The sequence below is a fragment of the Cyrtonyx montezumae genome, unplaced genomic scaffold (assembly GCF_038088225.1).
Source record: "Cyrtonyx montezumae isolate F1298 unplaced genomic scaffold, pur_monq_1.0 scaffold_34, whole genome shotgun sequence".
Lineage (NCBI taxonomy): Eukaryota > Metazoa > Chordata > Aves > Galliformes > Odontophoridae > Cyrtonyx > Cyrtonyx montezumae.
This window is the reverse complement of record NW_027072039.1, coordinates 5636183-5708271: the sequence shown is the minus strand read 5'-3', so window position 1 is coordinate 5708271 and position 72089 is coordinate 5636183. Positions and strand designations below refer to the sequence as shown.

Sequence of the window (72089 nt, the reverse complement as noted above, 5' to 3'; positions counted from 1 at the left end):
ACCTTGGAGCTGCCACAGGGGCGACTGTAGCACAGAACTGCAGAAAGTGGGAAGGGGCATTCTGCACCCCATGTGCCCCAAACCACAACAACCAGCTGATCCCTTTGCTGCTCTCTGCACAGTGACAGACCCACAACCAAGCCAGCATGGAGCAGAGGAGAAGGGACAGACTGCATGCAACTTTTCTTCAAGGAGGTCAGAGAGACTGCACTTTTTGAGCAGCATGCACATTTTAGCTGAAAACTATTTCATTGCTTGTTTTTACGTGAACATTTTGTTCCTTCCTTCTCTCCTTCCCTCCTTCCCTCCTTCCCTCCTTCCCTCCTTCCCTCCTTCCCTCCCTCCCTCCCTCCCTCCCTCCCTCCCTCCCTCCCTCCCTCCCTCCCTCCCTCCCTCCCTCCCTCCCTCCCTCCCTCCCTCCCTCCCTCCCTCCCTTCCTCCCTTCCTTCCGAATTCCTTCCTTCCTTCCGAATTCCTTCCTTCCTTCCTTCCGAATTCCTTCCTTCCTTCCTTCTGAATTCCTTCCTTCCGAATTCCTTCCTTCCGAATTCCTTCCTTCCGAATTCCTTCCCTCCTTCCCTCCTTTCCTCCTTCCCTCCTTTTTCCCTCCTTCCCTCCTTCCCTCCTTCCTTCCCTCCTTCCTTCCCTCCTTCCCTCCTTCCCTCCTTCCCTCCTTCCATGTCAGAGGAGAGGATGCTAAGAGAGTTCCCTGTTGATGAACCACCAACTCTATACATTTAATTACCCAAGATCTAGCTTGGATGCAAGTATTTCATTTTTAAGCATCGGTGAGAACAGAGGAAATGCAGAAATATGATGAAAATCTGTGGAACACATTCAGCGAGGCTGATTTCCCCAAATTAATCAGTCAAGTTGCAGACCCAGCTATTTATAAGTCTTGTTAAGTGCCGCTCCCTTGCAAGGTGTCATTTTTTTCCCATCCTATACTTACAGAGGTGCCTCTGTAATTCAGCCTCTTACCTAGATACCACACCCGGGAATCTCAGTGGGAAAAGCTGTTATCTGAACTGCTTCTATATTTAATGGCATATTTCATGAGGGAATACTTTATTGAACCATCTCCCTTGAAATCACGTATTTTACAATGAGCTACACTGAGACGGAAATATTTTAAAATATGTTTTCCTTGGACAAAAAATAAAACATGACCATCACAGTGTGGTCTGTGAAGACCCATGCAGCCAGGAGGACTTGGTCATTGCTTAAAGAGTTTGCACTGTTACGTATCTCTTTATCTTTTAATCCATTTAATCAACAAATTAAAAAAAGACAAACAAAACAAAACAAAAAAATCAATGCCCCCAATTTGTGTTTTGTTTGACTGAGAGTAATATTCATGTCTGCATGAGGATGGCATGTAATTAACATGTCATAATCAAAATGACTAAGTTTGACACATTATAATCACTGCATGGAGATTATAGCATAGCCACGGGCGATCTGTGCAGCCTATCTTAATATCATTTGCATAATGAAAGCATGGTGGCAGTAATAGCTTTTTTCTCTTGTTATCATAATTTCACCCAGGGCTGCAAAGGGCTTTGGTACCGTCAGATGTTGCCTGCTAGAAGTCATTGCGTGTTGAAGACTTTGGTCTGTGTGACCTCAGCATTTCCGTGTGAGCGATCGCTGCTCAGATGCACGCGGGCACAACGAGAGCAGCAGTGTGCAGCCAGGATTTTCTCAGCCAATCTATCCACGCATTGGCAGTAATACTCTGTGGGGTGGGTTGGTGGTGATTCTCCAGTCTAGCCCTTGCATTCTGGCACAGGCTTACAGGGACTGTGCCCTGCTCTTCCCTCCTGCCTCTCTGCATGCAAAAAGGGTGGCACACCGCAAAGGCCTTTTCCATAAGCTGCAATCCTGCTTTTGGCTCAGAATGGCCACCCAGGTTGGATGTTAGGGGGCACTTATTGTCCAAAGAGTGATTAGGCGTTGGCACAGCCTGCCCTGGGAGGTGGAGGAGTCCCTGTCCTTGGAGACATTCAAGAGCCATGGAGATGTGGCACATGGGGACATGGTCAGTGTGTATGGTGGGGTGGGATGGGGTTGGGCTTTGGAATTTTGGAGGACTTTTTCAACCTGAATAACTCTGTGATTCTATGCATCCTAGTACTTGCAAGCATGGAAAGGGAATATCATGGCCACAGCTTCTAGGCAGAATCAACTCTCAAGGACCAGTGCACAGCTCAGGGAAGGTCTTCAGCTGGACCTTGTTCCAGATATGGACCTTGTGCTTTCTGTTTTATTTTTCCCAAAATTAAACCTATAGAGATTGGGATTTTTTCAAGAGTTATCTTGCACCAGTAATTCCACGTTTTGGAACTCACAGCTCTTCTATCATTTCATAGAATCATATTAGATAGGTCAGATCTAATCAGAACTCCTATCTGAAAGATATCAGATTTCATAGAATTGTAGAATCAGAAAGTTTGGGAAAGACCTCCAGAATCACTGGGTCCAACCGTTGACCCATCACCACCGTGTTCACTTGTAGAACCATAGAATCATTAAAATTGGACAAAGCCTCTAAAACCACCAAGTCCAGCACCAACCCATGCCCATTGTGTCCCATGTTTCTGTATTTCCCCAGCCAGTAGACAGTACAGTACGTTAACATATAGTAATCCTACTGCAGACATTTTAGCATGAGGAATTAGAAGTTTATCTTACAGTAAAGCATGTCTCAGTGGTTTGTGTAACATAAAACCTACACAATCCTCCAGATACACCCAAAAATGTTTGAGCAGAATTTGGAAAAAGCAGCATGGACAGACTCAGTTATTTGTGCATTGTCTAGTGGCTGAGTAAAATTATGTCACACATGCAGAACTTTATAAAACTATTCTAGCATGGTTCCCCAAATAATTGTGTTATGTTTTGGTAATAGGCTTGGTTTCTAGCGAGATATGTTGTTGGTCTTTTTATTTAAATGGGAATTTTTTCATACCCACAGACAAAGAACCAGTGTGCCCTGGGAGGTAATTTTTAAACTGCAATATTAACAGTTAAAAGATCAGCAGTTTTCCCTAATCTGAAATTACCCAATGGGACATTCAGGTCTGTGCATACTACACTGATTTGCTCTTGAAAACACCAGGCTTGGGTATTCTATTCACTAAGAAGACAACATGAAGCATTTCCTAAACATTAGGAGAAATTAGATAATTTCAGATCCAACAAAATGAGATATGAGATAAAACATCCTTTGTGGAAAACTTGTCAGGAGCTGCTTTGGAACAGGTTGCTCACAGAGCATGATGCACCATCCCTGCAGACACCCAAAGTCAGGTTGGACAGGGTACTCTGAGCACCTGATGGAGCCATGGATGTCCCTGTGCACTACAGGGAGTAGGACCAAGTGGCCTTTAAGGGTCCCTTCCAACTGAGACCACTCTGTGATTCTGTGATTTACCCATGAGATTTCAGGCCGTTATAATCATAAAATCCTTCTGCTGTAGTTGCAATCACCTCATGGAAACTTCATATTTAGTTGTTAAAGAATGAAGATCTTTGTGGTTGTTCCTCATTTCATGGACATCTCTCAGTGAACACATCAGGTCCCACAAAGACTGATTCATCTTTATCTGACAACTCCTTTAGTTTGGAAAATCAAATGAAACACCAAGAATGATGGAGATACAAATACACCCATCAATCACACACGCGATGGGGAAACACTTTTGGGTTTTCTCTTTCCTGTCCTCCATTACCATCTGTAGCTTTCCAGAGATCAGAACATCCCAAAGCTCTTCCCATGCTGAATGCAAGGGGATTCCATGGGGGAATATGCCAGGATTCTCCAGCCACCAACAGCTGTCACTGCAGCAGCTCCTTCAATTCCTGTCCGTAAGTCAGGCTAAAGTCAGAGCCCATCTTGCTGTCATAATTCCAGCAGTTCATGTGTCTTCTAATCACATGTTTTATGGTTAGCAAAAAATGCCCACGGGAGCTGATTAAAGGTTTATGAGAACCAAGAAAATCTGATAGGATTTGCTTTGAATCCGACCAGTTTTTTAAGTTTCCTATCCATAAGCTTTTAAGTACTTACAAGCCATTATTTCTGTCTTTGATGCAGTAGGGTGACTGTTTTTCTTTTTTTTTCTTTCAGAGGGGGAGGGGAAAAAAAAAAACAACAACATAAATCTCAGAGCTGAGATTTTTTAAAATGATTATCAGATTTGGGTAAGATTTATCTTCCTCTTTAAAAAAAGCTTTTTACAATCACAATATAAATGCATTAGCACAAAAGCAGTCTGAACTCACATTCAGGAAGATACAGCCCTCTGATATGGGGCTGCCTGGGCAGAGTACCTGGATGTAAAAGCAGCTTAACTCTTCTCCTGCTGGGTCTTCACGCAGATCCCCATTTGGTTATAGCTAGAGGTACTAAATGTCTCAGTATTTGCAGCAAAATGTAGTTGCCTCCATGGAAGGGCTTTGCTGATCTATACCGATGGTCTACAACACAGTGCCTATGCTGTTTGCTGGTGCAAATGAAATCTGAGTTGTTTTCTGAAGCAGTTTCCTCTTCCCAGCAGCATGGCATGAAACTTCTGGCTGTTTGAGGTGGGAAACATCACCACTTCAGCCAATCCCAACAGCAACTAAAGATGGCTGGCATATGCTAATTCAAAGCCATCTGCTTTCCACCAGACCCATACTGAGACAAGACCCAACCATTTACCATGGCAGATGTGACCAGTAAACCCAGTGCTCTGATTTCCATGCAGCCAGTGTTATCAGTGTTACCAGTCCAACCAAATCACAGAGTCATAGAACTACAGAACTGGAGAATAATTAAGGTTGGAGAAGGCCTCTAAGATCACCGAGTCCAATCTTCTAACACCATGCCCACTAACCATGTGAGGTGAAGTGTACCTCAAATGATTAAGGTCTTTTCTTAAACACTGAGTCCTTCCTCCAGTAACATAAGTGCTTTTGCCACCTTCACCTAGTTCAAGTGAAAATAGTTTCCAGGTCATTTGTGCTCTTAAATTCAAGACGAAATAGAAAGCAAAGATAAGCAGTGTTAAGTGAACACACTGAACTACAGCATGAGCAGAACACTTGAAAAACCACTTCCAAAATATTCAGAATACATACAAAATATATTCCCTTAGCATGAAAAGTTGTATCTATGAAATTTATCACTTCTATGGACCTTCATTTTCCACACAATTCTGATGCAACTCTGAGTCACGGTCAGAGACATAGGTTTGTCCCATGAGGTGACATCAAAGATATTTAGGAAGGCTTGAACAAATCTGCCCTCGAGCTCTTGAGCACTGTGCTGATTACTGGACTGTTCACACTGCCTGTCACAGACTTTCCTCAATGACCAGAGAGATTATTTAGCTGTGTCTGCTGCCAATAATGCAGGCACCTACTTAGCTGTGATACAGAAAGACAATCAACCTATGGCATCAATTATACCCCAGAATTTAGGATCTCGGGAAATATTAGCAGGAAAAAAATCACAGTCTCTCATCACTACCACAAAATAGTAACTCCATGAGCAAAAACACCTGGAGAGGGCAGGGAGGAATGCCTACAGTGCTTCTATTTTTATTTTTTTATTTAGATCTTCAAGGGTGTCCTTTGCGAGACCAGCACAAAAGAGACCTCACCTGATCTAAAACTCGACATTGTGATCATTCATATGTGGGCACAACAGAAGTGGATCATGGAGCAGAGAGATCCAGGCTCTTCTCGGAGGTGCACAGAGGCAACAGGTAGAGGTCACAGGAAGGGAAGTTGAAGATGGACATCGGGAGAAAAAATTTCTCCAGTCCAGACACTACTCAACACTTGATTGCGCAAGGCTACGAGCAACTTCACCATAGTTTGAACACCAGTCCTTCTTTGAGCAGGGTATCACACCTAGAAACTTCCAGAGGTCCCTTCTAATCAAATTTTCTCCATAATTGCAATGCCAAGAACATGGCAAAGAGTAAAACACCTCTATAAACGTTCCAAAGCCTTTCTTGTGGTCTGGAATGCTCTCTCAATTGGCTGTCATATTTCTAGTGGGCATCTAGCAGGTCTTTGTCAAGAACACCAAGTTCTGTCCTGATAACCTGCTATTTCCACCAAAAAACAAACAAACAAACAAACAAAAACAGTCATAAAAGTTGCACCTGAAAACACGTTTCTGCAAAACACATCCCTTAGTGTTTATCCATGGCTCCTGCTGCTGTGTGCAGTCATTTCGGGAACAGCACGGGGATAGGTCATGTCCAACCCACATCACTCTCCAGACCAAAGACACAGAAATACTGAAGTCACTGCACTCTGTATGCTGGCACTCAGCAGAGAGTGATGCGAACTTCTGGAAAATAGAAGAGCCTCAGGGCAGGCTAATAACAGCACTACTTAAGAACGAAAGACAATTATTACCTCCAACTGTGAAGGAGTCTGAGTAATTAAAAAGGGTTCTTTATTTTGATTAAAAAAGATTCCTTTCAGTCTGTCTGAGTCTTTAGTAAAAGCCCTGAATGGTATTTTTAGATGCCAGAAAAGAAACTCTGCAATTGATGCGAGATGCGTAGCAAACTCATTTGAAACACTTTCGTCTTGGCATTACGTTGTCCAAAATCAATTAATTTCTCATTCTTTCACCCACATCACTTCCTGGAGACAATGCAAATCTAACCCAAAGCTTCCGAAACTTCTTTGGATTAACAGAAATCCAAAATTAATTGGGTTTAATTACTATAAATTTCCTTCCCAATAAAATCTCAAGAATTTCCAATCACGCTGATTTATTTGGGTAATTAGAAAGCCATTCACAGATGTCACACTGTTAGGTAGTGGGGATAACACAGAGTTTGCATAACTGGATTCTGAGACCAGGATGTTTCTGGGAAGAACAGCAGCAAAATACTCCAATACAAAGCGAGAGATGATGAGACACCTAATGACACAACCTCAGCACTTTCCCAAGGGAAACCCACAGTGTGTTGATGGACAGGGACTTTGCTGGTGCTGCTCCAAAGTGCTCCCAACTGTTCTTTCCTTTTGCACTAGTAGGTGCTGAGAGGCCATGCAACTATCCCCATCTTATAGAGATAGAATCTGAGGTGGCATCCATCCCATGGTCACCCCGTAGAATGGGGTCAGGGTCAAAATAGAGAATCATAAATCCCATTGGTGTTGAAGCCAACACACTGAAGTTAGCAGAAGTGCAATGGAGTCATACAGGTCCTGCTTCTCCACTGGGGAGGTGGCACAAACCTTGTGTGTCCACAGGCTCATCATTTTGTAAGTCCATACAACAAATTGGTTTTTGTTTTCCTGTAAAGGTAGTTTGCAAAGCAATGAAAATCTGTGCGCCTACTGAGACAGAAGGCATCCTACTGTCTTTCAGATAATGGTGATGGAGATATTGGACCAACCAGTGGAGAAATACATCTTCACAGGCTTGACTTTTCTAACCTCAGACCTGGGAGTTCCCAGAACTGAAAAACAAGGGGGAAATAATTCACATTTCAGGTTCTGACTCTTCTGCCTCAGGGGCAGATGCAGCACACCCTCCTGCAAATGGAACACACTTGATTTAATTGGTAAGGTCATTTGCTGATTAGTAAATGAAAATAAAGTGTGTCAGGGTCACCAGCTTGTGGCAAAATGTTTAATTTGGCACAGTAAACATAAATAGAAGTTTATAAGAGGGGAAGAGTGTATTTGTAAAGAGTCAGCTGTGATCTGAATTTAGCAGCTAAAATCAAAGCCTTTGTAGTAAACCACCCCTTCTCATCTCCTTAAAAATAAAAAAGGAAAAAAGAAATTATTTTTGGTTTATACATGCCCGTATTTGACTAATAACATAATATTTAAATACCACAGTAATCTTAGCATCATAATCCTGACACTCACAAGTTATCATAAATAAGGGTCAGCTGAAGAACATGGCATTGTCCAACCCCCTGGGCTGGCAGACACCCTCAGCCATAAGAAAATCATCTTTTCTTTTGGCCTGAGCCTTTAATGGCTCTGAAAGCTGCTGCTTTTGTCTAAATACATCCAGTGTGCACAGCGTAGGAAATAGGTGAAGAGGCTTTAATGGAGAGATTAGTGCTAGACGTTTTGAGGCTGCAACTAGGTCGTTCGAGATTTCAGAGGTCAGGAAATTTCACAGGGCTTAAGTGTTTGGTAATGTAGTTGAGTTGCCTTGTACATTTGCTCCTGGTCCGGGACATAATGGATGCTTCAAAAGTTGATTGGCATTGATTAAAAATAACCAGACTGCTACTCTGGGCTCAGTCACTTGGCAAACTCCAGTGTGTACCGGCAACAGCCTTTATTTCTGCAATCATTTTAATGAGTTGGGGTCAAGTGGGGCAGGAGAGGCAGTTCTTGCCAAATAAAGGCACCGAAGTCAATGAATCAGAAAATCAGGTTAACAAAACCAGTGGCTTGTTACCCCTCTTGAACAGTTGCAGCCTTCACAACTTTGGTCAGATGGATAAAGGAACGTCTCATTAAGAAATTATAAACTAACTAGTTAAATAAGGTCTTGTTGAGGGAAGGAGGGATTTAAGTGCAGAATGAGTCTTCCATGTAAAATCAATGCTGTTAAACTCCATTACAACCGCTCATCTCTGTGTCTCAGTAAAAAGCTTTCCAACAGCAGCCAGGACTCAATGAGTGCCCCAGCCAGCACTGGTGACAGGTAGAAAATGATAAAAGCTGTCTTTCAGACAAAGCATTCTGGGGGATTATTTAAAACAGGTTATCCCAAAGACATAAGGTCTTCTTGTCCTCCTCTTGTAGAATGTCTGTAACCTCCCCAGCCCAGTTTGTGTGCTTTCTACCCTCCCACATTGGCTCAGTAGAAACTTGAGGGATATCAAGAGATGCAGCAATACAGGTGAACATGAAATCAATGAACAGGGAGAAGCCTCCATCACACTGCTGATGCTCACAGCTCTGTGCATCCCAAATTACATGGCTGAAATAACAGTCAGGTAGGAATTTATCTGGGTATAAATCATGGATCATCAATAAAAACCTGGTGATTGCTTGAGAAAAGATGTTCTGAAATTTGGAGGAAAACATACACTGTGTTCATGGATGGTGCCAATATCATCGCTCAAAGATCTGCTCATATCTGAAGCTGGGTCTCACTCTGGAGCAGTTTCTCAAGAATGCTGCTAGGAAAAACTGTGGATGTGAAATAAAAAAGACAGATGTTGGCAACAAAAATTTCTATTGAGCCACAGTCACTCTGGAGCAAGATTTTATACTCAAAAAGCCACCTTCAGCACCTCAGAGGAATGTTTCAGGAACCAATGGTTGACTGATTCTGAAATACTTAGTGCATTCCATCAGAAGACAAGCTACAAATATTGACAGAGATTCCAAAAAGTGCCATGAACAATTTGAGGCTGGAGAAAAACTTTTGCCAGAGAACAAGAACTCAATGCATTTGGTATATCCAAAGAGAGGAAATGACTTCCCTCAATCAGAAGATCAAGAAGCTGTGCTTTCCATGTGAAAAAGCACATGGTTCAAGAGAAGATCTGCAAATCTGCCATGAAAATCACCCAGAGAAGGAAATCAAAACCAGGAAAATGATAGCATGGCATTAGAAATAATTGGTAAAGCCTGTAATTAATTAACCATGCACCAAGTAATAACAGCATACCAAGGGAGACGGTGGATTCCCCATTGATGGATGTCTTACAGCCAAAAGCATTGTTGCTTCCCTGGAAGATATACCTGGGGCAGACAGAAGTTCTTGACACAGTCAGGGAGGTCACAAGACTAAGATACAAAGCAAATCAGACTTGGCCATCCTGGCCTTCGTAAATCCCTGGAATCCTTCCACAGAGGCCCTGGGATGCAAAAGATGCATAGACTAAGGTCCAAGTGTTGGGTCAGGCACATACATTCTCACCTGAGTCTTCTCTCCCTCATCCTAGCTGAGCAAAAAAAATGGAATTTTGGTAAAAACTGCCCTTAGCTCAATGGCTACAGCTTCCTTTTTTTTTTTCTGGTAGTGAACTCCCAGTTCTTTCTTTGGAAGATTATGCGGTTTCTCAATGTGTGAGAGCAAAAAAGATGTGTGGCCCAGCGCACTCTTGACAAAAGCATACATTCACTGAAGCTTACCATTAATATTTAATCCCAACAAGTCTTCAGTGATGCTGTGCGGATGTAAATAAGTAGAGATAACGTGATATTTACCCCACCATAAAACATTCATGAGAGCTAAGCTATTTACAAAAGCTAAATACGACACTGTATTTACTGTAGGTCACCTCCTAGGGTTAGAGATGAAAAGTTTTTGGTCTAATGGAAAGTAACACAATACACCATAATAACACAACCACTGTCTCGTCTGCAAAGAAATATCTCCTGGCTCCTTCTTTCTATTGCAATTACAGGTGGGTAAAGCCACTACAGGGAAAAAATAATAATAAAAAACAAAAGGAAACAGTGCCTTAAGGAGACTTGATACCTTGGGCTTGTTTTACTGTGTGTTCTTCTTGCTCATTGTTGAACTTTGTCATGTTCATACGGGACCTCAGGTCAGGAGACAAAGATGTGAGTTGATTTCACTTTAACTGAAGCTACATTGTGCCAGGATTGCAAATTAAATATCAGAGTGTGTTAAAGGAATCTTGTTTTTTCCTTCCACTCCACTGTGAGCCACGTAAAAAGGGGTCAATTACACTTACTCCAGTTCACCCTTTAGTGACCCAAGTATTTTCCAGTTTGTGACTTACAGAGTCTTCAGCCCTCCGAAACATCTCTAGGAAAGAAAAAATTAGACTGACTGCATGTGCTGTTTGTTTACCATGAAATTTGCAGACATGAAAGCGACAGGATTAATTCAAGTTGGGATTGCAAAGGTCTTGCACATTAGAGAAGGTCTTGTAAAAGTATTCATTAAAAATGGAAATAGTTGCAAACGTCTCCCCACTCCTCACCTTCAGGAAACCTCAAAGTGATGTGGGATCCATGGCACACGTTTGCCAATCCCCTTCTCAACAAATTCTTTCCATATAGCTACTCTAAGGTGCACAGAAAAGGAAGTGTTTCTTGACCCTAATGTGACACAAGCAGATGTGGCCCGAAGGGGACACATCTTCAAAAACTTGACTATCTCCCATGCACATCAGCACGTCTGAAAAGCTGAAGTGCTCCTTTGAGGTCTAGGACCAAGTGACATACCCAAGGTGACTCTAGTGGCAAAACCCCAGAGTGCTCTCCTCCAGTCATTATGCTCTGCTCCACATACAACCATCTATAGATCAAAGTGATGCAGGACCCAGTGACAAGATAATGAATAGAGACAGTGGTCTTTAACTAAGGCCTGAGATCTATCTCCGGGGGCTGCTCTTGGAAGGGAATCTTACTGCAGATATGCTCAGTGTGCATACTTCAGAAGAGGTGATCTATCACAGTGCCATGCAAGTCCTTTGAGATACCTACTGACTGCATTCCCACAGAGACAGAAGAACTTCCAGAGTGAGTTATGAAAAAGAACCAGTAAAAATGGGCAAGTCTGCCCAGTTTCTGAATGTAAGAAACTGTAACTCGCCCTATCCCCCAGAATTTTCCACTAAGATTGGAAGATCACCATTCATATTTAGTGTCTGGTGCTTCCCAAATCATGGGCAGATGGAGATGTTCCTACTGAGGTAACAGCAAAGATCTTGCTATGAACCTTCTTCACAGCCCAAATACAGCATGATTTTGGACCCAATCTAAGGTTTGGTGGCACTAGGTGATGTAGGAACAATAAATAGCCCTAAAGCTAGACATCTCATCCAACCTAGAATGACACAGGCCAGCTGGATGGAGTCCCAGTAGGCCTCAGTGCATCCTGCTGGGTATGATTTCTCTTAGACAGTGTAGCAAAGGAGGTGGGAATGGACAGTCTAAACAGAGTCAAACTGAGCCAAATGTCTTGGAACTATCCAAATGTTCTCTGAAGTCATGACAGATTAAAGAAATGGAACAAGTTTTAGAGCAGTGAAGTGTCTAATTCCAGTTATTTTCTGAACATTTTTTACTTTGTTTTAAGACATCTTTTATTCCCATATTTTCAACAGTAAATGTATACATACACGTGTATTTTTTCCCAAAGTAACAGTAACAGACAAATTTTTCACAAAATTTAGTTTCAAAAAGGAATAAAAATATTTTATTTTTATCTGAATTTGATACACTATGAATCTTGAATCCTTCACATTTTCTGTAATATTTCTGTTTTCCAACCTGCTTTAGACACAGAATAGCCCCCCGAAACTGAGACACTCTAAATCACTGTCATGATAATCTCCCATCCCAGGGTCCTGTATTTGGATCTGGTAACACATGGTTTATTGTTCTTCACCCAAAAAGTCCACCGAAACACAGTTTCTTTTGCACCACTTTCCTCTACATTTCTGGCTGTAATTTAGGAAAATTCAAGCTCAGACAAATGTTGTTGTTCTCGTCACATACCCAATTTATTTTGGAATATTCCAGGTGTACTACTCCCAGAGAAGAAGAAATGTCCCCGGATAGAATGTGGAGCATCTCTTATTTTGAAAAATGGCTCAAACTTCAGGTCCACCTCCAACAGTTTTACCTCCCCATTCCCATCCTGCTTGGTTTACTACAAAGGTGAGAAGGAAAGCCATTGCCTTTAAAAAACTGAGGATTGGAGCTACACCATTATGAAATTGATAATGCAAAAAATGTTTAAATATCCTCCCTACAGAGCAGTGCTGAGCAAGGCAGGTAATCACTAACGGGTGCACAGCCATTTTATGGGTCATCAAGTGATAAAGATAATATGCTGCTTATACACCCCGGGTGCGAGGGCTCATTTGGTTACACCAGGCCATTACACAACCCTGTAAAAACCTCAATTGCTTGATTTGCCTAAATACAGGTGAGATGTAATGAAACCCATGTTTGCCATCTCTTGCTGCGTTATGACAATCTTAATGTGGAGAGTGACCTTTTTATTTGACTAGGAAGTACTGTTCTTACCAACAGCACTGTAAAAATAGAACTTAAGTATGTGTACGCATACATGTCATCTACTAGCAGCGTGGCAGGAGAATTATAAAAGCTGAAGCATCATGAAGGTGATTTCCTCGAGTTCACACCAACATCCCGGGGCCTGCGGGCAGCATGGTCCTTGTTGGAAGAGAACGGATCTGAGCATTCCAAACACTGGAGCAAAAAGGTCACAGAGTGAGAAATAAAAGCGCTCACCGGTGCGGTGGGGGAGAAAGAGAAAAAAAGAGAAGGACCCCGAGAGCGTTACATCTTGATCAAGGAATGACGGATAATATTCCAGTGCCCCATCTTTCAGTCCCCTCGTTTGATGACAAAGCACGGCCAGCATCCCACATCCATTATCCGCTTCCCTCCCCGAGGCGAGCGCATCAATAACGCTCCCTCTGCCTCCCGGTGCCGCGTCCCCCGTCGGCTGCTGGGCATTTCCATGGAGCCCGCGCATCATTACAGCCCACCAATCTTTCACCGCTCGCCTCGGATCCCTCTGCTCCACGGGAGCTGTGCTGTTAACCAGTTCCTCTCCTTCGGGGATGCTTCATCCATCCCAGGAGGTTGGCTTTTATCATGGGAAAGATGGGAAAACCCTTCCACTACAGGTGGTGAAAACCTTTCGGCATTTCAACGCCACCGCCTTTTCATTTGGTTTTGTTGTGTTTTATTCTTTCCTGCTCCCCAGACTTAATTAAGCAACGCACTCATCAATCCAATTCATCCAAGAGGGCGAACAGGTTGAATGCAAATATGAACATATTCCAGCAACTGTTGCTGTGACTTGGTGGGATTAATGGTCTTATTTTCTTGACCATCTGACAACTGCCCAGAGCAGAGCAGGTTCCTGGTGTGCATGGCCCTGCCAGCCATTGACACAGGGTTAGCCTTATTCATGCTCTGATTTCCTCCTTCCTCCAAAAAACACTGCGATGATTCCTGATGACCTCAGAAATCAGGGGATGGTCTGAGCTCACCAACAGGCTCCAGGGGAAGACACAAAAATTTGGCTTGGGAGAGAAACAAGCCACACACATCACAGGGAGCACTGCGTGGTTCTCCTTGGAAGTGTAATGGAGCGCTGCTCGAGTCTGCAAACACCAAGAGTGGAAATTATTTTAAATAATTCACTATGAGCCTTCCTCGAAGGGGAGAGATGCAGCTGGGCATCATCTTGTGCCCAGAAGGAGCACCAAAGCAATGGAGATGAGCTAAACATGGACTGAGAAGAACAGACTATTAAGATTTCTTGGTCAAAACTTTGCCTACCACGAGGCTAAAAGTACATCTTTGAAATATATCCTACCCTCCTCTCAGCTCCTCATCAGTCTAGATGACTCCTTTCAACCACTTCTGCATCCACAAATTGCATTTATTCAGGCCAAGAAGTGCAGCTTCGTGTGTGGAAAAAACAGGCGCAGCACAGACACACTTGGCTGGAGCCACAGTCTAAAATCAATCCCAAACAGTCCCAGAACAGTTTGCCAATTTAAGACAAAGCCAGCAGTGAACTTCTGTTCCAATTGCTGGTTCCAGTCCCAGTAAGAGCAGTGGTAGGTTTGAAATGAGATCAGCAGAGTTTTGCTAGCTGCATAACCTGCAGGAGAAGACAATACTTCAAGTCAGACAGCTTCCAACCTCTTACCTGCTTCAGGATGGGACGGCAGGGAAAGGTCAGTGCTAATAAAGCAGCCAGCAAAGTAAGACAGTTAATAGAAAACCTGTTTCTAATTGCTTGCTGCATTACAGCTACACCTCCAACCACCTGAGACCACCAGGAACCCATTCAAAACCTTTCTTCTGACCTTACACATAAGCCTTTCCTGTTTTATTATAACCACAATGGTTTTTTGCTTTCATTTATGTTCTTTCAAGTTTATTTCTGCATATATTTATCCCAGAAACCTCCAGTAGATTCTCTCTGGATTGTTGCTGTCTGGAGCTCAGTACACAGCACCCTGGCAGGGAGCATTTCATCCTTTCCTGCTCCACAGTCATGTGGGTGAGAAAGCCACGCTGGTGTTCCTCACTTCTTGGATGCACTGTTTTTAAGAGTGGGTTTTTATTTGAAACACAAGTTCTAGGACTGCAGCAGCTTTGGGTTTTTTTGAACTGTGAGGATGTGGTATATGGTAGAGGACAGGTTTGGGGTGGGTTGGGTATCTCAGAGGTCTTTTCTAACTTTAATGAATGGGGCTCACTTCACTAGGAGCTGACAGTGCTCCTCTCCACAACCCCAGTGTCCCAATCCCTGAGCTGACAAAACCCCATATTCCATCAGTGGGATGGCAAATCCTGCTTGGACAGTGAGCATCTCTCCCCTGCACAATTTGCTTTCCTCTTGACAAATCACACCTTAATTTATTGGGGCCTACTCAGAACGGTGGGATATTTTTTTTGATGCAACACAAGGTTACAGCCCAGAGTTCCTAATGGTGTCAACAGGAATGTGCCAAGCTACAGACAAACCCAACCACCCTCAGTGTTCAACCCTGGGTCTGCTGAGCTCTTATCTCTGTTTCTTTTCTGTTTTTTTTTTTTTCTTCTCCCTGTTATTTAAATGATTTTGAGCGAGAAAGTAGGCCATGAAAAAGGGGGTAGCATTGTTTTAATAATTAGCAATTATGATCGCTGCAATATTAATTGCATATTTCCATAGCAAACCCTCCCCTGGAGGGGAAAAGTGAGCGGTGGTTAGAGACCGTCGAAGCCTAAAACTGGAATTCCTGGGAACAGGGAGGGGAAAAAAAGGGAAAGAGAGAATAAACTTCTTACATTCAAGTAAATTACTACAGGGATTCCTTAGAAACCTTTAATTAGCCCTGCTCTGCTGTCGCATTGATTGGTCTGAAACTCATCAATTATTCAATGACAGCAGCTCTTTCTCTCTATTTTTTTTCCCCCTTCTTTTCATCCTTTAGGTGGAAGAGCCTGCTCTGAACCTGCTGGGGCGTTTCGGTTTCCATGCCATCGAGCCACCGGCTGGGAAACCTGGCTCCATTTCCGACCTCCAGCCCAAACCCAGCTGGGACCAGTCTGATTTCCACGATGTTGGATGGGACTCCATTCCCTTGCATGGCTGGCTTAGTGGGGAGCGGTGTCTAGGGGGTGCCAAAGCTGGATTTTAGGGATCCTGCCCAAGCCCTGTCTGCTTTCCAGCCTGTGAAAGTGAGATTTTGCAGGGGACAAGGTGCTCCTTGCATCCAGCATCCCTGGTGGGGTGCCTGACATTTTTGTATGAGAAAAGATATTTGAATGAAAGCAAATGCAGAATGGAAATGGAAATGGAAATGGAAAACCAGCCATCTCCACTCAAAACTGGCCAGTGTCACCAAAAGCCATCTCTCCCTGTGCATTTCCCAAATATAGCCCAGCCTGGTTGGCAGCACTGCCCCATCCCACCCCACATAACTCCTCCTCAGCCCCACGGGGGAAATGAAACCATCAAAATTCATCCCTGGCTGCTCCATGCTATTTACACCGTTAGAAGAGCTTTGCTCACCACGTGTGTACATGCATTAGGCTGAACATTTGCGATCCCATTTATTCCAAGGAATTTGCTTTAAAGCTGCCTTTTGGAGATCCCTCTGTGCAAGGCAGCTTCGGGCTGCACAATTCTGCACAGAGCAGTGTTGGACAACAGCGCTTACAAAAGGGATGAACTGCTGGGAATTTGGAGCACTGACCTGTGCCAGCTGATGGTTTTTCAGGGTTTGGTCTAGAGCAGAAGCCATTCCTCGAACTTGTGATTAAGGAAAATTTTGTTTGGAGAGGATTGTCTGTCCAGCTGCTGTGGGACCAAACGCTTAGAAGAGCGAGGGAGAGGAAAAGGAAGGAAAATAGTATTGCCTCATTTTGATTGCAGACAATTTTGCTTTTCCCGTGAAAGACATTTTATTCTGTTCTGAAGTGTAACTCATCGAATGATCAACTTTACACACCGGGGAACTCACTTGAGCATGATTTTTTTTCCATTTTCCACTCAAACTTTTCACCTACCCAAAGCAAAATGCCAAAAGGAAGTTCTGTTTTGACAGGGGGAAACCATCATTCAAATCATGTTCAGATAAAGCAGAAAATGAGCAGCTAGTTTTCCACACTCAAAAATGATATTTCTCAATGAAAATCCTTTCAGAAAATCCTAGACAACTCCCTTACCTACCTGTTATGCTCAGGTCCTCAGTCTTTTCATAATCCTGGGGCAAAACCCTGCATGAATCACCTCAGAGAATATTACAACCAGAAAAGAGCTCTCCCTTCTCCCTTACTCTCTGCTCCCTGCAAAATTTTGGAGAAAAAAATAAATAGTTTATCTAACCTCTGTGTGATTTCTTTTTTCCCTTCAGTGTGAAAACATCTATTTTGGATTACAAGAGTGCTTAATTTGACTCAGATTCTTCACACAAATTCATGACATAGGATTCATTCAAATTCATTGCTCTGAGGGACACGGTCAGTGGGCACGAGGGGATGGGTTGGGATTGGACTTAGTGGTCTTAGTGTTTCCTTCCAGGCTGAGTGGAAGCCTCTATGACTCTATGATTCCTTTCCAGGACATCAATGGGAGCCATCAATGTGTTGTCTGCTTTCTTAATCCAACTTAATTTTGGACATTCTCAAGTAACTGCATTGAAATGAAAATACCTCATTTGAATTAACCAACAACGATGCCCCTACTCTTCATTTCTGGGGCACTATTTTTATTCAGACAAAATACTGGATGCCACTTTTCACTGATTTTGTTCACTCCAATGTCTATCTTTAGACATGGGAACCATTTCTATCCTCTGTCCTCCCTCTTTCGTTTGCTCCATAGTTTAAGTTGTGCTTCTTTCACTCTGGTATAGAGAGAGGAATAATTAAGTAACCCTAGCAAAAGAAAGAAACAAAAACGTGGCATTTATGGCATTATCCAAAGATGGGGACTTTGTGTGCCCAGGATGTGCTTGGAGACCGTGGGAAGGTCTGGATGGCCCCGTTGGGTCCCCCACTCTTTCTCCTACACCCAGGGATAGCTGCATAGAAGTCATTGCTGCTTATATTCAACAAAATAAAAAATACAAATCCAAACCAAAGAAAACCTGAACCCCTTGCCCCAAGAGGGGGATAAGAAATGATCTATTGACTATGAATTTCATTTATCTTCCCACCTTTCTCAGTCTGAGTAGTTGCAGCAGTGTCGCTTGCGGTGTGCGTGCACATATTCGCCGGTGTATTTCCCATCCTACTTATCCCCAGGAATTTATTCTAAAGCTCGCTTTTGGAAACCCATAAGTATGACATAATTCAGAGGATTTGGTGTTCTGGTCAATGTTTCGTGATGTAGTTATTGTGCAAGCTCTGCTATTGTGGAGGAAAATGCACTAAAAGCAAAAAACAATAAATTAGAATTGTTTTTCACTAGGGATAATAATTGATATCCCATTCCTGGACAGCTGGAGCATGGAAATTCCTTCATGTTCCGTGACAAAAAAAAGGAAACAAACAAACAAAGATGTGATATCAAAGAGTCCTCAGAAGTGCTTTTACAATCAGCTTTCAGGAAACTGGGTTTTTGTCTATAGTTTTGAGGTTAAAAGGAGGAACACAGTGGTCGTCCTGCCATGTCCCATCACTCATCTGCCCTTTGAGACCACAGGAAGAGGAAGAAAAAACAAAAATAACACTTTCCCTCCTTTATCAAAATTTCCTCACCTTTCTAACTACAAATGCAAATAGGAAGGTTTCACATTTCTGTAGGGAAAAGGAGAAGAGTTCTTGATTTACATGAAAGGGTGTGAATCTAGAATTGACCAAAGAGAACTGACAAAAAAAAATTAAACAAAAATATACTTCTACCATGACAAAACAAATCAACAACAATAAAAGCACTCCAAGGTGCATGAAGAAGTTATATTATCAGGGAAATTCTTACTTAGTTTACGATATTTTGGAACACTTTTTCTTCTTACTGTTGGAAGTTAAATTTCCTGGCTTCGATATTGAAAATAATACATGTGTGTGAATGTACATAAGAAAATATACGTAAGTAGTACACACATATAAATGAATTTCACATTTTCTCTCCTTTCACCCACAACATACAGTACAATTTTTAGAAACTCATACCTTCAGTACAGACTTTCTTTGCTATTGCTTCATGAACCCTATCCTGGCTGTCCCCAGAGAAAAGCTGGGGAAGAGGGGGACTCCCTAAGGGACACCATTGAGGGACATCAATGAATCATAGAATCATTAACGTTGGAAAAGACCTCTAGGATCCACAACCCACCCCCATTATGCCCACTGACCATGTCCCCAAGTGCCATATCTCCACAGCTCTTCAACACCTCCAGGGACAGGGATTTTACCACTTCACTGGGCACCCTGTTCTGGTGCACCGCCACTCTTTCAGAGAAGAAATATGTTTGTCTCTATTTTACATATAATTTTTGTCCCTTCCTGAAGGAGCCCATCACCAACACCCCCGTGCCTTGTGTAAGGGCTTATTTCGCCCCTTTGCTCCCCCCAAATTTCAAGGAGAACGTACAGCTCATGAAAATTTCATGCCATATGTAACAAAGCAAAATGAATATTTAATTGGGGCTTTTATGTGAAACCAGATAACAAAACCAGTTACGCACAGGAAAAAAAATAAAACAAAATAAGCCCCTCTAATGTTTGATAAAAACTGGTACTGAAGCAGTTAAGCTATTGGCAACAAGCAGCTCCTGATAAACACTCCGCTAATTCTGTAGGAAAAGCACTAATTAGAAAAGCAATAATAATCGGTGTAATTGCTCTAAATTACCCTCCTCACAGAGAAGTGTGTTTGGATGTTGCAACGCAGCTGCTCCTGCTCCATCCGCTCGCAGCCGGGGCTGCTGTGCTTTTCTCTGCTGCCCTCTCCAGGTCCTGCAAGGGGAAGAGAGGTCCTTGCACGGCCCTTCCGACACGGTGAGACGGGGAAGCTTTGGTGTTGGTTGAGGTGTTGTGGTGATCCATGCCTCGAGAGACGTGTTTTCGTGGACGTGGTGGGGATGGGTTGGAGCTGGCAGACTTTTCCAACCTTCACAGCTCCATGAGTGGGAACGTTGGTGGTGATGAGTTAACGGTTGGACTCGACGGTCTTAGTGGTCTTTTCCTTGCCAACCTTAATGATCCCATGATTCTATGTCTCAACAGGCCCTGAGCTCAGAGCAAGATCTGGGCAGGAAGAGGACCTGCAGGCTGGCATAGCAGCTTTGTTCACCAGCAAATTTGGCCACGTGAACTTGCGTAGTAGCAAACAGAACCAAAAGTTTCCACTGACCAGACACTAAGGCCGCATCAGGGTTGATACCAGCATTTTTGGAGCAGTAGGTTCCTCTGTTCCTGGAAAGGTGTTTTGTTCTGGATGCCACCTTCAAACAATTGGAATGAAAAGAAGATATCGGGAATAGTCGACATGGATTCACCAAGTTACATCTCTGTTCTTTAAAGGGGATTAAAACATGAGCTCAGAGAGAAGACCAGCATGCAGCCACACTTTAACTCAGCTGCACCAGTTTTTCCCAGCTGTAATTATGAGTTTTTCCTTCTCAAAAAATAAAACAAAACAAAACCACATACGGGCAGAGAAGCCCTGAAATTCAATACCAAAACTCTTGGTGGCTTTGCCATTCCCAGTGCCAGGTGGTTACCATAAGCTCAGGACACGTCCTCCCCAGGGAGCATTGGTTTAGCTTCTAGGTGGGGTTTGCCCAAGCCAGCCCAATCCATGCTGAATTCTCACTCCTCCCCAGTGGGAGACTCACAAGACAAGCAACCCCAAAGCATTTGGCAAAACTGGCCCCAAATGTTGTGATCCCCTGACTCACTCCCACCATCTCCAACCAGAGAAACGTAAATCTTTTAGATGTGATTCCACTCATCTTGATGGAACTATCACAGAGGAAACTATTTCAGAAAAAAAAAAAAGTCAAACAGACCCAGAAAGTCAAACCTCTTCTGAGCTCAGTTTTATCCCACAGCACTGCCACAGAAAGCGGACAGTCACGCTGTACATTTCCCTGTGTAATTACGTTGACATCTTAGCTGCTTCCACGCCTGCTTCAGCATTATTTATGTTGGTTTCATGATCCATTAAACAAATACTGTACTTTGGGAAGTGCTACTTTGCTGAGGAATGATTACAGTTTCTCTGGCATGCAGTGGTGCTCACCCCAAACAAGAGGACTGCAGTGCACAGTTGGATTGGAGCAGAGCTGGGGGGCTTTGGGAGTGCAGGGGCAGATATTAACTATGATACTTTACTCCAGGGAAATGTTTTCTGGGATTTTGGTGGTTGGTTTCTTTTGTTTGTTTGTTTGTTTTGCAGTTAAAAGAAGTATTTGAGGGCATTCAGAAAGTTGTGGGGATTTTTCGTTATTGTTTTCTTTTTGTTTGTTGGTTTCCATAGGAACCCGAATTAATTGCAACCTGATTATCTTTGAAGAGGACTTCCTAGTTGGTGGAATTTATTGGAGTCCAAAGTTTAGCTTCTCTGAAGCACATCCCATGAGCCAATCCCACCCTTCCTCATCACAAACACTGTGCAACCAGACATGCTTGTTGGGACATCCCACAGCAACAGTGAGATTGGCCAAAAAAGGGAGAGATGACCCTACATTTACAGCAAACAGCCCCATTCTCATCTGTCCTTGGGTGTCCCAAGGTGGGAAGGATTCCACAACAGAACATCGGGAATGGGGAACCGGAGGCTTATCCAATGGAGAATAAGAGGTCTACCCAGTGGGGAACAACAGGTCTGCACAACAGGGAACAAGAGGACTACCCAGAGAGGTTGATTACAGGCAAGAGGTGTAAGGACAGAAATCCCAACCACAGGAACAGATGGGATTTTGCTTCCTACCTTTCCAAGAAAGATTGCAGCTAAATCAACATTGGGATGGAACGCACATGGTGATACCTCGTGAGCCCAACGCTTCAGACTCATTTAACTCACTTTTTATTTTTTAAATTAATTTTAGTAGGTCTTCAAGTCTTCTTTAGGTCTTCAGTAGGTCAGCTGAACTTTCTTTCCTCCAGTCTGCTGCATGAATTAGGTGAGCCCCCAAACAAAGAAGGATGGTAAGAAGGAACCAGGCCAGCCCAAGCCAAGGAGGTGGATGGGGGGACTCAGGGGGCTGAGGACATCGAGGGACCACAGGGTCAGGTCAGCTTTGTGTCCCACATCATTATCTCATCCAGATCTGCCTGAAGAATGTGCTGAGTCTTCCATGTGCCCATTCACCCTTCACTCCTTCCCTATGTGGAGTCTTGTGTCTTAAGACCTGTCTTATTGTGTGCTTGTTCTGGCACAGTGGAAAAATTAATTTTCAACTAATTAGTTTCTAAGTTGCTGAATATCCTCAAATTACCGGGCATCACCTTTCCTAAAGAGGGAGAAGGACACAACTCACCTGTATCCAACACTTGACACTGCTGGAGTCAAGAGCATGGAAACAAAGGAACCTCAACTGCTTATTGTCTTGGCTCAAAGGTCGAGAGTCATTTATGGCAAAGCTCTAATTAATAGTTTATGACCTGTAACCGACCAGTTTCTTTTGTGGGTATTTAGTATTATTAGCTAAATGTTTGCTTTGAATGCAGAATGAGGTTATCTTTGAAATCCACTTGTTCTCCCTGCCTTGGTCTTCAAAAAACGCTGCCCTCTGGCCTGTGCTGAATTCCCTGAGCTCAGAACTATTTGTGGCAGCAGCTTTCCACCTGAAAGCACGTCATCAATGCGCTCTCGTTCTGATTACTTGGTCACCAGAAGGTCACATGGATATACATTCTATTTTCCAATTATTCTTGATAAATGGTCTGGTAATCACACAAAGACTGGCCAGATATTAAAGCAAACAACAACAGTGATGTACATCGAAGTTCTGTTTTCATACTACACCTGGTTTATTCTTACCTGCATGCTGCCAGTTGAAGATTCTTTATCTGGATCTAAAGGAACCTCAGATCTGAAGGAATCGCAACTTCAAACCCATGTGAGGGGTATAACTGCAAAAATTATCAACTTTAAATGTTAAACTGCAGATCAAGCTTTTTTTTTTTTCAACTGGAAAATTAACAGTATATATTTTCCCAAATAGAACTGAATTCCTATTGAAAAAAATATATTTTCTGTTTATTTTGCTTTGGTCACTGCTTTGTGATATTCTCCAAAGCTTTTCTTTAAGCCCAACGCCTTGGTCTAACGCACCCTGTATCACCTCTGAGATCTCCACAGCTTTTCTACACCAAACCACATCCTGCCCTGTCCTGCCCCACAGACAGGATGCTGGGCTGCCTCTCTGCTCTCTCCCCCACCCCATTCCTTTTTTCCCAACACCTGGCTCCAAAGGAGAGACTCTGGGTGCAGACCCGTGGTCAGGAGATCCATCACTCTGCAGGTGTTCAGTTCCAGTTGTGCCTGAGAATTATGTGGCTTTGATGTTATTTGCTGGTGTCTTGCAAAATCAGATCCAACCACAGCCCTGATACCAGCAATGTGAAAATCGGAGAAGACAGTCAAATCCCTGTGGTGCATAAGGATTTCCATTCGAATTCCCCATTTCACCAACCCGTGCCCCATTCTCAGGCATCTCCAGTATTGCTGCCCACAGCTGGAGGGACCACAGCTGGATCCAGCACCACTCATGAGGACAACAGCGGCCACCCACTCTGCTCCTGTGCCCCATGTCACTTGCCTCTGGGAGATGCTGCAACTTGGAAACCACATTTCAAGGCACTGCACACTTCGCGCTGCTTGTATCTCAACAACAATCCCAAATCCTACATGGCCTTTTCTCTCCAGAAGGGCATCCATTTGTTCTCCTTGGGGACAGAGGACACGGATTTGGCCATGGGAAATATGCAACGACTGTCTCCAGCCGAAGCAGCCGGGCTTCCCCATTCCTCGTCCTCTGCTGCCATCAGGTGGAAGTTGGCTTTCCTGCAGCTTACAGCTGTAAAACCTGCACCATCTCCCTGGTTTTAAGCGGGGAAGTAAATTCCATGGCCTTTGGTCGCACAGAGAAAGCCACTGCAGCACAGTGAGGTGAAAATGCCCCCATGTGCTCCCCCTGCCAGCACAGAGCTGATACGGCGGCACAAAAGAGGGCTGGGATCAGCCAGCAGTGCTGGGAATTGCCTCTACTCAAAGGTCTGGATTCAGTCTCACCTGAGCATCTCCCTTGAAAACCCCACCCCAAGAGGGCCATGGTTTAAAGCAGGTGTAGGGTCACCACTGGCCCCCACCTTGGCATGACCCCGCAGCTGGAAGGAGTCAGCAACCTCTGCCAAGGATGCCCAGGAAAATACACAGGCCAGGTCCACGTTCAGCAGAGCACCACAGCACTTTGGACATCTGAATAACACAGTACTGATGATGCTGACCAAGACTGAAAGCATTCTATCATTTTCCTCCAGCAGCCAAAAGCCATACCAAACTAGGACTGCTCCTGTCCAATACCACAAATGCATCTTTTTAGCGACATGCTCCCCTGAGGCACTTCTGAGAACTGCTCCCAACTGCGTTCTGCTTAAAGTTTTTTGAAACTGTTTTGTGCTTATGATGAAAAGCAGCAGCTAATGTAGGCAGTGTAGGTTACTGTTTTCCATGCTGCAGCTGCACGAGATGAGAGTATTAGTTCAGTACTGGAATTCAGACAGATCATAGGATCACAGAGTCAGCAAGGTTGGAAAAGACCTCCAAGACCACAAGTCCAACCCCAACCTGGGAGGCAACCTGAGGACATGGTCAGTGGACATGGTCAGGTGGGTTGAGGTTGAGCTTGGGGGTCTGTGAGGTCTTCTCCAACCTCGGTGACTCTGTGATTCTATGTGCAAAGCTTTTGCACAGCAGATAAAGATAACAGTCCAAAGAGAAGAGAAACAGCAGCAGGATACCGGTATGATTCTTTCTTCTACTCAGCCCTAGAAAGTGCTGCAAATCTGAGCACCCTCTGTTAAATGCAACCCAAACAGATTAGGAGATCCAAGGGGCTGCAGGAAGGAAGAGACACAGAAAGGTGTGGGCACACTTACTCACTTGCAAAAGGGGCAGCTGCAAAAACAGCATAGCCAGAAGGCAGCAGATGAGGTAAACAGGGCCCAAATACTGTCTCTGTGCTCCTCCTCTGCACCGAGAGTGAATCGGATGCTCAGGTGTTAACAGAAAAACTACCATCAGAAAGCAAGGTTAAAAAAGCAATAACTCAGCCAGCTAACTGCCAGCGTTGTTCCTCCTATCTCTGCACTCTTGATAAACAAATTCATAACAAGATGTTACTGCGCCGTTCCCTGGAGCGGTCCATTACTCTGTCGATCAACACGCACTCCCAGTTGAAGCCAAGCTCCCACAATACAATATCTTTGATACGATCTCCGTTGCATTTGCTATGATGTAATTATGCTAATTACCCAGCCTGCTCTTTGATATGCTCCCGTTCTCCAGGAGTTTTACGATCAAACCTGTTCCTCTCATTTACTCTCACTGCCATCGGAGCCGGGGTGGTTTTATGTGCCGTGCCACACGTGCACCTCTGCGGGCTGCTTTGGCTCCTCAAAGCCACTTCAGACATAGCTTTGTCCCTGATGAGAAGAACTTTATGTATCACTTCTCCTAATGAGCACTGAGGCCCATCAGATGTTTCTCCCCCCTCTAATGTTACGCTGATAACAGTTGCACGTTTCCAGGTTTCAACTCTTTGCAGTGAAGCAGCTTTCACCTATTCGCCCTTACACCTGCAAAGGAAGCACTGGTTGTTAGATGAACACGCAGAAAGAAACCAAAAAACCCAAACAGTCAAAACTAGACAACACTAAAATATAGAATTTTTGGAGACTGGATTCCTGCAGCACAGATAAAACCAATGAGACAAAACTGGCCTTGTGGTGTCTGGAAGGAACTGCTCTAAGTAATACATCTGAAAAATACCATTTGACATAAAAATCTCATTTCTTTCCTGAGAGCCTGACAGTCTATCCCCTTCAACAAATATTAGCTTACTTTGGAATACCTCCTTTCCTGTTTATTAAGTTTCAGTGCAAATATTCTGCAGAATATGGGTTTCGTGAGCTTTCTCATTTCAAGTTTTGCCACGTGCTTTCTCTTCCAACAATAATAATAATTCTAAATTTTCATGACTTGAGGCTACCATGAATTTTTCCCCCAAATAAATGTGATTTAAATACCAAGAACTATTAGCCACCATCGTCATGAAATAACCAACCATGACCCAGATCTGTTTAATAGAGGCTCCTTTTGGGGTGCATCATTTCCATACATCCCTTGTGTGTGCCGTGGCCTTCAGTACTGCATAGTTTGAATGTGCTTCTGTGAACTATTCCCTGTTCCTTCTTTCCCCTTTTACCAATGGGTGGAATTGCCTCTCGTTGCTAAGTGCATCAATGCGCATTGCAATATGTTACAGATCTGCACACTGTGCTGATTGTTCCCCGTGTGGCAGAATTTTCTGTCGTGAGCTCTGGGTCTCCCTTGAAAGAGGAATGATGGAGATGTAAGAAAGACACAATGCAGATGTAAGAAATGGAGAACTCTGCAGCACCTGGGCCAGCACCAGGGCTGCCCATGTACCCTCAGCTCAGAGCACGGCTGGATGAGGGCTGCTCCCACACCGTACATTTTCCTCTCTTGTTCAGAAATGTGATTCCAGCATCTGATCCCACACTGGGTGCAGGTTTGGGCACCACAATGTGGAAAGGACAGAAAGCTCTCAGAGAGTGTCCAGCAGAGGGCTATGGGGAAGGGAAAGGGTCTGAGGGCAAGGTGTGTGAGGAGGAGCTGAGATCCCAGTTTATTCAGCCTGTAGGAGAGGAAGCTGAGACCTCATGGCCCCACAGGTCCTCATGGCCCTACAACCCCTCATGACCCTACAGTCCCTCATGACTCTACAGCTCCTCATGACCCTACAGCTCATGACCTTACAGATTGCAGCCTGCAGCTTCTGCTCAAAATGGACATACATCAAGGGAGCATCAAGTGGGTGTTAGAAAATGTTCTGCAACAGAGGGTGGTGGGCATGGCACAGACCCAGTGAGCATGGCCCCAACTCCTGGAGCTCAAGGGACATTTGGATAATTCAAGGAGGCCCTTTTACCTTACCTCTTACCATACATTTTCAGTACATTGGAAGAGGAATTGGTGGGCAAGGAGACCTCCCAGACAGCCCCACTACGATCAGCAGCAGGTGACTCCAGTGAACAGATCTGTCTCATGAGGTTAGAGGATAATCCAGAGTGATCTGGGGGACTTCAGTACTGTGATATGAAGAATACCTTCAACTCGCTTCAGTTGGAATCATCAGAGTCTCACCAGACTCGTCTTTAGAGCTTTACAGAGAAATAGCAACATCCCTAGATGACAACTCTAAGAGGTGAGCCATGCAGACTGAAATATCTGAGAAGGACCTTGTATACACACACACCTACTAACAAGCCGAAGCATCAGTGTTTCTTTGGATGGCTTAGGGCAGGACTTGATGATCTTAGAGGTCTTTTCCAACCTTAACAGTTCCGTGATTCTATGATTCTTGGTAATGGAAATAGAAATGGACAGACTTGGTGAACTCCCACATCACACATCGTTGAAATAATTTCAAAATAGCTCTCACCTACCTAGAGGAGAAAAGCAAAACTGCACTCAGTGCATCTCCTAGAGCAACCAAGGATAAGCAGGAGGAGAGATGCTGAGATGAGCAAATCCTGCTGCCTTCACATCAAACCCAAGGGGCAATCAGGGCTGCCTGGCAGACTGAAAGGTGATGGTTTTGATACAGTAACAGTAGTTGACAGGCCAGAAAGCTTTACATGAATGCCTTTAAAAAGCAGCTCTGAGCTTTAGGGTATGAATGTGAAATCTCTTCACCTACCAAGACTACACCAAAGACTATTGACGTTGCCTACATAAGCTGCTCCAACCTGAAAAGACAGCATTTTCTCCTTCCCAGCCACTGAACAAGTCTTGCCACAGCACAGATGGTGACCAAGTTGCTGTGGGAAAGTCTGGCAAGAGAGTAAAGAGCACAGCTCCATGTGGGAACACCTGAAGCAAAGCTTTCATATAAAGCTTCTCTGAAGAACACAGACTGTGTGCCCAAGAGGGATAGACACCATTTGACCATGGTGTTGTCTGAGTCTTCAGCTACAGAATCAAGTTCAGCATAGTGGAAAGTTTTGCCCGTAGGGAAGTCAAGTTCACCTGGTTGGGAGTCACAAGATGCTCCAACAAACGCCATGCTTGCAATAGTATATAATTCAAATCAAGTCCGCAACCTACTTTGGACCACAAGGTCTTACCTACACCCAGTGCCAGATGTCTTTGAGATTTGTTCTTCAGGGCTTTTTTCAGTTTCTAGCCATCTTAGGCTTTGTTAGATGTAGGGTTTCATTCATAACATCTTGGGAGTGTGGTAGAGGGGGATGTGCCCCTTCTCATTGCCCTAGGACAAGAGGTTGTCTCCCCACATTTCAAGATAATGAGGCTGGAGTTAAATAGCGACATAACAAACAGTTTTTGGAAGACAAGGCTGTCCTGTTGCTGGGTGGTAGAGAAAGGACTTTAAACCATGGAGGTTTCTGGAGTGCCCAGAATTCATACAACAGTTTCAGGAAAACAAAACATATCCAAACTACTTATTGTATTTGGAGGAACATAAGAACTCAATTCCTTCTCTATGTGGAGCAATTCAATCCATTTCTATGCTCTGTGGAAGAAGGAAAATTAAGGTGAGAAATATTCAGCAGAAGACTTCTCAGAAAAATTTAATTTTGAAATAACTGGAGACACATGGAGTGACATAAGCTTTCAGAATTGGAAAGAAGACCAAGAGGCTGAGTCATTTGCTTTGTTTTTATTCAGCTTTCCCATGTAATCAATGCTTCTCCAAGTAGCACTTCATTTAGATACATGCCCTGGGGTTGGTGCCTAAGGTCAGATGAACTTGTCTTACAAATGGGACCAAGGTCGGTGAGGGTCCTCTGTCCTTGCACAAACCAGCTATACCCCCTAGAGATAAGGCAGAGCTCATCCTAATGTCACATCTGCAAATTCCATGGCCACTAATAGCAAAAAATAGTCTGTCAGCTGATCCACTGCTACTTTTATAAATATCAACACCTGTTTCTCATTACTTCGCACTTTTGAAGAAGATATCTTCTGCTCATAGCTGGTCAGAAAGCCAACCCCATCTTGAGTTACAACCTGGTCACATACCTCCACCGCCCTCTCATTAACTAACGATGAGTGAGCTACCCCAATGGGTTTGGAGTGGACTGAAGCCAAATCAATTCCATGGGCTGAAGGACAACACGCTGAAATGTATCTGCTGGCATTGCGCAAAGGACTTCAGAGAGATGGTGACTCAGAGCTATGGGCTGCCAGTGAACAAAAAACCCTGTGGCTCAGTGAAATAAGGCTGGGGGGCAGGAAGGTGTGGGTTTTCATCCTGGCTCTGATGCAGCAGCATTGGGCAAGGGGGACCATGGATTTCCACACCAATTTATGTTTATTTGAAATTACGTAGGGTTGACAAACATGAGATGCACCTGAGGACTCCAGCAAAACACACGCATAAAACGCTACCTGCTGACTGCAGTGATCTATGTTCTGTCTTCATATAAGTAAATACTGTTGGTCATACTCCAGCTCTGATTCCTTGGCAGTCTTCAGTAGATCGGTTTCCCTTCGCTCCTCCATAGCTGTGAGGTTTGACACCCACACAGAGAACCCGATGCCTCTCTGGACAGAGCCACCCATGCAAGCAAGTTAGAGTGAGAGAAGATTAGAAAAGAGCTCTCCTATTTCTTACTATTCTTATATTTTTCACTTCAGAAGAGGTGGTCATGTTGCTGCAATCATAATGAGCATCAGTATTTCATCCCTTTTAATCTCCACACTCCATTATTCTCTGGAAAACAGATTCAATGTGGCTTGGCTCACAATAGAGGTGATGTCGTCTTGACTGCATGGATAAATAATAGCACAGAGATGACCTCAGGCTGTTCAGGGAAAAGCTAGACTTCATCAGCACCAGTTAGAGCACATGACATTTCAGGGTATCGAAGTAGGAGGGAGAGCTCCTATAGACCTCAAAAGGTAAAGCTGAAAAGTCTATGAATTAGCCTGATAACTGCTGGCAAGAAGTCGGGCAGGCAGAGAGCACTTCGGCTGCAAACAGGTCGTTAACGCCCCATTCAAGAGCTGTGTTTTGAAGTGAAACTGCCAGTTAAGCATCATGGAGAGAAATCCACCTCTTCCTCCTCACTGCCCAGATGTTTTAATCCAGCTGCCCTCTCAAACACATTTTGCAATGATTGAGACTACCAATAAAGAAATACAAAAGCATTTCAATGCCTAGCTAATTTGTTTAACACACTTTTGTCAAGATCCTAGCTAATTTACCCTACCAGCAGCTTCTGGTACTCTCCAAGTCAGTGTCTGAACCACAGTGAAGCCATCAGTAAATCCACAGCCATCTGCTTTTACCTCTGGTTGGACACAGAGCTGGGCATGACAGACCCAGCATTAGCAATTAGTGTGGCCAGGGCGACCTCCTGCAGAGCTAATTAACTGAGCACTAACTCTTCCGTGGGGACAGACCTTTCAGCAGCACCAGGCAAGTCACTTTTACCCTATGTCAGACAGCCCGCATTATTAAAGTCCTGCTCACTCTACCAACGTCACAACACCATCCGTCTTGCACATCTAAACTTTCTGAGTGCATCCAGAAGCACTGGGTGCAAACACATCCCTGTAATTTTACATCTGCTCTCTGCATTCACAGCAAAGAGAGTTTTGACTCCATGTAGCATGTTCTGTGTAAGCTGGCTATAGTTCTGCTGGCAGCAGGTAGAGCTCTGAGACGACGCTAATTATGGTCATTGTCATGCAATTGTGCAATTACTACAGCAGAAAAAGTCTACTGTCAGCCTCTTTAGATTTCAACTGGATGATCAGAATTAAGATCCCATCTCACGTAGGTATACAAACACAAAAGAAAGGGGACTATAGGATTCACTTTGTGCCTTTGGGAAATCGGAACTATATTCCCAGGTGTGCCCAGTTCATTCCACACAGCATGCAAAACCCGTAATTGAACTGAAGAGTGACCTGCGTTAAGGTGTCTTCAACGGAGACAAGACTTGGTTAGCTCCATGGAGCCACACAACACAATGGAATATACCCAGTGCATCACAGGATCACCAAGGTTGAACAAGACCTCCAAGATCATCTAGACCAACCATTAACTTACCACCAATATTTTCCCACTAAACCATGTCCCTTAGTACAACATCTACTGTTTCTTGAGCACCAACCAACACCCCCACATCCATTTCTTCCACACAGTCTTCCAGCCAGCTTGCCCCAAGCCTGTAGCGTTGCCTGAGGTTTTTGTGGCCAAAGAACAGGACATGGCATTGATCTTGGTGACGCTTATCCCATTGGCTTCAACACAGCCATCCAGCATCTTCAGATCCCCCTCCAAATCATTCAGAGGGACCTAGTCACACTTGAGCAACAGACCCAGGTAAACCTCACAAGGCTCAACAAATCCAAGTGCAAGGTCACACACCTGGGTCGAGGTGACCCCTACTACCAATTCAAACAGGGGGGGATGAGCAGAGTGAGTAGCTTAGTCGAAAAAGACGTGGGGGTACTGGTGGATGGCAGCTGGACGTGAGCCAGCAGTGTGACCCCGCAGGCCAGAAAGCCAAATGTACCCCGAGCTGCATCCAAAGCAGTGCAGCCTGCGGGGCAAGAGGGGGATCTGTCCCTCTGCTCTGTGCTGTGAGACCTCACCTGGAGCACTGTGTCCATATGGGGAGTGCTCAGTGCAGGAGAGACACAGGGCTGTTGGAGTGTATGCAGAATAAGGCCACAAAAGTGATCCAATGTTCATAAGTTCATAAGGTTGGAAAGGACCTACAAGATCATCTAGTCCAACCATCCAATGGATGGAACATCTCTCCTACAAGGACAGGCTGAGAGAGCTGGGGCTGTTCAGCCTGGAGAAGAGAAGGCTGAGGGGAGAGCTGAGGATGCCCATCAGTATCTGTAGGGGAGCTGCAGGAAAGCAGGGGACAGACCCTGTGGGGATAGAAAACGGGGAAACGGCTTCAAAATCAGGGAGGGGAGATTCAGGTTGGAAATACAAGGAAAAAATCTTTTACAGTGAGGGTGGTCAGGCACTGGAACAGGCTGCTGAGTGTCGTGGTGGATGCCCTGTGGTGCAGACTTTCAAGGCCAGGCTGGATCAGGCCCTGGGCAACGTGATCTCACTGTGGTGTCCCTGTGTGCAGCAGTAGAGGTGGACTCGATGGCCCCCAGAGGTCCCTTCCAGCTCTAAGGATTCTATGCTTCTCTGCAGAGCCTTCCTGTCCCCTGGCAAATCGACAATTCCTCCCAACTTGGTGTCATCTGCAAACTTTCTGAGGGCACACTCAATCCCCTCCTATGAAAGAAGGTATTAAGTGGGACAGGCCCCACTACTGACCCCTGAGGAAGACCACTCGTGACCAGACTCCAGCTGGGTGTTAACTTCATTCACCAGCAAGCTCTGGGCTCAGCCCTCCAGACAGCTCTTTACCCAGCTAAGAGTGTACCTGTCCAACCCATGGACTGCAGCTTCTCCAGGAGAACGCTGTGGCAGAGTGTTGAAGGCTTTGCTTTAGTCGAGGTAGACCATGCCAACAGCCTTTCCCTCATCCACCAGACGGGTCTCTTGATCACAGAAGGAGATCAGTTTGGTCAGGCAGGACCTGCCTTTTGTGAACAAACGCTGGCTGGGCCTGATCCTCAGCTGTCCCCAAACATGCCATGTGATCTCACTCAAGATAATCTGCTCAATAAACTCCCCTGGTACCAAGGCCAGGCTGACAAGCCTGTAGTTTCCCAGATCCTTCTTATGGCCCTTCTTGCAGATGGAAGTCACACTGGCAAACCACCAGTCCACTGGGACCATTCTGGTTCACCAGGAGGCAATCAGCTCCATCAACTCCACCAGTACCCTCAGAGTATCCATCCCATCTGGCCCCATGGACTTTTAACAATCAACACAAGAGATGCTGCGGATATTCGTGATCATGTGTTCAACACCTGCAATTAAGCTCTGATCCATCAACTAGGCAAGTTTCAGCTCAGTATTCTGAATCCAAACACAATTAAAAACCTCAGGCTGTTACGTGCATGCTAATTCCTTCCTGAACCCTCCTATCCCCTTTTTAGTAAGAGGCAAAGTTGGAAGATGCTCTTTCCTCCCTCCCTAAGACAACTTACTGCTACTGGCACAGGAATGTTTTGGAAAGCGTTCTACCTAATACTCTTCCTCAGGGCATCAGAATAGCACAGTATCTTCTCTCAGCAATTAATGAGCACGTCTGCTGTTCATCCAATCATTTTGGAATCAAGTACTTTTAGAAACAGAAAACAAAACAGGAGACAGAAGTCCTGCAGAGTCTTATTTTTAAATTACCAAGGTAAGTTAGACTCTCTGCAAAGTCCTCAAAACCACCTTCACTTTGCAGGATGAGATGCATCATTTGCTGAGGAGCACTTGAACACTCAAGGACTCTCCCAGCAGTCTGATCCAAGGCAACATTCCCACCTCCAGAATCAAAATCCACATAGGTACTTCATTGCATCTCGTCCCACAGAAGTTGTAGGCCTCTTACAACTAATTCATTCTTCTCCCTGTGCTGAATTTAGTCTCTTGCCTTTGAAGCTATGCTACAAGACAAGCAGTCTTGACCTGAAGTTGCTTCAAAAAGGATTCCAGTGAGTCTTCACCATGATGGCAGCAGGGATGGAAGATTAGATTTGTGCCCCCTTAGCCCTTTAATTTGTTCCAGTACTCCAATTATTCTTTCAGTAGAGTAACAAAAGAAAACAGATGCCATCTCATCGGTACATAAGAAGAGTGCTCAAATTCTGGTAAAGGTGCATTTATGGACATTTTCTCCTCTTCAGTTTCACTAGTTTTCCCTGTTTTACTGAACCTCAGCATCTCAGTCCTCTTCATCCATTTTAATGTCATACACTGTACAAATCTCAGGGTCTGAGTAAGTTATGAAGACATTTTTCCTACAGCAGTGCTGACATCAGCGTTGCTAGCAGCTGTGTTTTTTCCTCCCAGCGGACTCCTGAAAGCTGCAGAATAGAAGACAACATACTGGCCTAGGAGGGGATGACTGCACTTAAACTAGCATTATCGCTTCCAAGGCTCAACAAAAAGAGGAGAATATGTTTCTGCTGGTACACAGATGTACACTTCATTCCAAAGTCCCTTCGGGTCGCAAACGTTCAGACCCAGGGTAGGTTCTGTTGAGCCCTTCCACCTGTGCCTGCAGCCTGCACTTCACCGATCTTCGCTAACTCTGGAACCAAGCATACGAGGAAGCACAGTACAAAGAACAATTAGATCTGCTGGTACACATCTTGGCTTGGGTCCATATGAAATTTTACTAGGACTTGTACCTACAGATCAACTCTTCAAGAACACGCAACACAAAGACGAGACGGGACTTCTGAAGCGCTTCCAAACTCATTTTGCATTAGTTTTATTTCAAAGAATTCATCAACCTGGACAACTCAAGCCTACCTAGACACTAGTACAGGAGCATGTGTGTCCACTGCCACTTGAGTACCAAAAGCGCCTTGGCTTTCCTGTAAGCTTCATAAACCTTCTTCATGAGGGAAGAGGATCAAGAGCACTGAGGGCTGAGATCTTTACATATCCATCATTTGCCATCCACTTTTCCTCTGCCAACTGCCTTGATTTAATCCTGACTGCAGTTAATGAAACAGCTAACGTTACATCAAAGGTGGTTCCCAGCTTTGAAGCCTTGACTTCAGTTTTTGTAGCCATGACGATGAGCTGCTACGAACTTACTCTTCAAGCTGTGCTTTCCCAAGAGAAGAAGCATTATTTAAAGCTTTCTTTTTTAATTTTTTTTTTTTGTATGCAAAAGAGATATGGAAAGAGACATTACCAGAGGCTATTTTCAAATGACCTTCTTTAACATCAATGCCCTGTCCTTGGAAACATTCAAGGTCAGCCTGGACAGGGCTCTGAGCACCTGATGAGGCAGTGGGTGACCCAGTTGGATCAGATGGCTTTTAAGGGTCCCTTCCAACTCAAACGATTCTATCATCTGTGACTTGAGTTTGTGATGATTGCTTCCTAGCCAGGCTGGGAAAACAGGAAAATACACATTTCAACATTATTTTCTTACTCTTTATAAGATTTGCTGCAATGCAATTTCCTAAGGTCCCCCAGAAGCACTTCCTAGCAGGGCACGTTGCTTTGGGAGATGTGTAACTCTTCTATCAGACACTGGGCTTTACTCAGAGCTGGTGCTGCAGCTTAAGCATCCGCAAAATGAGGTTACAACCAGTCTTGTTTTGGTAAGAGAAACACTGCGTCACACTCGAGTAAGACACTGTGTGGGTGGAGTGGAGTGAAATCCTGTATTTCACAATATTTTAACTCAAAACCCAGCTGTGGGAAAATTTCAGTTTGCAGCGCTAAAAAAAAAGTTGTAACCACAAAGAAGCATGACGAGTTGGAAGGCTCAAACAAAACACCTTCGATTCAGCGTGCCAAAAATTTGGAGGCAGATCATCAAAGCCCCAAACATCACACCTCCCACTGCAGCACGAGAAGTCAAGTTGGGCACAGGAAAATAAGCTTAGTGGAGTACAGGAGCTGTGATCACAGAAGGACAGAATCACAGGAGTTGGAAGGGACCTCCATAGGTCATAAAAGAGTCATTTCTGACTGTTAGACAATCCAGAGCCTCAGTTGTTGCATACAGAGTTGGAAGTTAAACACCCAGCTGACATCCAATCATAAGCTCTCAGCTCACAGTTTAAAGGTGCAGGACTTCAGGCATTTGGCACTGTTCTCAAATCCTGGAAGAACTTGGTGATGACATGGCCTTACACTTGTCTGCAAGCAGCACCACGCATCCTTGTACATGAGCTGGAAATGCTTACCAGCAAAGCCTATAGCCAAGGCTATAGCTGTGCCCACAGCAAGGCAAGGAATACTGCCCCAGCTGTTTGAGAGAACACACACTGGAATTCACAGGAAGGAGACTATGGAATTAGCTCATCCAGCTGGTTCAAGTCTCAACCTGCTTTCACCCAGACTAGTCAGCCTTATCTGTTTCACAGGTGAAAGTAAACACCTGCGCCAGGAGGATGGAATTTGATTGTGGTAGGAAAAAAAGCAGCAGGAAAAAATGAACTCGATCTGAAGTAGAGGTCTACTGTTAAAAACACACATCCAGAAATCTCCACGATAGCTGCCCAAGACGTGACTTTACAATCCAAACTATACCTTTCTAGCCACAACATGCAGAAAACAAATGGCACTTCTCTGGGTTGGTTAGAATCACTCCCAATCTTCAAAAGAAAACATATACAATAATGAATGAAAAAGCAGCCAACGTGAGAATTAAAACTTTTATTAGTGTATTCACATATTAGGCAAATGCAACACTCATGAAGCTTATTTCTTAGGTTCACAAGTTCTACCAATACATTAGTCTACTGGTAAAACTAGCACAAACTGGTAACTGCTTTGCCAATTTTTGAAAGGTGGCTGGCCCTCTTTTTCAAGGCTTGATTTTTTTTGGTATTGCTTCTATATCCTAGTCATTACAGAATAAAAATATCCACGACTATCCTCAATTCAGTCAACTGATTAAAAGCTGTAACACTGGCCACGTTTTTGTTCTCCATGTTATCACTAGCTGTACTCACAAAGTACAGTGCTAGTGAAATGTGTTAAACAATGGGAAGAACAGACAAAGGCAATCCTGCTACTGCCACGATAACAGAAGAATGACAGACAGCTAGATCACAAGATTGTTAGTAAGATGTATATTTTTCAAGTCAGAATAACCCTTCTATACAGTTTCCCAACCCTTCCCCAACCCAGACTTGTCTGTAGAATATATTTCAGGATATTTTTAATATGGTGCAGCTGTAGTGTCCAAGAGTTCACAATAACATGCACGGTTGTGAAGAACCTAGAAGTTCTCCTTTGCTGGTCATACCTCAGCAACCACTATCCTAAAGGTTTTGCAGAAGCAACTACTTTTAATAACAAGGCCCATTATGACATAATGAATGCGGATGATCTGGTATGTCAGCAAGCTGTACAAAGCCACTCAGATCAGAGATTTAAGTTCTGTTACTGAAACAGGTTAAGAAGCTGCATCTATTTAAAACCTATAAGAAAGAGTCTAGTCTACCCTGGAAAAGGATTTTTCAAGGTGTTTGGCTTCACAAACTAGAACCAAGATTTTAATAACATCTGTTTACTGAAAGCATACAGATGTAAGGTGTAAGTCAATACCCTTCTATACTTAATCCAGTATTCAATGCTATGATCAATTCTAACTCGATGAGAAAAACACTGATTTCAGTGATCCAAGGTACAAAAAAGTCCCAAATAACACAGTGCCAGCAATAGTGCTGACAACAGATCTATCAGCTCAGATGGGTAGGGAAAAGTAGACTCCTAGTGTGATAGATACTCAGAATTTAGAGTACAGAGATTCATTTTAGGCCCCATTAAGCATATATAAATTGTCTTGAGATTTCAGATGAATCTCAGACATTTCTTTCCCTTCCAAGGGAGGGATTTTCTTTATCTTTATGAAGGCAGCAAAAAGTTAAGCTTTTCTACAAGGAAAGTCTGCTTTTTACGTTTAGAACAACTTGAAAACCTGCTTATATAAAAAAAATACAAAAGAATAAAGGAGTCAAGTCTTGGAATTTTATGAAAGATTAGCCCCAATCTAAAAACAAACCAAACATCTAATTATGGGAACTAAAATGAAGAACAGCACAATACTGCCATATCTGAGATCAGTGATACATTACCTGTATATATACTTAGCTATTCATGTTATTGATAAACCATTAGGACACTCAATTATATACCCAATAAAAACACCATTAAGAGTCTTTAGAGCTGTTCCTTCTTCTCTCTGAAGAAGGCGTTTCTATACACTAAGTTTTCATCTAGTATCAGAGTATAGGAAACAGAATCCACAAGGTGCTTTAATTGATGAGACCTCAAGTGCTGTTTTTCTTTGAAAAAAAAAAAAGACTTTTTTGGATAGTAAACAGTTCATGGGGACCACACACAAATACTACGACAGACGAGCTGTTCTATGAAGTTTGCTGATGGGCCTTGTTACTCAGCCCACTGGTAGCAGAGGAAGGAGTTTTACGACATGCTGGAGCAGCGTACTGAAGGGGAGCCCATCTGAGTCAATACTTTATCCAACCACTGTAGAGGTCCGTTCAGGTGAAGTTCAATCCAGCAAGGAGTGCTTGTTACTGTCTGCCGCCTGAAAAATTAGGTGGAAGAGGAAAGTAAGAAAGCAGCTTTTTCCTACCACGAGGTTGTCCATCACACAATCCCTCATACGACGGTTCATCTATCCCTACTGTGCAAAGACAAAAATCTGCAACCATTATGATAAATGTACCAACGGTTCACCAGCCTCTGAAAAAAAAAAAACCAGCCACCTCACACCTCCAAGAAACAACAGTAACACTACCGAGAAGTATTCAAACAGGCTGCCCAGGGAATGTGGTGGAGGTGTTCAAGAAGCTGGGGACATGGTCAGGGGTCATGGTGGGGATGGGATGCAGCTGATGATTTCAGTGGGCTTTTCCAGCTTTAATGATTCTGTAATATTCTGCCCTGAAGAATAAAATAAGAACTGAAGCAAAAGTTACAAAGTGCCATACCAAATGCCTTATTCTGCAAAAGAAAGTCAAACTGAAAACCGTACACCCACTCTGGCATTGATGTCACAGAGAGCTGCACACAGCTAAAATATCTCCACCTTCTAAGAGCCCTCGTGCATAATTTCAACTCATTATTAGGTAATAGTAGTATAATTATTTATATAATTATAATAGTTATAGCTATGTTTGAATTTAATTGACTACTAAAAAGAAATACGAAGCAGAAATGCTTGGCTCTGCACAGGTGGTATGGCCTAGCAGCAAAATGCAGTGGTAATTGTAAGATGCACATTTTTAGAGCAATTGTCAAGAGAAATGTACAAGGAAACCATGGTAGATGTTGTCAGGAACACTACACCATAACACAGCGTGTGGTTACACTGCGCTGCCGTTATCTCAAAAGGAACACTGAACTTCATCTCTGATTTCCTGTCATCTTATTTCTACCTCTACATGTGTTTTGTACATCCTCACGCAAACAGCTCAGAAAAAAATGTGTTTCTCTTGTCTCTTATATCAGCTGGCCTTATTTTCCCACAACAGAAGTTGTTAATTAAACACTCAGAATGCCTCAGTGAAGCTGAAAGCTTGACAGCCATAAAAGTTCCGTTCACTTTTCCCATCCGCCCCTGTTTCAGTGTCTCACCCAGAGGCCTGTTATTCAAACATCTTCCTCCTTGTCTCCAAAGTAAAGAAATCAGTATTGGACCCACTCTGCCTGAGAACCCCTGTTATTTCCCTGCACACACTCGAGGCACAGGAGTTTTCTCAAACAAGAATGGCAAGACTACTGTTGCTAAGCCAGTTTTTCCCAGTAGTTCTAATTATTCCCAAATCAAAGTGAGGAAGCATTAAGATTCAAAGATTAGTCAGACACAACTCCAGCTCCATTCCTTTTTACAGTCGGCATTGGAACCATATGCTTGAAGGAAATAAGTTTATATAAGCAGAGGAACTGAAAAGGCAGAAAAATCAAGCTGGTGAGAAGATGGATTTCAAAAGCTGTCTGTGGTTTTACATTTTCTAGAAGAACGCAGCTGGGGTCTGTGCTCTCTCAGTGCTCTAAAAAACACTGTTATCTCAGCCCTGAGTGCCTATGCCAAAACAAAGTGATCCAATAAAAGAACAATCTAAACCACAGGAAATGTAATTCCATTTTGTCTCGAATCCTCTCCCAAAGAAGGAAGTTCATTATTCCACTGCTGTCAACTCCCCTACAATGTGTTCCACAACACACTTCCTTAATATGTTAGGACTGGGTCTGTTCAGCAGCCCTGGTAAAAGACCGAAGAGGGACAGTCACTTTGCAGCCATCTCAAAGCTGAAACTTGGTTTCTTCTAGCCATGGATTTCCTATTGAGTATCTCTACCTACACTTAATGGTCTCCAGAACAGCACCATCTTTAACAGAGATGCGCAGAAATGAGTTTCAGCATTCACCCACAGTCAGATTCTGCACTGTTTTGGCGGGTTCCTCTGGAGCTTTTTCAACCCTATGACCTCTGAAGGGTTTGTGGACTACAAACAACTAACATTCTCCCTCCTTAGCAAAAACTTCACCCAAAGCCTTCTCAGTGCTTTAGCCCAAGACATAACTCCAATCACTTCAAGCTGTCCTCACACAATCTGACCGACTGAGCCTTTCTTCTACTCTGATTTGAATGTTGCATTTAATTACGTGTGAATGTATACATTCTCCTTTGGACTAAAATCCAACCGTTCTTTAAACTGCAGCCAGATTTTTTCCTTGTGTACTTCTTGCTAACAGAGAAGTACCAATTTATTCCATTACTGGAATTTTTCATTCTATCTAATTAGGTTTTCACAAAATTGGCTTCATTTAGCCACAAATCCTCCCCCACATGCTGACGACTCACATTCACACAGCTACACTGCAAGAAAATCCAAACCCCAGGATCTACAGTGCAACCTGGCATTGTTTAACTTCAGAAATTATGAGGGTTTTTTCTTTTTTTGTGTTCTGTATTGCAGCAGGATACTGATATGTCAGACTTCTCTCAGTAAACAATTTTTAACGATGTTCAAGGGATTTCTTGTTGATGTTGTTTTAAACCACATTTGTAGCTCTCCAAAAGAATGAAGTATTTCAAACTGCTCATTTAGAAGTTGTTTTCTCTTATTTCCAAATTCCCATCCTACACTATAAAGAGACTCCATCCTAAATGGCAGGTGGTTTTTTTTTTTAATTCTATTATCAGGACAAACTAAAAAGACCTTTTTTTCCACTCATCTGCTTTTAGCAGTTTAATACAGAGGTGCACAGCTTACTCCTGCAGTTTTTTCCACTACAGGTCTCAGTGCATTTTCCACCTCCTAAAACCATGTTCTCCAGCTGTTGATGTAATTCACTCAAGAGTCACTCCAACCCTTTTGTTTGGATCTCATCAACTGCATCTCACACTACAACCTAACAAACTCACTGTACTCCACACAGAACAGCACGGAGACCTAAATGACAGTGGATCTAACAGTAACTGTAAAACAAGTTCTGAAACTTCAAGATGTTGTCACTGGTTTCACCACAATAAGCCAGCAAGCAGGATGGAGCATGGAAGGGAACTCTGATGAAATTCCTTGCTCAGTGAACTTTGGTGACACGTGAAAATCAGTTTATGGGTCTTTATGACTGAGGAGTCCTACAGCTGATGGAGAGAAAAGGAAAATACGGGTTCAACTTACAGACAGCACAGATTTCCTATCTCATTCCAGACACAAAGAAGTATATTAAAGGAAGAAAAAAATTGTTAACTCTAAACCAAAAAGCTTCTTTCTTACCTGTACTCAGCTCCCCATCCTTTCACAAAGCTCATCCTGATGGTACACATTCTGGTAAGCTGGTAAACTGCTTCAAAACCCTGATTCACAGATTGAGCCAGAAGAGCAGCAAATTCTTGGTTATTAAAGATTTTTAGGTTGCATCCTACAAAAAAAAGGACAAAGAGGTACACTTAACAAATACTTGAGTTTGCTACACCAAAGACTAAAACTAGAGACCCCTTCTAAGTACCAAAAGGAAAGCAAACGACATCCTGTGAATCCATTCACTAGACTTTTTTGTAGGAGGCCCTCGGTAGGCGACTGACCTGGTGGGATTTTGCAGACAGTTGCAGGATGCCAGCCATATCTCTGATTACAGTTGGGGCTCTGAACAAAAATTGCACTATCACTGAGACACTCAGCAAAAACTTCTCCGCCGATGTAATAGAGACGCACTCCCCTTCCTGGAACAGAATTCAAAGGAACTCACATTGAGGTATGTCCCAGGCATGTTAACAAACAAGGGAATATTTCCTTTCAGAGAAGTACAAGTTATTTTCCTTGCAACAAAAACAGAAATCAATTATTTGGAGGAGCAAACTGATGGATGGCTGACAGCTGCAGCAGAACATCATTAACTTGCTTGTTAATCACACAATATTTGAAGTAAAAGCAGAATAATTTTTAGTATAGCATGATCTGGAATTTTATAGCCAGGTACTGCCCTATAACCAAACACAAGAACTTTTCACTTACAGAACTACCACAATTGAAATAAAAAGATAAGATTCAGTGTAACTAAAATGTGTGCCAATAAAAAGTGCTGTATGTGAAGCGCCTCGTGCTGTTAAGATAATGGGAGAAAACAGCAGAGCAAGTTCACTACTTGCACAGACTTTCCTCTTGCATGCACACACACCATTTCCCAACCCACTGCATACCCCTTTTGCTGTACTGCTTTGACAAAAACAATGTGGCTTCACTTAGACTTATTGCTGAGAAGAAACCAATATGAAATCCTATTGTTTGCTTTTGAATTGTGATCTTGAAAAAATCTGTATGCGTTATTTCTGGCACATGTAAGAAGGAATGTACAATTGATTCCCATCCCCCCATCAAAAGTTATTTATAATTATCAGGTCCTTTAAAGGCCATAATGTCTACCCCCCTTTTTTCTTTAAAATCATGTTTCCAACAGAACATTGGCTACTCTCTAAAACAAGGGGAGAATCCTGACTCACAATTGACCATTTCCATCACTCATTACAGGCACATCCTGGGCTTCTCCAAACCTAACATTTTATTACCCAAGCATATGGATTTGGGGAGGAGGAAATCAGAAGGTTCTGCTCGAGACGTAGCAGTCAAAAATAAAGAAATAAATAGTGACCACTGCTGAATAAAAGAGTCAAACAAAAATACAATATAATTTCTGGAAGAAGATATCATAATATGGAAAACAGTAAGTCCTATTACTGACCATGTTGTGACTGAGCCTTGAGATAGAGAAATCTGGAACCTGGAGCATTAAAATAGTGAAAAGATCACATCTTTACCTATGTGTCGTCTTGTCATTTCCACTGTTGCGTTTCTGTTGACGTTGGAAAGCAGACCTAGACAAAACCGTTCTGAATTGGACGGATCTGTGAAGCCATCTACAGTCAGGGAAGGTTGTGATGCATGGAAGGTTTCTCCCACTCTTTGATTCAACTCGTAATATGCTATTGAACACCAGAATGCAGGCTCCGAGTAAGTCACTGGCTGCAAGTCTGAAAAATTAAATAGGAAATAAGTAAAGGTTGCACAGAATTTGAGCCTGAAAGAAATCTATCTGCCCTGCTGTTCTTCTCTTCCAGAAATGACAGTCTCCCCAAGCTACGCAAATTACAATTCTGCTTGCTGTCATTTTTAGCTACCTCAATAAAAAGAATGGAATTCAGTATTTCACACAAGGGGGGAGGGTGGGTGGGAAGAGAAGGGATGCTCTAAAAGTGACCAAAGCTCATGTACTTTAGCACTTGCACTTTGCTTAGCACAACAATCAGGCCACTGTTACTGTGAATTCAGTTGCTGTGAGACATTTCTGTTGCCTTTCTGTAACTAGAAAACATTTCAGTAATGTTAAAGAAGAAATTAAACTGAACCACTCAGAGGTTTCACTCTCTTTGCCAGAGATTCAGTTGCAGAAATATGTAGTTATTAATTAGCTATTAGTAACTAACAGATACATGTTAATCATCCAGAAACCAACCCAAGAGTCTCACAGCACAATTCTCACTTTTCTTAATTATGTCTATATTTTTAGTGTACTTGTATACATAAAGAGGAGTCGCTGCACACCAAAACATTTAAAAGTGTTTCCAGCTTACCCAGGCTATGATTAACTGGGGAGAGAGTACTGGGAGACAGCTCTGCTGGAGATCCTGTTGAAGCAACACAGATTGGTTCAGAGTAAAATATTCCTGTCATTTCAGACAGATAGGTACGGCTGCTATTTAGGGACTAGCATTCTCTAAAGAGTTCTTAGGTCTTAAAAACCTCAGAAAACCTGTATCCAGTTTTCCAGCATGTTCCATCTTTATTCAGAATTCAGATTACACTTAATTTTCCAGATGCCTGGGAATCTACCCCACCTCATAAAGAACCTATTAACATCTCAGTGGGGCACTTGGCATAGCTCTCTTCAGGCACAGGCTGTGAACATTTCTTTACGCACTTCTCCAGTAAGGAGGCCTTTCAATAGAGCCTTCCTAAGAATGATTGATTTGAAACACAACAGGTTGTACAGAGGGCTGCTGTCGTCATCACTTGGGCTGAAGACATGCCATGACATGTAAACGGATCACAACAAGCAATCCCAGGTCTTCAAAGTGGTGAAAAATGAAGCGTTACCTGTATCCATGCTTTGGTTCAACTGCTGGTCACTCGTTTCTCCATCTTCACTGATATATCCTGGAGGTGGTGTTTCTGTCAAAAAAACAACAACAAAAAATCCAATTGCAGTTGAAACTGATGAGAAACTTGTATCGTTTGGGGTTTAGTCCTCAACTCCTTGTATGCTTTGCGTGATGCCTGCACACCGGACTGGAATTTCATTCTGTTGGATTTCCTTCCTTCCCGTAGGAACTCAAACCTGTTACCTGCCCAACTGTCTACGTAAAATGCAGCGTCTCTGTGTGCCCATCAGTTGCTCCAACTTGTTACACAACTAACGGATAACCCTTGTTTTTTCCAGGCAATACAACACACTTCCACTACAATGAGTAATAATTTTGCAATTGTGATCAACAGCTTTCACATTTAGTAGAATTACAAATGAAAAAACCATCTGGTGAATTCTACAAAAAAATAGGAACTGTCTTCATGCAGTATAACCATCAGATCAGACACCCTCCTACGCCTTATGAGTTTTCAGATTTAAAGGTTGTTTTCCAGCTTGGTCCATTTTTCTTCAGCACCTAAAAGCTGCTTTCGCACATTAACAATAAGAGTATTATCTAATCAGTTCTGATGCACAAGTTCTATTTATTATGATAAATCCCAAGTTCTATTAAAAAAAATAATAATCTATTGTCATCATTAGCTTTCTTTAAAGGACGGAAGTACCACAGACCAAAGTCAACTCAGTAGCAAGTATAAAGCATTTTGATAGTAGAAAATATCAGATTTCACAGAAATATCTTTAAAACCCAGGAGATTGTGGTCATCCCTCCCCTCCAATCACGATTATTTTGTAATCCTGATAATGTGCTAACCAACTGCCTTTCAGGAAATAATTTTCTTTGAACTGGGCACAAGCCTTTTCCTATTTACTGAAGATCAAGTGTCAGTTTCTTTAGTGGAAGTGGTAAATGCTAACTTGATCTCAACAATCACCCTAGAATTGTCTCTGATACATCTAAGAGATTACACATTTAATTACGTATTACCCAACAGCAGGAACAAAGATAAAGTCTTTTGCTTCAGAATCAAAATCAAATTGTATCTACTATCGTGTCAGAGATTTATAGAGGAAGAGTAACAACAGAAGAAAGTCAGCAAGAGGAAGAACGATTAAATCACCATATCAAATAAAAGTGAGCCAAAGAACTACATCTTTAGTTCACTCTGTAAAGCAAGCACACTAAATATAGATGTGACAAAATTCAAGTGAGAATTTAAAAGGAAAATCAAGGGAAATCTTTACTAGCAAGAACAACGACAAAGATCACGTTTGTTCTGAATATTTTTATAGAATTCACTGTGATGAACAGGACGCCACCCAACTTTTGTTTTTTTGTTATAGTTAAGCCAACAGACATGGTAAAGGTCAATAATAATTTCCAATCCACACCACACTTCCAGTTTTCAGTTGCTAATCTGGGCTTTTTGGCACAGGTTACATTCCATATCCACTCGGTCTGAAGACAGATTCCCTCCACCTATTAAGACTGTGTTAGGATCAGAGGTGAGAAACAGCAAAGCTGGAAATAAATTAACAGTTCCAAGCCAGATGTCAGAACTCTGCAGCTCAAACCTGGAAGGGCCCTGAAGGCTATCCTACACCTCCACCATCACCACCTGCCCAGAAAAGCACATGAAGTACACACAGGTGACATCAATCCCTTTGCAGTCCAAACCAGGCTGCCAGACACAGAAGGCTTATCAGCACCTAACCAAGCAGTAGAGATTAGCTATCAAACAAAGTGAGATTCAGATACAATTCTTGAATACAAGAGCAGGGTGTCAGTAACAAAGAGAAGGAGGCAAGGCGTGGTGAGCTGCATAAACAAGAGAAGATCATGTGAGTACCTGCAATCACCTTGAGCAGGCTTCATGCAAACAACTACCTAAGCACATTTCCTGAATTTCCAAGTGGTGCAGTAAGCTGTCCACCAACACCATCAAAAGCCCTCAGATTCAGACAAAAAAGACTACATAAATGGAGAAAGCAACATCAAGTTCCTGCATCTTGAATAGCTCTTTAAAAATCTTGACACAGAATCTTAGAATGACTTAGGTTGGAAGGGATCTTAAAGATCACCCCAACTCCAACCTCTTTCTGTGGCATCAAATTTGGCACTGATTAAAAAAAGGAGATCAAATTCATTGACATTTTCTTGGTGCAATTTCAGCTTTCAGACAGATTTACAGAAAACATGTGTAACATCCTGCATAAGACATGCAGATAAAATTTGCACATCACACGTTCTGAGTTTCAAGGCAGCCATCCCTCTTGAGTAAGGATCTGACTTCTCAGCTTATTTCAGTCCTGGGGAGCTGAAACATAGTTCCCTTAAACATTTATGAAAAATGGCAGCTTGGCTCAGTTTTATCTTTCAGGAAACTTCCTGAAGTTGTAGTAAACAGGGGGAACTATAGGCCAGTGAGCCTCACTTCTGTGCCTGGAAAGATCACAGACCAGATCCTCTTGAAAGACATGTGAGGGATAAGTATTCCTCTTAAGGCATGTGAAGGATAAGCAGGTGATCCAAGACAGCCAGTACAGTTTCAACAACCACAAATCATGCCTGACCTATCTGTTGGCCTTCTGTGATGGAGTAGTGGCACTGGTGGACAAATAGAAGAAAACTGATGTTATTTACCTGGACTTGTACAAGGCCTTTGACTTAGTCCTGCAGCACATCCTTATCTCTTAGTAGGAGAGAGATGGATTTGAAGGCTGGACTACTCAGTGGATAAGGAATTGGTTGGATGGCCACAGCCAGAGGGTTGCAGTCAGCAGCTCTGTCCAGGTGGAAGTGGTAATAAGAGGTGTCTCCCAGAGGTCCACCTTAAGACTGACACTCTTTAACATTTTTATCAATGACAAAAATAGTGGGATCAAGTGCACCCTTAGCACGTTATACAGTCAACACCAAGCTGAGTGGTACAGTTGATATGGAAGAAGGAGGGGACATCAGCCAGAGGGGACTCTGACATACTTGAGAGGAAGACCCGTGTAAACACAACAAGGTTCAACAAAGCCAAGTGTAAGGCATTGCACTTGGGCTGGGGCAATCCCAGTTATGTATAGAGGCTGGGAGAAGAGATCTTTGAGAGTAGCCCTGACAAAAAGGACTTAGGGGTCTTGGTGGATGAAAAACTTAACATGAGCCAGCAGTATGCATTTGCAGCACAAAAAAATCAACAGGATCAGAAAATGGGTGGCAGAAGGGAGGTGATTGTGCTTCTCTCCCCTTGTGAGGCCTCATCTGGAGTACTGTGTTCAGGACTGGTGTCACAGGGATGATCAGTGGGGTGGAACAACTCTCCACAAGGACAGGCTGAGGAAGCTGGGCTTGTTTAGTCTAGAGAAGGTCCCATGGTTACTCATTACAGCCTTCCACTACTTAAAGGGAGATTACAAACAAGAGGGAAAACAACTTTTTTCATAGATAGATAGTGATAGAACAAGGGGCAATGGTTTTAAACTGAAGGAGAGCAGATTTAGATTAGATGCTGGGGAAAAGTTTTTCAGAGAAGTTGGTGAGGCACTGGCACAGGCTGCCCAAAGAGGCTGTGGATGACCCATCCCTGGAGATGTTCAAGGCCAGGCTGGATGGGGCCCTGGGCAGCCTGATCCACTGCTTGATCAAGCAATGGGCAACCCTGTCTGTGACACAGGGGCTGGAACTAAGTGATCTTTGAGGTCCCTTCCAACCCAAGCCATTCTACCATTCAATGAATCATGGAACTGGGACAGGAAACAAAGGTCACTCATTTCACATTTCAGCAAGAACAGAGGCTTATCTACACACTGGCAGTTCAGCTTTCTTTTTTTTGTCTTGCAGTAGGGAAGAAGCAAAGAGAAGGAGGAAGATTTATTTATTAATTCAATACATTTTTATGAATACTAACAACAAAACTATGTACACTGTAGTAACAAATACACAAAGCAGACCTCATTCATTTATAAGCTACAGATAAAAAATTTTAACTCACTGTTTCATTTTCGTGTGTCCCATTGGAATTAATAATGAAATCAACAAGATTTAATTTACTGGTACACCTTTCAACTCATTTGTTCACTTCAGAGGATGAAATAACCATATTTACTCCACTGCTGCAATGTTAAGCATAATGTTCATGTTGGGAGGTAAGAAAATACCTGGTATGTAATTGCTCTGTGGTTCAATTCCAGCTGGGAAATTAGTGTTCTCAGGAATGGAATGGGTGTAGTCATCAAGAGGAGGAAGCTCTGTTAGGATCTCAGTGTGCCGTGGCACTAGTACAGGAGGCAAGACTGGGAAAAAAAAAGTCGAAGTATTAGTAGGACCCTTCAAACTCACACCTTCATGAAGTAAAAGGAAGAATACATCTAAACCATCCAAAAAATTTCTTCAGGTGTGTCTCGATATTGCTAATACTGTGGCTGTACTGATAATTAACGGAACAAGCAAATTCTTCTTGAACGTGATTAGTGATTATTAGCACAGGTATGTCATTCTACTCTCATTTTCATGCTGGACCATCCTTAGTCACCTGGAAATTGACAGCACTACTGGAAGCATTTACTGGGGTATTCAACACATTGATAAAGATTTTTCAGTGTCTTTTCTATTGAAAAATTTCAGCAGATGGCATTCTCCAAACCTGTATCCTTAATCATCTTGCAGCTTTGGCACAAGAACACACCATCCTCCTCTGTTTTTCACTTGAAACATTGTGCTAAACAAGTACATAGAGCCACAAGAATCATTAAGGTTGGGAAAGACAGCTAAAATCATCCACTTCAACCATCAATCTATCAACACCATACCCACTCGTACAATCACGAAGGTTGGTCCGAGACCAACACAAGTCCAACCCCAACTCACCCCTACTAAACCACGTCCCTCGTGTACACACAGATGGTGCTATGAAGCCGGAAGCAGTCTTCCTACCTGGTGTCTCCACTCTCTGGTAGTGGTATGGGTTTACACATACTTCATCCTTTTTAAGATTAAAAGCATATTCACAGTTTTCGATTGCTTTAAGTTCATGGTGGCTGTGAAGATCTGGCCAGCGCCACAGACGACAGTAGATGACGTGTGGTAGCCCTTTACGATGTGATACCTGTAGTCGGCCATCGAGAGATCTACATGGGAAAGATGTTGAGAGGCATTTACAGGCTGCACGCTGTCTCATCATCATCACTCAACCAACAGTGTACACACACGAGAAGGGCAGTTCGTTCAATTTCAGAATTCAGCAGACTGATGCTGCTAGTGACACGTGCACTCGTGTTAAAATGCTTCAAATGGGAGAAGAATGATGGCTTCAAACAGTGTTATCTCATTTCTGAGCTGCTCAAATTATTGCCAGTGAATTTAGGGGTCGTTAAAAGCCACTTTACCTCCAACCAAGTATTTGGGATGATCGCTTCATACACATTTTTTAAATGCAGAAGACAATTGTTGAAAGAAAAAAAATCACACACTTAGCAGCCCCTTCAGCTTCTAAACCTCAAGGCTTTGCCATGGCATGGATGCTTTGTGGCTTTAAGCTTAACAATTTCCTGACTGCAAATCAGTCAGCTGCCCAAAGGATCCACATGGCAGCGTGACTGTGATGCAACAAGTGTGAACACACATCTCATAGGGGCTGTACACTTCATCTTCTTGCCTTCCTCTGCCTTGCTACCAGCTGAAAATGTTTTGCTAGTTTTAAGACAGACTGCATATGCTTACACAAATGCAGATGTTTATGATCGTTATGGGATGGGAGACAAACCTCAGTACACAAATCAAGCAATGTGATATGAAAAAGTAAAGACCCTGCTTAGAATTTGCCCACTGTTAACTACTGAAGAATGTACAAGCAGTTCCTCAGCAGCTCGTATCACAGCCAATTAGTGAGATTTAACTGAAAGCTCATGGCATACAAAGCAGTTTAAACACTTTGTAAGATGAGGTCTAAAGAATTAAGTAGCCCAAGGTTGTTAATAGAAATACCAAATCCCATCAGAGCTTGCATTAACCATTCCCATTCTTTCAACTGGCGTGAAAAATGAATACTCCGCAATTAGGATTTCATTGGTCAAAACATCAGCTGAGAACACTTGGATTGCTACACTGGCAAGCAAATGTTTTAAAATGCTGTAACGTGAGAGACCTAAGAAGCATTTAGTCTATTTTACAGCTAAAGCATCCCATGACAGACCCTCCAAAGCCAATCCCTCCCACAAGGTTCTATGATGGAGAGAGGGCAGAATATTCACCTGGTTTGTTCAGAGAAGCTGTAAAGGCCTGTTGTGTCCCACTGATCTATCGTGTTTGGTGTACTCAGTCCCCAAATTTCAGAGCAAGTGCTGTGCATAAATTGAAAACAAAAACAAAAAATTGGTATGAATATGGAACGTGGTTATTCAAAACACCATGATGTCAAACATGGAGAAATGTACAGAGTACTTCCTTCCACATAGAAGATAGAGCACTGGTAGGCTTGCATTGGACGGACATCGCATGCTATATTTTCTATATGAAGGAGACTATCAAAATGGAGCACGTGATTCAAGGTAAATGGTCATGTTTTAAAGGGTGAACAAATTCTGACCTTAGGCAGTTGATGTAGCTGCAATGCTCCTTAAAACAGGCAAAACTTCCTCAGCCTACCTCCTAACAAAATTCTCAATTGTTATTTCTGGGTTGGTTTCTTTCTGGCTTGTTGCTGAGTATAAGCTGCCCTACAATTACAACCATGGGCCATGTGCATCTGGAACTGAACCATCACAGCCTGGCTCCAAAGTGCCACCGTTCAGCAATTGCATTCTCCATGCATGCTCTTGTTCACTGCTTTTCTCAACACAAGAAATCTTGGGCTCAACACAGGAAAACTTGGGCACTGAAGAAAAGCATATTGCAGTGACGCTTCTCACTTAACTTCTGTGCTCTCCTTGATTAAAAAACTGGTGTTATTTTTATTTTCTACCACCTACAAGATGTACATTTTACACAGATTTACAGTATTGTACTTCAAGACCCAGCTACAGCACAACAAAACTTTAATTGTGAAATCAAGCAGGAGGAAATGAGAGACAACGTTTAGAAACCAATTCAGTGGCAAGCACAGAAGTTCAAAAAAAGGAACCTCCAGTGACACAAGCACGAGTTGAAAGGAGCAGCAGACTGAAGCAAAGCAAAGAACAGCATGAGTGTATAAACGGGCAGCACGTTCTCTGAGGCATGGGCCCATCTCAGGTCCACCACAGACGTGCTCTGTGACCACTGAGAACTGACAATTAGTTTTACATGAGTAACAAACGAGACTCAGAAATGGAGAAATGTTGGGTGACAAGAAACTTACAGCCAGCACGAAGCCAGAAATGTGGCTGCTGCTATTTCACCTTTGAAATTAACAACCTCCAGAAAGTTGTACCAGAAGGAGAAGGATAAAAGTTCACCCAACTTACGGTTTTAAAGAGTGATTTTGCTGTTTACATTACCAAACCCAGCTGATACAGTATTCTTAACAGCACTTTTAGCACAAACAACCACCACAATTCCATGGACACTTTATTAAAACTTAAGTGCAGGGCACAGATAAAGGAAGGGAATGGGACAAGACCCCTTGCTCCCAGTCCCACATGACACATTTAAACACCATCCCAGGGAGGGTGAGATGCTCTAAGCCAATTCTCAGCTCTCCAAAAATCTCAAGGGGCAGAAGAGGGATAGTGAACATCACTACAACAGCAGTGCCTGCCAACTCTGCTGCTCCTAAGGTGCCTCTACCAGCAGCACAGTGGGCTGCTAGCAGCCACATGAAGACTGAAATCACTGCCTTGAAGACACACAGGCAGCCTTTGTGACACCAGGGAACATCTCTGCGTCCTTAAATCTGCACCACTACTGCTTGTAAGACAATTGTCACACACATTCAATTAGAAGAACAATAAGTACACACAGTGTGCTGCATTTAATTAACAGAGGCATCTCCCTAATAGCTCACTCCCCGGAGCAACAGACTGTTTAAACAAAAGACCATGCTTGAAAGCTGATGCTGTCACACAGATTCCACCTTCCCAAAATTATGGGGTGTGAGCACATGGTTACTTTGCAACACATAGAGAAGTGTTACAGCCTTAGAGCATGCAAAACAGGAACTTTTATAATACTAACCTCTTCTCAGTTAAGTATCTGAGCTATCAAAGTTGATTACATAGTCCAAAATCTATGATGAGACAAACAGTACTCTAAAGTGACTGTATGATGGAGGTGTATCTGTTACCACAGAAAAGGAAGGTGGTGAGGAAGCACATGGGAGTGTTGGAAAAGGAGGTGAAGAGAAACTGATCAGCTGGCAAGCAAAACTGCTCCTTTACCCTGCATTTTACAGTGCTGTCTTCTGAGACATATGTCCACCTAGGACTAGGATTAATACTGATGGCTTACAGGCTCATCTACTGTAGGACTATATTCCAGCTCCAAAAATTCAAATACACCGCACAGCCCAGAGGAAATAGTCCTGTAGATAAAAAATAGTTATTCTCAACCCAGATTTCTGGTTCACTTAATGGCCTCTCTACTCTTCTGCTCACACAGAAGATCCACTGCCTACAAAGACCTCCACAAGCTGTGTCACCAAGCCAAGCAAACCAGGGCTCTTCAAAGTCACAGACATCCCAAATCCATTCTCCATCCACACAGCTTCCATTAAGGGTTGCATTTACTACACCTGCACAGTGGGTTCATTCAAACACAGACTCATGGAGAGCTGGTGGCTGCAAAGAAGGCAACTGCATTCTGAATGTTATTTAAGCAAAGACTAATGCCATGTAAATGGAGGCAGAGACTCAAGCAGCAAAGCACTTGGTTCCCTCCTTCAAAATGGGAGATGTTCTCTCCTAAAAACCTTTCTCAAGTGTCCTAAATCCCTTAGGAGATGAAAGTTTGCTTTAGTCCATAAAGATTCTGGAAGAATAAAGGACTAAATTATATACTTCTAAGGTAAATCCTGCCTGGAAACATTCCCAAGCCCTGGGCCAAGATCCTGTGTCCTAGGAAGCAGCTAGGATGTTCCCCAGCAGGGTGCATGTTATGCCCTCCTACACCATTACCAGGTTGGTGAGCTGCCACCCAATGGGACCACGTGCACTGAGAGCTCTGCTGCAGCCACCCTGCCCTGCAAGCAAGAGTTGAAGAGCATAGATGCACTGGATGCAGACAGCCCTGAAGACAGCTGGCCACAGTGCTGGGGACATTCCAAGGCACGCTGAATTTATGAGGGGTGAAGGAGCCAGCACATATCATTATTTCACCCTTAGAAAGCAGGCTGCTCTCAGGCTGCAGCCTTAAGCATGCTTGAGGCTTCATGCCTTGCAATACTAGGGTTTTCAGAGCTTAAAGCTAGTGTACTTTGTCCCACTTTCACGGACACTTCCATAAGAACACTTTCACCATTGTTGTCAAAATGATTTAAGTGTTGACATAAACAAGGTCAACTATTAAAATGCTAGGGAGTTAATTACTGTTATTTCTTCAGTTCTTTCAATGCTGATTTACATATTATTAGCAAATCACAACGTTCTGTGGCCTCCAGCACTTGTGGCATGTCAGGGTTGCTGCTCTGCAGCAAGGATTTAAGGGATTTAAAGAATCAAGCTGGCCACATTGTCCAGGCATTCTCAAGTTCTAGGAATAGGAATCTTATTTTCTATTAGATGGAGAGACAGGCAAAGCATACTCACAATAACTGACTGCTAACTCTAGAGACTTTCAGGGGAAGGTCAATGTTCTAGCATACATCTGATTCAGGCATTACATGCTAAACATGGGACAATTCAGTCCTGCAATCCCAGTTTCAGGACTGATCACAACAGAAAGCGTCAGATTGATGGCTATGGGTGGAACCAGCCCTGCTTGCACCTGAAGCTTTCCCTAAAAGGAAACAAGTTGGTGTTTCAGTGCTTTTTAATCTGCTAATAAGGAGCAGCATCTCAGATGATATTCAACATTTCTGGCAAGAATCATCTTTAATGTGGCTATCACTATGCAGCAGCACAGAGCACGCCTTCAGTTCTTCCATTTCATCATTTCCTCTAACAGGAAAATCCGAGCTCCAAAAAACCCTACTCTGGGCAAGAAATGACCTAAACAGCAGAAAGCTGCAGCAATACTTCACAATTCTGAGACCTGGTGCCAAAACAGCTTCTCTTTATAAGACACAAAGTACTGACACATAGGAAAAAATGCGGGGGCAGGAAGAATCTAAATATCAAAGATAGGCAAAAATGTCTTTGCACTGCTGTTGTGTACATAATACAGATAATGTTTCCAATCAGCACAAACCAACTAACTGAAACGTCTATAAGCCTACTAAAAACTGGTCATTTCTTCAAATAGAAATCAATTTTAAACGTGTCCATAAACACGGACAGAAGCGGAAAGTAATCATTGCTTACTAAATGCATACTGCTCTAATTGGAAGAATCAAAATCTGTATCAAAATTTGTAATAAGCAGATATAAGCCATGAAAGATCCAACAATTTAAGCAACACACATTTAAAGGTGCAAGTTACAGATGGACCACGTGTGAGCTGGAACACAGTGGCTGAAGACAGATGCTCGTGTTCGCAGTGCAATTAGTGGCAAAGGACACTGACCCAGCCCTCCAAGATAGCCTTGTACTTGCCCCAAGCACATTTGCAAAGCATGATACAAAGGGCTGAAGGTGGGAGGTCACTTCGGTCTCCTCGATAATAGAAGAGAAACAATGAACAGAGTAACCATCTTACCACTAAAACTGTTCACAGAACTGGCAACCTCCAGGTGCTTTCTTTGTATGCAATGAAGTACCTGCAGCAAGCACCACATCAGATGCAAGCAAGGAAAAACCATTTCAAAGGTGTTTACATATCAAGTAGCAGAAACGCCATAGAGAAGTTGTTCAATATTGTCACAGCTCAAACATGAGTGGTGGCTCATGTTCAGGGGCTGGAAGGCATGGAGACTTGGGGAACTACTGCAGCAGCATTAGAAAGGGGGAGGGGGGAAAGTTTGAAAAGCAGATTTCATCACACTAGTCAAAGCCAAAGTTACTCAAGAGTCACTACAGAATGGTCTTGGACATTCACCTTCCGTATTTGTGAAGTAGTGAGTCCCTTACAATTTTCTTAAATCAATGACATTCAGAGTCCACACCCAGTAAAAGTTTGGGAGTTGATGTTCAAAGCCACCTGAACCCATAAGGCTCAGAGGGTGGTATACAAAGGATATAGCAAACCATTGGAATGAGGGCCTTGAAAATAACAGTAAACAGAAGACAGACCTGAAAGGCTGAGACGTAATAGAAAAAGTTTTATGGCTTGTGTACAGTATTAAATTCAGCACAGAAGACGGTTTCTATTAAATCTGCCTGATTCTGGTTTCCTTAAATCCATGTTTCAAGCAAAAAAACACAGAACTACTTCTGTATTCTGATCTGACAGCCTTTTCACTGGCAATTAGCAAGTTAACTAAAGTTCTGACCTGCCCTTGTTACTAGGAAGCATAAAAACTTGGAAATCTAGTATAAAATAATGATTTTTCTTTTAAGTGTCAGACAGATGAGCTAATCTGTTGACTGAATAAAAAGCATTGCTCTGTTCTTCTTAAAAAATGACTTACACAAATCAGCAGTGCCACTCATCATTACAAGGAGTCAGACAAGGCACTTTCATGGGGACCTATTCTGCGATAGACAACAAGAACAGAGAAGAAAAGGAAGAAAAAAAAGACTGCAAGTTCTGCTACAGGGCAGTGTCAATGACCACAGAAAGCAGATATGTGAGCAGAAGTACAGGTAGGCAGACAGATACTCCCATGTCAAGTGTAGGAAGAGGGTATTATGTCTAATACCTGGGCTCCAGAAGAGAAAGCTCACATCGAAGCACAGGTTTCTCTCAGAACAAATCCAACCCAACAATGTTAACACTGGTGGCTGGGTGCTCCATTTCCACAGCTGTGAGTTCCTCCCCTATGCCTCCAAACCCTTTACACAGCTCTCCTACCAATCAGAACTCTTTCAAGAAAAAAAAAGTTGTACAAAATTCTATGTAAAAACAATTCTATCAAATATAAAACAGTATTTGAACTGTGGAAAGCAAATGAAGTTACCTTCCTTATAGACAGACCCACATAAAAATGTTAACACATCAAAATAACCAGAAAAGCAGGAGATGCAGGACACAATTCACTTCTCTAACGCGATGGGAAAAAGAAAAAGCCATTGAACATCATTTAGTCCAGCTTAAAACTCTGAGCACATCCACAGCTGATGCAAAGTGAAGAGGGAGGTACTCTGCTATTGCTCAACATGGAGCTCCGCATCACCCAGCCCCAAACACCAGACCTGAGAAATAAAGGGCAAGAGTTATACAGCTCAGCCTCACTCAGAGCCAACAGGGAGCTGGCTACGGGTTTTATGCTGGTGAGGCTGAAAACAGAGCATCAACAAGCAGCATGTGGAAACCATGAGCTAACAGTTTTGCTGGGAAACCTGCCCTGCAGCTCCCTGCTCCAAGATAACGTGACTGTGCTCAGCAGCTGCAATTTCTATCTGATTATCTCTGCAGCAGGCATACTGGTGATCAGATGAAGCACAACACTGATTTCTCCCTCCTAAGGAATATTTAAATAGCCTGCAAAAAGGGACAACTACAAGCTCCAGAGACTAACAAGGCACTAACAAACAGACCAAGGTATGGCTCCATAAGTTCTAAGGATGCAGTTCTGTGTTAAGATGGCACTCCTTAAATGCTACCTTGGAGCTCCTGCACTGCTTTCATCTGTAATGCTGTTAAATCCAATAAAAGCTTTCTGATTGCTACATCATTTTTCAGTTCATACTATCCACAGAAATAAAAACACAGCACTCAACTGGAACAGAAGGATGACATTCTGAAATCCCCACCACTGGAAGCACATCATTATGTGTCTGAGATAACTGGTATTAACAAGTCTGTATTTCATCTGACAACAACACACTGAGAAGCTTTTCTTAGAAAGTCCAGAGACATCCAAGATCCTAAAGGAAAGGAAGGATCTGAACTATCACTGGAGTAAAGAAAGGCCACCAGGCATGCAGGTTCTGACAATGTCCATTAAGAAAAGAACCTTTCAGAGCTCTGTGGAGCTACTGAGGTGTTGCACCAGAGCAAGCATGCAGCTATGAAGCAAGTCGACAACTCGGTTCAGCTGAGAAATGCCCATCTGCTCTCTAGTCTCGTTAAACCACACCTACTGAAAAGAGGTTATTGAGCAATTGATTTCTAATAGCTAAACTGTCACTGAATTTAATCACAGAATGGCTCAGGTTGGGAAAGACCTTCAAGACCATCAAGTCCAACCTAAACCAAATCACATTACCCTAACTCTAACAACCCACTGCTACATCATGTCCCTGGATTTTAAACACATTCAGGGACGGAAACTCCACCACTCCCCCTGGGGAACCTACTCCTGTGCTTAACAACCCTTTCTGTAAATAAGTTTTTCCTTATACCCAACCTAAACCAACTGTTCCAACTACAGATGACTGGCACAGGACAGGAGCTGTGACAACGTGTATTTTTTTCCTTCACGAGCAACGTTAAGGGATGTATGACCTAGCAGATTCATCTCAACTTCATTTCATGCCATGTGTCCTTCCTTTCTCATTTCTCTGTACTGTATTAGTAGCAATATCACAATAGCAGGTTAATTTTACATCCACTGCAACTTCATAGACCAATATCAACCTGAATAGGGATTAACATGGAGACATATCTAAACAGAATTAAAGAATGGCAGAGGACAAATCATTTCTACAGGAAACCATATGCATTGTAACACCAGCTAACCTGTACAGAGCAAACTGTCGAGTTTACCAGCTGACAGCATTCTCACAGCTCAGACTTTCAAAAGACATAAACAGAGCTCAGCAAGCACAACTGAGGACTGGGCCCAAACAAGCATTTAAAGATGATGTTCATCTGAAGTTCTCCAACTGCTGTTAGTCACTGCAGGTGCAGCGGAAGCTTTTGCCACCAGCTTAGAGTTACAGCTCCTAGTCATTGTTTTCCTGCAGTCCACCACCCTCCAAGTGGGTGAGCAGCTGAGAGTGCTGCACAAGTGGGCTGCATGGCAACTGGTAGATGTTAGAAAACCTGAAGATCTGACATTTTGATTAACTACCTCAAACCAGAGGGTATGTGGGATGGTGTTAACCCTATGGATTACACCTCAGTCTTGAGAAAGACAAGAAGAAAAGTGAACGTAAAATGTGTGTTAGTTATAAAGCACTCAGTGCACAGAAGCCTCCATGCCATGCCCAAATGACTCTCGTTGCATCTACACCAGTTGTGTGAGTGCACCTAGAAGAACATCATTGATCTTAGTCCAAACATGTGTATCTTTAGGAATGAGGAACATAAAAATTCGAAGAAAGTCGGGTATTACGTAAGTAAGATCCACAGGACATGTAGAATTTGTAAGTAACAGGATTCAAACGAAGATAAAACTCGAGCCATAAAGCACATTTCCCCAAGCAGCATGCTGGGAAAAAGAACCCAATGGTACCTGTGTCGTGACTGCTACAGCAAATTTTGATGCACAAGAAAATATAAAAATTAACTGAAGTCAGACAACGGCACTGACTTCACTTCCAGTAATGTCTTCACTATATTACTAAAGAAAACTAATAACTACCCAGGAAAATACATTAAAAGGCTTGAAGAAGTATCAGTGCTTAGGTACAGGAAAGCATGCTTTGTTTCTTTCAAATGAATTTTGTTTGCTGAGACATTACACTGCCTTAAAGGTGAATAAAAGCAAAATTAAGAATGCAACTTGATAGCAGAATATGAGGCTCTACATTAGATATTCATAACCGAAATCACAGAATCACTTATGGCTAGAAAAAGCCTCTAAAGTTCTCAAGTCCAACCACCAATCCATCACCACCATGCCGACTGAATTATAGCCCTAAATTGTGCGTATGCATGGGACAGATCCAGTAAAATGGAAATTAAAGCCTATTTTTTGAGCTTCACTGCCTAAAGATAGACAAAAAGGACGTGTTACGGTTACAGACAAGTCCTGAAGTCTTTAGCATCCACTTCACGATCCACACCCAGAACATGCAACTGAATCTGATGCACAAAAGCACTCTTGCCTCACTTGCAATTGCTTAACAGCTAAAGTACTTTCCCAGGACATCCAGCAATTTGCTCTTCCCCCTTCCATTTGTCTGGAGGCAACTCTTGATTTACCACCATCCACCCTGTGCTGAGGTGGCAGCTCTCTCCCTGTACTAATGCAGCCAAAGATCAGAGTTTAAAAGGCTTGAGAATACTAGCACGCAACTAAAAACAGTTACGTGGCTTCCCGGTGCAAGGAGAGCTGGTTAAATTCTTCTTGGAAAGTATGGGATTGCTGGACAAAGTAAAAATCAGTTGCCACATGGTAAGTTAAAAATGAAGCAGGACATTACAGCATTTTTCAGGAGTTGCCATCAATGCCATTTGCCACAGGGACAATCCTAGTGGCAGGTATTACCTCCTCCAACTATATTCATCTAGTGTAAGATATAGGAGACAGCAAAACATGGTTCTCTAGGTACTAACAGTGCTTTGACAGGCAGTCTGTAAGACGGGTATATGGGACATAAAATATTAGACAATTCATGTTTAGACAAAAGAGAAAAGGCATTATTGTTTTCAGCTCTGTGGAATTCATTAGAAAGGACACAGCTGAATTCTTTATGCAGCCTTTGGTTTATACTCAAGTCCTCCTCACTGTCACGGAAAGGGACATCCTTATTACAAAAGGACAGTAAAAAATAAGCTTTGGCAAGCAGATGTTGTACTGCTGTGGACTTACAAATGCATGAATGAGCAGAAGGTGCTCTTGAAAAATGTAGCTGGAGTCCCTGAAATTAACATCTGAGTGGCCCATTTAAGAGAAAAGACTTCCTCAACCAAGCAGCAGAGTCAAGCACTGCTGTAATACAACCTTCTATTATAAAGCTGAAAGTCCCCCCATCAGTTGATAATACGCTTTCTTCATGTTCAAGATTTCAGAACTACAACGTATGTTAAAATGACTTTAAATATCAACAGAGAAACTTGACCTGAAGCCTCCCACAAAACTAAGAGGAAGTGAAGACCAGTTCTAGGATAGAACTCATCAATTTAACCAAGCCATAACACACATTTAAGGAACAGTGTGCAACAGCTTCTTTGGCATTGGGCTTTACCTGCCCAGTAGGCAAGAAAAGATATCCCAAGCACCAAGAACTGGTCAGTTTTGTCCAAATTACGGGCAAAGGCTTCAAGTAAAGATCTTCAATTCCTGACCTACTGAAGTGCATTAGTACTTACACATTTCAGAATAAAAAGACACCATTTGAGGAAACTTTTTCTGAACAAATGCTGAAGTCAGATCACTGTGCAGCGCCCGTCCAAGGGGATTTCCCCAAGCTCATTGTTCTTCTGCCAGCTCCAAAGCACATGCAGTGAGATGTGAACCTACTCTGCCTTCTGATTGTTCTCCTGTATCCTGCTGGTCTGCTGCAAACAATGCAGCATGACAGAAGCCAACACAAGCTGCTCGTTATGAGAACACAGCACTGCATAGTTACTCTCACAAGTTTTCCAGTACTCTAGAGAATAGTTTAGCACTCACTTGAGCTGACTACAGCCCCAATTCCTCTACAGGAGAAAAAGTACATTATATTTATGAGCTCAACATTGACAATAAAGTACAGTCAACTTGCTCTGAAGTGACCAATGCATCTTCATAACAGTAAGATGTCAGACAGGTATTATTCTTTCTGGTTGCAGCTTCATGCTGGGACCCACTAAGAAGGACAATGGCAGAAGCAATCATGGATAGCCATCTTCAGAGAAGTGCCCTTTATGGGCTCTTGAACCACAGCATCAGCTTTTGACCAGGAATACTTACTGGAATATAAATCCACTTAATATTTTTGATTCTGCCTCTTGACTATCTCTTCCTGTTTCTTTCCACCAAAGATATCTTAATGAGGATCAACAATAATATGAAGCAAATGAGCTTCCAGAGATGCCAACACGTTTTCACTTCCAGATTTGCCTTCCACATCAGTAATGCTCCATTAGGAACAATGTCTTAAACTCAGAGTCTTTAACCAAACAATTCAGTTTACGTCACTGAAGAGGTGGCACTACTGCAAACATAAAAAATCTCATTTTTACATAGACTAAAAAGTGACAAGAAATTAAAAGTTCACAAGTTATGCCGGGAAAAGCAGCAGTGCTAAGATTAGAATCCACATCTTGAGCCTTTATACAGTGTCAGTTAACAAGGTCCTCAAAATTCAGCACTTTTTCCTCCTGACTCAAGAGGCAAGCTCCCTTAATTACTCAGCATTTTGCTATTGGCAGAGTATCTCACACATCTGAGTTCTCACAAGCTGATCTGACTCCAGTGACATGCCAATACTTTCTGCTTGGCATACCAACTCTAACAAATTAAGTGGGTAAGCCATGTGATTTCCTGAGCTCCACGAGCTCAGAATTGGCAGCCCTGAATTTTTCTGTTCATAGCTCTAAGACTTTCTTTTTCAGGATGACATAAATATTATGAGATGCTGCAATATGAGCTATGGCTAAAGCACAATTTAATCCCAGGCAACAGAAACTCAGTCCACACTGCCACAGCTGTGCAAAATTCAGAAGTAATTCTTGAGTATATTTAACAAATCCTTACTCAACTGCACATGAACATAGTCATTACTCTAAATTTCAATTATCAGTGCCCTAGAAGGACAGAAAACGTAAAACTTCAAATTCATCTTTTAAAGAATGACTTACCTACACTAGAACATATGCCATGTAGAAATGGGCTGGGAAGTGGTAGTGACATCACTCAATAACTTGCCTTGCTCTGCTTTGAGATTCACTGCCCTCGTTAACACTCCCTCCATACACAATGGCTCCACTCAAGAAACAGGACTAAAAAACAGCCTTGACCAGTTCACAGATTTTCAGTAAGAAATGCTGCAAGTGCCATGTTTACTGCAAAAAAGCTTCAAAGAGGTAGTCATATAAAGCTGGTTTCTGAAGACAGGATCACATGTTGTGTAGTTATTCTTCTCCCTTGAGTAAGCACTTGAAAAATACAGTCATGAGTATCAATGCCAGACAAACTGGCACTTCCACATGGCTGGATGCTTTCACAGGTGATGTGAAGTTGATCTGAACTGATAACTTCAGCTATCTGAAGGTATTTTTTCCTTTATCAGCTGAAAGAAATTGAGAAATTTAGGAATGACCACCAGCAGGTCTTCAGTTATCTTGCTTTCAAGTTTAGTTTCAGGGGAAGACACCAAGCCAGCTGCCAGGGAAACGCCTAACAATAGTTTTCACAAAGCAGATGCAAGTAGTGTCACCAATACTGCCCTACTGTTTGTTTACTTCAGGTTTAGAAATTAAGCTTCACTGAGACTGGAATTCACACTTGATATGAATTATTTCTCATTATATGTTCGTGCAGCACGTAAGCGTTCTGCAATCTCATACTTAGGTGCATAATTTCATCTGTATGTAACTAAGAACAGTATCCTGCCTACAGATATAGACATACCATCCCAGGTCTCTGGAAAGCAAGAAGGGCTGGGTACATTTTGGGAATGAGATGGCCTTGGAAAGCCAGGCTCCAGCTACTGCCACCCAGTTCTGAAAGGGCACCAAGGAAGGCAGCTCAATATCAGAGCACTGATGCTTTTTCTTGGTGCTCAAATCCAGACTGCACAACAGAGCACTATGGAACAGAGTCACCTGAAAGCTGTCACCATAAAATGAGCAAGAGTTCTGGTTTAACAGCAAACAATTTATAAGTAGGCTCTTTCTGTCATCTCAGCAATAAAGTGGTGCTTTTGTGTATTTTGATGTACTGTCTTAAATGTCTATACATGTTTTTAGAAACTTAAGATGTTCAGTATAGTCTTCAAACATTTATGGAATTGATTCATGCCCAAGTGAATGCATAAGGACTGAAGTATAGGATATGCTCTGAGGACATTCTTTATCCAGAGCAGCCCTCAGTTTGTGAGCTATGATTAACAATTAATTTACATCCCCAACTTGAGTAGCCACTTATCGCAACTACAAACCAACAAACACTGCCAAGCTGTGATGCTGGGAAAACACACTTCACCTCTGCCTGGACAGCAGTGTTATTTTAGGATCTGCTGTGCCAGCCCAACTGCCTGCTGTTGTCCTCACAGCCCCACAGCATTCCTTCTAAAAGCATTTCCAGAAGAGCCTTTTGCTGCCTACCACGGTGACTGCTGAAATCACTTGTAACCTACAATCTAAATCCGAGAAGGAAAAAATGAATTTATTTCTCTGTAGTACTATTATTTTGGGGAAAAATCTTAAAAGCTCAAAAACAATCTGTTTCAGAAAGCAGGTTAGCTCGATAACTCTGCTCTGCTGCTAATCAAAAGCATCCTGAAAACAAGGTGACTGCATGCAGCTCTGTGAGCACCCTCCCTACAAGTATTCCCATGGAATTAAAAAAAAATACAACAACTAACTGGTAGCACAGGTTATGTTAAATAAAAACAGCAAGCTTTATACCCAAACTACCATTTACTTTTTGTTAATTTATATGAAGAAAAAGGCAACCATTTTCAAATATGTTTGCTCATAATCATTCTACTTGGTCGCATTATCACAAATGCCTTTATTTGCCTAGATTACTTCTGCTGTTAACTCTCTCATAAATACTTCAAGAGCATCATCCATCGATGGTTGGATTAGATGATCTTGTAGGTCCTTTCCAACCTTATGAACCTATGAACCTATTATCATTTAGTTACACGTATGGAAGCTAACGTTAAGTAACACAAGAGCCAACTGTCAGAAAAGAATTTTAACACACGCAATATGTTATACCTAAGCTACTTACCTTAGCCAGACTGCTAACTGCAGAAGTTGAAGAGAGGGCTGCAGGGCAAGCAAGCAAAGGAACAACACTGGCATGCTTGAGAAATTCCAAGTTGCTTTGGAGAATTCAGACCATGCCACGTGACCCTGCCTCTAGGTGCTTGGTGAACCTTTACCAGGTTATATAGCTTAGAGTATATCAATCCTTGCAGGATACATTGGAAAATACAACAAAAGGAGCTGGTCAGTAGGCAGCTTTAATCTCAATGCAAAGCAACCAATTTGCTTGCAATTATCTGCTTTGCATTTTACCCAACGCTTCCTCGAAATCTTCCATATTCCCAAAATGGAGGAGTCCACTGATGGGCTTCTTCTCTGCCTCTGAATGGTAAAAGCATGGAATTCATTTCATATTTCAAGCAGACATCAGGTGCTTCAGAAGTCTAATTACTGACTACAAGTTCCACAATTCAGCTATAGTCTTAAAAAAAAAAAAACCAAACAACAGCAATAAGGGCAGAGGGCACTGATAAAACCACATTGTCCACATTCATGCTGAACTGAAGAAAGAGCAACCACTTCCCTGAAAGCACCTTCCCAAACTCGAATGGCACAAAAGAAGGCAGGAAAACAAGGGCCTGCAGAAGTGCTAGCCTTCACTCTGCACTGGGAGCAGCTGTCCATGAACTCTGGGCTCTAATGCACCCCAGCAAAACATCCCTATACCAGGACTTAAGGAAGTTGGTCATAAAACCTTCCTGCAGCCAGTACTTGGCCAGATCACTTGTCGACACATTCAACATTTTTCTTTCAAGCCATAGATTCGTCTACTATAAAGCAGCAGAGACTCAACTTCCCACGAAAACAAAAATTCACTGCTAAGTAGTGTTCCAAGCATAGCAACAAAAGCAAACTTAAGTACCAATTCTGATACAACCACTGCCATTACGAGCAACAAAAATTTTGTCTGTTTAGAAGAAAGTCTTCAAGTTAAACTGTATCAAACCTTCACGAAGTACTGCTATGTGGACACAACACATGGAAAAGGAAACAGGTATCTTGCTACAGACACCTTCTAGCTGCTCCTTCCTCCCAGTTAGCAATGGCTCTGTCAGGGCGCGCATGGAAGCTCTAGTCATTATGCAAAGCTGAAATGAATGAAGGCTGCAGATGCTGAGACTGATGGGAGGCACCCAGCCCTTCCTGATCCTCCTACATATACTGGAACAAAAAGAGCACCTACCTCTGTGACACCGTGTACCTCGGCTCAGTGCTGCCTCGTGCACGCAGTGCCAGCAGTGGAACTGCCAGCACAACAGAGGATAGATCAGTTTGCAGAGATATTGCTCCAGAGAACATAAGGCATCACAAAACAGTACAAATATAAGGCAGAACTACTTCTTCCATCACTTTTTTTCCTTTCTTCTCTTTAGTAACTACAGGAGCTACAAACTCCAGTCAACATTATCCAAAACCTACACCAGCTAATCTCTGCTGATCCTATTTCAGTATTATTTGATATTTTATAAAAGCAACTAGATGTTAACAGATATTACAAACAAACAAAAAATAGCAAGGAACGTGTCTATATGTTTTAAGACTGGAGAGCCACACAAGCTCATAATCTCAAATAATGAAACCAGGGATTTGTTTCCCTATCTTGAACACAAAAGTTCTGTCAGCACTGGAGGAACTTTTTAAACAATGAACACAGACTGTGAACATGCTAGCTAGCTATTCACTGCATAGTGTGGCTTGGTTTGTTAAGGATGCAGATTTTAGTCAACGTTATTTACAAACTACTCATTTCATTCCATGCTAGTGAGGAAGACACTACTCCAATAGAAGTCTTACATAAATCTGTTCTTCACTGACTGTTTCTTGTGGTCATTTGTATCAGAACTACAAGGTAAAGCATAAAGACGTGATCTTAAACCTATCTGAATTTATTACATATTTTAGAAAAGCGAACTCAAGTGCCAACATTTAGTTTAAGGATACCCAAGGATTATGGGATTAGAATCCCACTGGGTTTCCAGGAGAATTCAGCAAGATAACTCCAAATTACTCCAAAGGCTAGTGTGAAATGGACCTCTGCACTTATTTAGCCTCTGCTCTAGATTACTGACCCACTTCTGAGGAGCTCAGCATCCCTGCTGCGTGATGCCAACACCCACTCCATCTGTTTGCTTCTGCTTTCTCAGAACCTCGATAAGTCTGCATAAGAAGCTGTGGTAATTCACATGAGCAGCCAGGGTAGCTCGCGCAGCTCAGCCCTGCATTCTGTGTGGTCACCTTGACAAACAGCCAGGAACAGAACAGCACAATGGCATTATCAAAAGCCATATGCATGCAGATTTCTGAAGGGGCAGCTTTATTCAGTTTTGTCCAAGCCACTCTCAGTTTTGAGATGAAAAAAATATACACTAGAATTAACTATTTTATCAAACTACAGAAATCTTAAGTGGGACCAGAATCTTTTGAAACCACAAGTCAAACTTCTAGAGATGGCATGAAGCAACGGCTCCACAAAGAGGAATCTCACAGCACTTGTTGACGTGCTGACTTAAGCAACTATCATAAGTTGAATCTAAAATTGGTCAAAAAACAACGACAAAAACACAGAAACTACCTTCACTTATGACAGCAGCGTACCTCAGCGACTGAGTACCCCAAACTTCTTGCCCACAGTGAAGGAACAAAACGTTCCCAAGTCAGCCCGTCGTTGTTTACTCCTGCAGATCTGCAGATCTTTAAGAAATTCACTGTGGGTCTCAAGCAGCAGTTTTATTAGCTTACTAAATGTAAAACAAAAAAAACTCCGTAAGTCATTACAGTACCAAGCTGATTTTTGATCTTTCCTGGGAACCCAGACTACTGCTGTCAAAGTGAAATAACAGCAATAGTCCAAAAGCCAGCTATGAAACTGAAGTCTGCGTACTGAAATCATCTCTCCTGTTAGCACCAAAGCCATTTGTTAGTTTAAAACCAACCCTTATACCAACATCATCTGAAGAGCTCCCTAGCTCATACACTAGTCAAGAGAAGTAAAACGTAGATGAGCTCTCCTTCAGCTAACCCAAGGTTAGGTGAGAAACAGTACATCACAGTCCAGCAAGAACTGCCCATCATAACACAGACTATTCAAAGCAGAAGAGAAATCCAGACAATGTGGAGACAATTTGGGAAGAAAATGCAGGCAGAAGGCGACATTAGAAACAGAAGGTGAACAGAAAATAGAGGACACAGTGAAAGCAACCACACATACAGATTACTGAGAAAGCTATCTCAAACCTAAAGGAGAATGCTAAAATCATGATCAGGTAACAGCCATAACATATTTGACAGGTGGCAACTACTACTGACACCAGTTGAATGTAGATTAAACTATGATTAAAAAGCTTAAGAGTAGCTGGGATCAGTGTGCTAATACTAAGAAATTAAGGTCATAAAATATGCAGTTTCTCTCTCAGAAATTATTCTAAGTGCCAGGGGGCTAAATGCCCAAAATATTCCTGTCACCAGACCTTCTTACATTTTCATAGAAACACACCACAGAGTGATGAGAGATTCATGTTGCACCCTTAATGAACACCTTCAGTGAGATTTCTGTACAACATGAACCTGGAGATACCCTCAACAAACACAACCCTTGCCTCTCGCACAGCAGTTGCTATGAATTAAGTAAGTTGAGAAAGTCAAAGGGGTAGAATGCGAGCTGTTCACTTAAGTATAAATACATGTAAGGAGCAGAAGAGAAGATCTAAAAGTACTTTAACTTATTACATGAAAAGCACTTTCATTAACCAGTAACAAATAATGATTAGTCTTCAGACAAACTGCTTCCACTGACGTTTTCCCTTCTAATGGGAAAATGGATGCAGTTCGTAAAGCAACAACAAAACTTCCATATACAACTGAAAATAGTAACTGCAAGGACTGAAGTGTTGACCAAGGAAAAACTAGTCTTTTTTTTTGGTTGTGTTTTAAAGTGGAAGTTCAAGTAAGCTCCTCCAAAGAGACAGAGTTAAAAAATAAAAGCATATGGCAGTGTTATGAGCTAAAAGCTGAGCTAGTCACCACCAGAACATACACAAACTGGAACTCAGAGAGTAACAAAAATGGAATTTTAAACTTATTAGAAATTGTGAATGTACAAAGCATGTGATCCAGTTCTAAGAATTGAAGCAAGCAGTATACAAAACCAAGCTAAGTTTTAAAGATCTTTTGAAGAATCAAAGGCATGCAACTGATTTTGTTATTAATTTATTCACACAAACTAACATCCATTTAGTCAGGAATGTCAAACGTGACACAACTTACCTTGGTATTGTCACACACTTCGTATTGCAGTTCTGAGTGGTAATGGCCTTCTCAAGCTCATCCAGCTGCCCTGTTTTCTTTAGCTTCTTGACCAAGCTTTTCACCGCTTTCTCACACCACTTCTCCTCCTGCCCATTCTGCTCACCACCACCAGCCCCTCCAGAGCCACCAGCAGATTTTTTCCACCCAAGAAGTCTCTTCACAACGGGTGGAGTGAATGGCAATATGGATGACATGACTTCCACCAGACAGAACACTCAGCACACAGTTAGAGATTCCTGTTGGATCCCTACAAACACAAACCAAAACAGACATGTTAGCACTGATGCTCTACTTGAGACCGTTGCTTTCTTAGAATCTTCTGTTATAAAATGCCTTAGGACATGCCACCTCCAAACAATTCAGGTAACAGTTCAGGACACGGACCTGAAATTCACTGAAGTTTGGTGATGAGTTTATTCCACGGCTCTAATCTGCAACTCAACAGCCCATAGATAATCAGCCTTCCTAAAGGTCATTAACTGAAATCATCAAGTCTTTCAAAATCCATTAAAGGATATTTAAAATCTCATTTTGTAGGTAACCAAGTGGTGCAAGTCGCATTTGTTTTGAATTTTGACACCCTTTCATTCAGCATCAACAACCCATTCAGAACACCTATATAAAACAAAAGATCAGAAGGGACACTGAAGCTTCAGCTATGTCTAGCAGTCATCCCTATTTGGGCTTCAAACCATTTACAATAAATAATAGCCAGTGAAATCCATACATATATATGTAATACACTTATATATATATATATATATATATACACACATACACACACACTTCCTGGCCTTGCAGTTTGTATCAGGCTACTTTCAGGTATTAAAATATAAGCCTCAAATCAGCTGTATCATTTTAAGCAGACAGCTGTTGGAGCTTGTTTGAGGACAGCATCATCTATAGACAGAAGCACTGCCTTAAAGTCAAAACTAGTCTTATTTCCAGGCAGTATCTGGGTATTTGAATTCCACAGAATTATCCTATTGTCAAACTTCAGCACTCCTAACTGTAAGAGTCAGTATCTTGCTGTAAGCCAAGTACTAACTGCTACCTTCAGGCTACTCAGTCAGAGCTTTCAAGGTAGCTTATGTGCAAACAGTGCAGGCACACACTCCTCACTTCTATCCAAAATATAACTCACCTAGTAAGGTTTCCCATCTGCAAAACAGCAGTGGTTCATCTGGGACACTTAAGGTTATGGCATTCCAGGCTGACTTCTGCTACATCACACCTTCACAATTTCAGTGAGAACCAAGTTAACCCACAAAGCTGGGTTATATTCCATGGGTAGCTTTAAATAATAACTCATCCATCCTAAATCAAAGCGGTCATTTTCACATAAGATGATAACAAGACAAACTGTTCATTCAGTGGTGTTAAATTATTACAGAACTGTGGCCAATACATCAGGCTACAGGACAAACTTTGCAGACTGCAGGAGTTACACTTGAGCCCTAGCTACAGCAAACTAGAAGAACATCCTCAATAGCCAACATTTTCTGTCAAACACTGAGCAGGACACTCGAGCCATGTTTTCCTTAGGAGCCAATGCTGACAGAGGTAGGCAACCAAATACCACTATCACTGTTGGTCTGCAGTTGTTACTCTCAAGTTTATGGAGCTCACTAACACATAACATAGGAACAGCTTCTGATTTGTCACCTTTCAAATGCCCTAATTGTCAGCATTATAAAGCACACTCTTCAGTAGTCTCACTTACCATCCTGTTAAACTGCTCATTCTTCCAAACCTTCACTGTGTTTTTATCCATTTTCAGCTTCACAGTACCCCCTCAAGATGACACATCCGTGCCTGCAGCATTCCCTCCCTTGAGAGATAACACTCATATCTATGCATCATTTGCTGTATTCTCTGATGCTTTTTTTAATACAGGTGACAACTTGTGTTTCTGCCTCAAATGCAAGTTGATTAAGTCTTGAAATAGGCTAAAACGCAGAAAGCCCGTGCATCTCAGATTTGCTTCACATTTGAACTCTCACATTTTTCAGCCTGAAATAAAAATCCTCCTCTCCATGTTTCCGAATGATTGACAGTTCAGCCCTAACTAATCAGAACTTTCCAGATTCTTTATTTAATTTCTACCATTTTCCTTACACTCGCTAGTTCTGATAGATGCTTCCAGAAGGCACAGTTTATCTGTTAGGCTCGTGGTCATATTTACATTAAAACAATGTATTGTTAAATAGGAGGACATACACAACACATTCTTTGCCACGCTGATTCTCACATCTTACAGTTTAAGAAAATAATATATATATGCCATGGCTGCAGAGTAAGTATGATTCTGGGAGGCTCTGACTTCTCTTCTAGCCATGGTTATGTCACGTCAGGGATTTGCCAGCAGTATCAGTATGCATTTCAACAAGCTATCCCTGCAGCAATCTCATTTCTTCCAAAGGGTGAGCAAAAAGAACATGACACAAGTAGGACAGGACTTCGTTCACCTTAACACTGCAGACAACTGTGATGAATACATGCAGGACAATCTTTCAGTCAGTTTAACACACAAAGAAGTTACACACTTCTCCATGCCTACAGGAGGCACAGTGAAGTACAAAGCACAGCTAGGCTGAGTGTTGAATAAAGTTCAACTATGCAAGGAAAAACCAGCAATAATTAAGAAGAACCTTAATGTGTCAGTGCATCTAGCTTAGTGCCCCATCCCAAAGGCAGCAAATCCTATCTTCTTCCTGCCTGTGTACTATTTTCACTACAATCCAGAGAATGGTGGCGAATGGAGTTACATCCAGGTGGCAACTAGCCACAAGTAGTGCTCCCCAGGGATCAATACTGGGGCCTGCCCCGCTTAAAACCTTTATAGATGACCTGGAGGAGGTGTTTGAGTGCACCCTCAGGAAGTTTGCAGATGACACCAAGGTGGGAGGAAGTGTCAGTCAGTCAGTCTGAGGGAAGGAAGGCCCTACAGAGCAATTTGGTCTGGTTGGATCAATAATGGACTGTGGCCAACAGGATGAGCTTCATCGAGACAAAGTGCCAGGTCCTGCACTTTGGCCACAACAACCTCACACATCACTACAGGTTTGGGGCAGAGCAGCTGGAAGGCTGTGTGGAAGAGAAGGACCTAAAGGTGTTGGCTGATGCTTGGCTGAATATAGCAGAGTGCCCAGGAGGCTAATAGAATCTTGGCTTGTATCAGAAATAGTGTTGCCAGCAGGAGCAGGGAGGTGGCCATCCCCTGCACTAAGCTCTGGTGATGCCACACCTCAGTGCTGTGCTCAATG

The 72089-nt window shown here is 42.7% G+C and overlaps 1 protein-coding gene across 2 annotated transcripts; it reads right to left on the bottom strand.

Annotated features, from left to right (window-relative positions):
• Nucleotides 1-36506: 36506 nt before the first annotated feature.
• On the bottom strand, nt 36507-69114 carry SMAD2 (SMAD family member 2). 2 transcript variants are annotated; one of them, XM_065745251.1, is made up of 10 exons: nt 68782-69114; nt 50787-50876; nt 49471-49664; nt 48696-48830; nt 44498-44572; nt 43975-44028; nt 43162-43374; nt 41932-42069; nt 41624-41768; nt 36507-38421 (listed from the first exon to the last, which is right to left on the bottom strand). In XM_065745251.1, exons 1-10 carry the CDS (start codon nt 69015-69017, stop codon nt 38298-38300), a joined length of 1404 nt encoding a protein of 467 aa, XP_065601323.1. In that variant the 5' UTR covers nt 69018-69114; the 3' UTR covers nt 36507-38297. The 2 variants fall into 2 exon arrangements, with proteins under 2 accessions (XP_065601323.1, XP_065601324.1); XM_065745252.1 differs by lacking the exon at nt 50787-50876.
• Between the last annotated feature and the right edge of the window lie 2975 nt (nt 69115-72089).

Coding starts and splice junctions, on each gene's coding strand:
- SMAD2 (XM_065745251.1), bottom strand. CDS start 69,017: ATGTCATCCATATTGCCATTCACTCCACCCGTTGTGAAGAGACTTCTT. Junction 48,831..49,470: donor CCAGAGAGTGGAGACACCAG/GTAGGAAGACTG, acceptor TTTTTTTCCCAG/TCTTGCCTCCTGTACTAGTG. Junction 43,375..43,974: donor CCCAGTTAATCATAGCCTGG/GTAAGCTGGAAA, acceptor TTAATTTTTCAG/ACTTGCAGCCAGTGACTTAC.